Source organism: Lactuca serriola, chromosome 1, assembly GCF_051521515.1.
Source record: "Lactuca serriola cultivar US96UC23 chromosome 1, Lser_US96UC23_V15, whole genome shotgun sequence".
In the NCBI taxonomy this organism is placed as follows: domain Eukaryota; kingdom Viridiplantae; phylum Streptophyta; class Magnoliopsida; order Asterales; family Asteraceae; genus Lactuca; species Lactuca serriola.
In genome coordinates this window covers 41507360-41579448 of record NC_136408.1, presented here as the reverse complement: position 1 = coordinate 41579448, position 72089 = coordinate 41507360, and the positions used below count along the sequence as shown (strand labels likewise).

Genomic DNA, 72089 nt, shown 5'->3' with positions numbered 1-72089 from the left:
GCACTCATTGGCATAGTGCCCCGTTTTCCCACACTTGTAGCAGGTTACTTCTTCGCTAGATTTTCCCGAGTGCTTCTTCTTACACTTCTCGCACCATTTCAATTCATTTCCTCCTCCCTCGAGCTTCTTTGAACCGAACTTGCTCTTCTTTTTGTTGGGTTTAGCAGACCCTTCAAATTTCCTCTTCTCGCCAACCTCAACTTTGCTGGCAGCTCTTCCCTGAATCATATCCTCCACAGACTTGGCAGCCCAGATAGTTGCCTCCAGAGTAGGTGCCTGATGCATTGGCACCGCGTACTCCCATGGAAGTCTCTTTGCGTACTTATCAATCTTCTTCAACTCATCCGGAAAGAAGATTCAAGGAAAACTCCATCTTTTCTGTGAAGTTGTTCGTGTATTCATCGATTGACATGCTTCCCTTCTTCAGGGTCAGAAACTGGTTCTCTAGCTCGAGCAGGTTTTGAGCTGAGCAGTACTTTCGTTTGAATTGCACCAGAAATTCTGCCCATGTCAGTTGAAGGGGCTCATTGGGGCTTAAAGTCTTCCCCAAGGTATTCCACCAACGTATAGCGCCTCCTCAAAACTGACACACTGCAAACGTGGTCTGTAGTTTTCCTCTGCAACTGCACATCATGAAGGCTAACTCCATCTCCGAGATCCAATCCATGACCCCGATCAGATCTTCCTTTCCCGTGAAATTCAATGGCTTGCACGTCAAAAAATCCTTGTACTTGCATCCATTTCTCTCGACTCCGTCATCTTGGTTGTTTTTTTGAACTATTGGTGGGTTGACTTGACCAACAGTCCCACTGTAGTCTCCCTCCTCAGTCTGCCCTTCGTTCAACTCGGGATGTTCGATCTAAATAGTCGCTTCCTCTCGATTTTGCTGGAGCAAACGTCTGGTTTCCTCCATTTGACGATCCAACATCGCCTGGATCATCGCTTGCACTCCGGCCATCGTTATTGGCTCAGCAGCGGCTTCCACAATTGGTATTTGCTCAATCACCGGGGGTTGGTCTCTGTTCCCATTTGCATTTACGTTTCCGCTACAGGTCCTTTCCATCTTGATCTATACACCGAATAAGGTGAATTTAGATCTTTATTTAGGACTGATGTTCAAATCATCCTTATCTCTCCGAAACGTTTACATGCTAGTTCTAATATCGTAGTCGTGCGTTTAGAATCCTAAACACATAAGGTTTCCAGATCCGGTCGGCAACAGACCATAGATCCGAACAAATAATAGCATGTCAGGCCCAAAGCATTTAGCACGTAAAAGCATTTTAAGCATAATTCCTAAAATAAGCTAGTGCTCACACCTCACAATCATCGCTTAGCATTCTAAGTTTAAGTCTAGAAATCCTACAAATTCCTAGTTCGCTTAAACTAATGCTCTGATACCAACTGTGACATCCCCATTTTCACGGCCAGAAAAGAACGATTTTGTTTATGCTTTGTTTAAAAATCAGAGTAATATTTTAAATAAAAGTGTTGCGGAATTTGTCCCAAAACAATATATGATAAAGATTTATCAAAAGCATTTCCATAGAAATGTATTTCATTAAAAAGTCTCGGGATGTCATGTTCGATACAGATCATAAGCATAAACAATGCAATATAGTCCTTACTACATTATTCCGTATTTACAGGCCTAAAATCCATTAATCTCTCATCCCAAGATATAACATCTATGCTCATGCGCCACTACCTGTAACACAAGAAACTGAGTGGGTCAGGCTTGGGAGCCTAGTGAGCACATAGGGTTTTCAACCCACAATAAATAAGTTTATTAAGTTTATCGAACCAAACAAACCCGATTACCCGTTCCCGTTATCCTCACTTTACGTCCCTAAAACATCTAACACAAGGGACCTAGTCTAAAGACTATCGTTGGGATGGACACTACCGCTAAGGGGATCCCTAAGCAATAAATGTCCTTAAGGCAACCATGTGGGGGATGGAGTACATTTGGTGAGCACAAAGTTCAAATAAACACGCAGTTCAAATAAACAACTACAGGTTGCGAGTCTGCTAGTCTTCCACTAGACTGTCTAGAATAGTCTGTGGTCGTCATCTATATTCTGCTAGATGACTGGATCATCAATAACATCTATAACGAGGCCTCTCATTATTTCATTTTATCACACATCAACTATTACATCTACCCATGTTTTACCCCAACATTTTTCATAGATATAAAATACATATATAGTTTAAATCAATGAAAACATGTATAAAAATGTTCATCCAGCATAGATAGCAAGTATTCAGGTAATATGCACACATAGCACGTAATTTATACAAAATACTTCATATCTATGTGTAAGCTGAAAGTAACTATGCACTCACCTGAAAAAGGTGGTGATTCTGCCTTCGAGCAGCGCTTCGTTATCTCAAAACAATTATCCCACGATAAAACCTAATATCAATACCACTAGGGTTTAGTCTAACGTTAATCGTGACTAATTAACAGTCTAGCTATTATTATTATTATATAAGCGTTAAACAACACTCTATATAACTCATAATAATAGCCCAAATAATTATTTTAAGGTCCTAATAATGTTACTATATTAAAACATAAGCTATACTAAAGATAGGTTAGGTACAACTCACTTACAGCGGGTTTCCTTGGAAATCGGGCTCTGCCGGAGCAGTGTTTCTTAGCCGAAAGGCTCTTTTCTCGAGGCTTCGGGAGCCTCGGGGATTCCTTTGGGTGCCAGGGGGTTTACCTAGACCTTAGGGGGGTTAGGATAGGCTAGAAAGAGTGTGTAGAGAGAGAAATAAGTGGGGAAAGGTGTGAGAAATGAGAGAACCCGACACTTCTATTTACAGGGTGAAATCCTGACGGACTCGCGGAGTAGGAGGACCTACTCGCCGAGTTGGGGCATGTGGCAGCCTTCTGGTGGTGCCACGTCACCCCTTATCGCGTATCAGCCTTCAAACTTAGAAAAATCATAACTCTCACATACGAGCTCCATTTTCGACGTTCTTTTTTTCCAAGCGTAGGTAAAATCAAGATCTACAACTTTCATATAGACTCCGTCGGCTAATTCTCGACCGATCTCAATTTTAACAGTAGGACGCATTTAGACTGTTAAATGACCGCGAAGAATTCGTAACTCCTTCATACGGACTCCGTTCTCGTCTATTTTTTTACCGTTGAGTTCCTATTACTTAGATCCTCAACTCTCATTTAGGTCGCGTAAGCCAAAAACCGCTCGAACTAAAATTCGAGTTTCGGGTCGTGCACTGCTAAGCCGAATATTAGAAAAATCATAACTTCTTCATACAAAGTCAGATTTGGGCGTTCTTTTTATGGATTTTCTCGGTTTAACATATTCTACGACTTTCATTAGATGACTAAGGCTAAAAACTCCTCCATCGTAAATTCACTATTTACGTCTCCCAGTGTCGTACCTGTTTTGCTGTAAAACTTCGGCGGGCCATAACTTCTTCGTTATAACTCGGATTTTGGCGTTCTTTATATCCCCGGAATCCTTGTTTCGACCACTACAACTTTATGAAAAGACATCGGACTTATCTCACACTTTAATTTTGACGCTTATTTTTATTCTTTATTAATTATACATTTATAATTAAATAATAAGCACATAAATACACATAATTCACATAATACTCAAATATTTCATCTTTATTACTTCAAAAAGAGTTACAATAGTTGACCTAGACTATTAGATCGTCTAAAAATGGTTAGCCCCGAAACCCGGGCGTTATAGAGAAGCAACAAAACTTAAGCATGGGACTATGGGAATACTGTCATTGTTGTCATAAAGTCTAGAAAGAAATAGGGATATGTTGCATTCTATCTTTTTAGGGAAGTGATGTAAGGTCACAAAGACTAATTTTGAATGTTTAAGCATTTTTTTTTCTTAGTTCTTTCAAGCTCATTAAAATAGCATGCGTGTTCTTTCTTGGAAACTACAAAATGAAGTGTTGCTGCTGGAATGAACAAATGATGTTGGAAAGTTATAATTAAAATTTTCATATTTGACATCATATCCCATAAGTCCATATATCATACATAACATTTTCATCTAATGCTTCTGGAACGAAATCAATGAACTATCTTTATTTGTGTTTTTTAACAAATTAAATTTGTAATCGACTTTATGTTTAGTTGGTTGTATTTAGCTGCTTAAAATTTAAATGTGTAGTTTTAGTTGGTTGTAATATTGTTGTATGTTGTAAAACTAGGTGTGAAACTCATGTACTACACGGGTTTATTTAAAAAAAATTAAATATAAAATTCAAAATATTGAGAAGTTTGAATTTATAAGCAAAGTGAGAAAAATATTGAATTATAAAAATTAAATTGTTTTCTCTCTTTTAAATTTAAATAAAGAATTTAGATAAATAAATAAAGGAAATTAATGAAACTTTAATTTAGTAATTTTGAAATTAGAAAGAAAGTTCATTAATGAAATTGATATGCATTTATTACTTGATTATATAATATGTGGAATTTAATAAAATACAAAAACCATAAAATGACATGTGGAATAAAAATTAATTTAAAATAACCATAAAATTACATGTGACAAAATGAATAAGAATACGACATGTGACAAAAAGATCTTTATTTATTAAGGTAGATATATTGAAAAACCGTGTACGTTGAATTATCATATCTATCATTTTAATAAAATTAGCTTAAGTTCCTATTTTATGCCTTGTGTTTTATACGTATTACTTATATATATATATATATATATATATATATATATATATATATATATATATATATATATATATATATATATATATATATATATATATATATATTTCAAATGATATTGAAATGTTTATTTTTAGGGATAATGACTTAAAAGGGTAATATATTTTTCGATTTGTACACATATGGTCACTGATTTTTTTTGTCCACATTTACCCCTTCAACTTGTTGAACTGTACACATTCAGTCCTTATGACCAGTTACTCCAGGTTAGCCAGGAAAAATGATTTAATAGGGTAATATATTTCTCATTTTGTACACATTTAGTCCTTAATATTTTTTTGTTTCAAAATAAGTTATTTTTGTTTTTGTACACATTTAGTATTTATGAATGTTTTCTTTAGGCTTTTTTCACGACATCTTACGTGAGACAATCATTGATGAATTGTGTGAGGCTGTTGATGTTTATGTGTAATGTCTCATTTTCAAACCAAAAAATTAATTTTTAAATAAGGCAAAAATCTCTAATTATAAATCCATTATTAAGAAAAAAAAAACGTTTATTCCAAAATACATTTATCGAATATCAAAGTAATATAAGAAATGAATGATCCTTAATAATGGTGATGAGTGTGTACAGTCATACATTCGCCTTCCCAGGACCAACGATAGAACCTGAAAACATAAACAACTTGGTAAACACAAAGTTTAGTGAGTTTCCCCCAAAATACCCAACACAACAAACGTATTATCATGCATAACGGACCCACAATCGTTATATTGGTATACCTTGGCCCAATTAGTCATCGGATTGGAATGCCAACATGCAACAGGTCCAATCAGTCATCGGACTAGAATACCCAGGGTTTGTTGGCATGATGCCTTAATCCAACCGCTCTTCTCGAGTCTTCGTGCCTACAACTTATAGCCGGCCCGCACCAAGTATCTTGGCCTACAACATATAGCAAGACCACCTGAAACTATCCCACCACCATATGACTATCCCACATAAGATGTCGTGAGAAAAACATAAAGAACTCATTCATAAGTACTGAATGAATAAAAAAACAAAAATGACTTATTTTGCAATAAAAAAAATATTAAGGACTGAATGTGTATAAAAATATTAAGGACTAAATGTGTACAAAGTGATAAATATATTACCCTCTTAAGTCATTTTTACCGGCTGACCTGGAGTAGTCGGTCATAAGGACTAAATGTGTACAGTTTAACAAGTTGAAGGGGTAAATGTGAACGAAAAAAAACTCAGTGACTAAATGTGTACAAATCAAAAAATATATTACCATTTTAAATCATTATCCCTTATTTTTATCACGTCTGGAAATTCTAAAGAAATGTTTCAAATAACATCATGAAATTCTAAAAAAATATTTGGTTCAAATGAAGTTGTTTAAACTACAATAAAATAAAACTAAACACCAATAGAATATATAAAAAAAAAAGTAAGTTTTTAATAATATTAACAATAAATTAGACGTATTAATGGATGCAAACCGCAATACCTTAACTTAGGCTTTTAAGCCCTAATTTGCAAGCCTTAAAGCCTAATCCATAAACACAACCATAACCTTGATAGCTAAGTGGTAGATCACTCTCTCCAAAGAAGAGTAACTCAGGTTCAAATCTCGACATGGTTTCAACCGAAGGGCGACGCCAACTTATGCATACTAAAATTTTATCTTACTCTGTATTACAACGGTTACAACTATTTGTTTCCGCAAAATCGAACAATGATATTATGAATATACCTTGTGTTCAATGAGATATATCATGTTTTAGAATGAAACAAATTGTCGAAAAAAATTATTTATCACTGCTGCTTTGCGCGGGTAAACCCCTAGTATATATATATATATATATATATATATATATATATATATATATATATATATATATATATATATATATATATATATCATTTCTGAATGCAAATGACTTTGAACCTATTTACCAAGTATATATACCTCATTTCTCAATTGCAAATGACTTTAGAACCAATTTAAGATGCCGACGATAAATTTTGTCATGTTTGGATTTTCATGTTTTACAATGTTAACTATTTTTATTTTTAATTTATAGATAATTATATTCATGTTATTTTATCATTCATTATTATTATTAATATATATATAATATCTCTAAATAAAATATAAAATGGTTGATGATGTGGCGATATGGACCACTTTTGAAAGATGAATGATATTGCAGTGATGTAAACCTAATTGCAAAAACTGACATGACATGTTTGAAAATTGGTATTGTACGGATGTGGATGACCTATGGTGTAGTCCAGGTGGTCAAGATCAATAATAAGTGGAATATAAGACTTTATGTTCCTAATTTCATAGTTTTTTTTGTTTGTTCATCATGATAGCAAGCAAGAAAAAAAAGAAAAAAAAAAGAATGGACGACACAGAGAAGGATGTTGCGACTAGAGTTAGAAAGAGGAGAGGATAGAACTTTAAGAAGGAGATTTATTAAGCTCTAATACAATATAATCAGACAATTTTCCCATAAATGTCTCCTCTCATATAATGCAATATATATAGTTGGTAAATACAAGATGAGGTAGACTAACACATAAGTATAGGTCGAGATACATGAAGGCCAGACTATAACAATAAAACATATAGATACATAATTGATAATTATACCAACATTCATGACCGAAAAACATTGCTTACATCAAAATCCCACTAATGGTATGTGGCTACTCCAATGAAACATGCGAACACGGATATCTACAAAAACTAGCTTGTGAGTGTCCACATCAACAGCCAATGAAACATGCGAACGCCATGCCTTTTTTGGATATGCGGATGTGTGCATGCCACCACCAGCTGTGGGTCATGTGGCTACTCCACTGAGATTTGTGGGTCTTCTACGGAAACAACATTGGTGTTCACTTTTAACCCAAAACCAAACTTGATCTACGGATATTGCCAACCCTAACATGAGACACAATTGAGTTTCCTTATTTTCTTAACTTTTGGAACTTCCATTAATCCGCTTTGTTGCCTTAATTAGTGCAAAACCTAACAAACAAACATATGAGGAAACTTCCATTGATTAATATCTTTTGGCACTAATATTCGAAATTGGTGATGCTACACATTCCATGTCAAAATCGTGCGATGTCGTTGTTTATTTGCCACGTCAACATAGTGTGTGGATTGACTATTGAATTTGCAGGGTCATCTAGTGACTCTAATAACAAGTAACATTAAACTAAGTTTCATATCTACCAAAAAAATTTTGGTTATCCAAGATTACATTTAAGTAGTACTTTTTTGCTATACCAGTGTAAAGCTGTAATATTCTAGAACAATTTGTATAATAATATCTAGGAATTTATATTTTTCGTTGATTTGTCATATGATTTGATATAAGGTCTGACAGTTAAGTAAATATCTAAACATTATTTTAATAAAAGCAAAACCAGAATTGCTAATTTCTGGAAATTGAACTGTAAAATAGAATAGTTTTAACAATTTAAAGAGTTCTGGATCACAATAATCACAAAAATGAAAAAAAAAATGTATAAAATAACATTTATTAAATTTTTTTATCAAATTCAGAAAACAATATCCATTTCTTTTTTTCTTATGACAGTCATATTTGCAAAAGCCAGTGACTACAGAATATGGTATCTTGCGTCATAAATTATTAGCAAGCGGATAAAAGGCATCTTTTTTTTTTTTTACTACAAAGTTATATCCCCTTTATATAAAATAAAAATAATTATATGTGTTAACATATGTGAATAAACAAAAGATATTGGACGTTGGATTAATACTTGGACCAATTTTAATCGTTTGACTTGAGTCATAGTGATGAATATATAAGACATATTGACATTTTCTTTTATGCCGAACTATGGAGTGGTTGGAGTGGTGAGGATACATACATCGAAGGTGGGTTATTAGATCCATCTATTTTTTTTTTTTTTATAAAAGATTATATAAAAATATAAATTGTGAACTATCTTAAATATTTTAAATGAACAATTTTAATGCTTTTGGCAAAAACAAATATGCATAAATCAAGATTTTCAAAGCGTATCTTTGATTTTTTTTATTGGTTTCATTTATATAGTAAACCATATGGTTTTACGTTCTAAACTCATCACCACGACTATGTAATTTTTCTTGATGAGTGGTCGCATATGACAACGTTCAAATCATGGTTAGAATACTTAGATGCTTTTCTTTAGCATCCGGGTGAAAAGTTAACTTACAAAAAAGTAAGTTAATCGGTGTTAGGAGCAAAATTTCACGAAGTATAGGATTTGGCAGGGATGATCGATTGTCGATTCGATTACCTTTCTTGTATCTCAGCTTGCCCTATAGCTACAAACATGTCTCGGGTTGATGAATGGAAGGATGTTTCTCAGTGTTTATTTACAAACCTTTCAAATTGAAAAGTTGGAAGTTGGAACTCTTTCAGATATAAGGAGATCGGCACTTTTTAGTTTTTAAGTAGTCTTGAGACTTATAAAAACTTATTATATTCCCTTTTTAGAGCTCTAGAAACCGTTGTTGAGACTTTGGAGAGTATCTTATTAGTTGGGTTTGTTTCTAGGGAATGTGAGGTGAAAATAAGTTGTTTTGGATTAGTTGAAAAAAAAGGTAATGTCCGCAAAGAATAAGGTGGGGTTGGATTTGGTAGCTTATTTGTTTTTAATAAAACAATAATTTTTAAATAGTGACAATGATTTTTTGAAAATAGACAAATTTTTAATGGTAGACCACTCGACCACTCCAATGAAGAATGTGATCAGATTCGAATTTGGGTCAAGAAGTCCATTCTTGAGGGTTTTATACCAAATGATCATCATTAGATCACATTGATAGTGATCTCTTGAAAATGAAGGTGCTTTGTAGATTCGGTTTCTAATCAATCTATGGAGAAAATGATCATTTTAATCAATCGTTTTCTTAAAGATGAAGTTGGAAGCACGTGCTTGCCTATTTTTCATGTCCAATATTGTTAAGAAATTCACATTTAGTCATAATTTCATGAACTTAAGTCTTAACCACAGTATAAACTTTTCAGTTTTGTTTTATTTGGTCATTGAAGTATTTTTTGACATTTTAAGTCACTAAACTTCCATGTTACATGTTAAAAAAGGGAATCACGATATTTGTTTCCGATTTCCCGGTTACAATTATTTTACGTGGCTTGTTTTATATATCTCCTTTAATTAAAATTGATAATTATAATATATATGGTTTTTTTATTCAATTTTTTTGGGAATACTGTTGACCCATGGATAGAGAAAACACACAATGGGGACTTTTCACCAACACCTCCACATTCTCCCCAGAGCTACCATCAACACCACTACCTCCACAACTCTTGTAATACACTAGTAATACACAGAAGGTGTCAATTTCTTTCTCATTTATCTTCCTCCTGTCTATATTTGCATCCTCTTCAAGCAACGTCTTGCTAGAATTCCTTCAACCTCTGATGATGGTTTGAGTGAGTGTGTGATCTAAAACATAGATAATACGATCTTCCTTTTCACGATTTGTATGATGATGTTGCTTTACTTTCTCTTGCTTTGGTATCGAGACTCAATTACACTTCACTCTCCATCTAAAAATTATATTTAATTTGCTTGTATAAAAGTGGTTATATGTACGATTTAAGGAAACAATTAGGGATAATATAGCATTGGATACACATGGTTTTACATCGGGGTGGGAAGGTTCCAACGAGAAAACAAGTATCCTTTCTTTATCTCTATGATCTAAGGAAATGACCATCTGGCTTGTAATAACATGTTATTAGATTTGAATGTTTTTTATTAAAGGAAACAACACTCTTCATCTATGCGATTTAAGGGTTTGAAGGATTTGATGTAGATCGATGAAGTCTAAAATCATGAATGATTTCTAATGCTTTCCGATTTGAGAGAGAGAGAGAGAGAGAGAGAGACTTAGTATCATTGAAATAGGGCTTGTTTCAGAGCCAATAATTGATTATTTCAAATCACGCCACACATTTTGAGAAGACAATACTGATATTTATTGTATTAATCGAATGAATCTTCACTTGGTTTTTTTTCTTGTGGCTAACCAAACTATATGATGTTTGGGTTTCAACGCAAATGGTATTGATCAACCATTTAGAGAAGTGGGTTCCATGTGACTGTGAGTATTTTTATAGATAGATAAAGAGAGAATATTTTAAATTAAAAAATAATTTTGACTTGAAATATCCACGGGGATGTCATGTCAGTGCCACATGGACTAATTTAGTTGACCAAAATGGCAAATGGACGCCAACTCACCTATATGACCAGATGACCCCTTCATCTTAGTAATATTCCTTTTTTAACATGTAATTTAAAAGTTTAGTGACTTAGAATGGATAAAAAAAAACTTCAATAACTAAATAAAACAAAACTGAAAAGTTGGTTGGGTTAAAATGATATTAACCTTTTTTTTCAACCTTGGCTTCTAAAATTCATGAGCAAATACCGACAACAATGTCTGGTCCATAATATGCATTTTGGAAAACATGCCTAATAGTCTTGTCAATAGAATTGGTCTGATTGGATATAATGGCTAAATTATCAATATCTTAATGTATTCTTTCAACCTCCATTAAAAAAAGTTAAAAAAAAAACATACTCGTGATTCATCACTCTATGTTTTCCCCGATATTTAGTTGTTTTTGTCCATAAAACCCACTAGGAACAAGATTCTTAAGTATTCCCTTTTGAGGAGGGCATCTATTATTATCACCATTAGCCACAAACAATTTAGAAACGTTCGAATCTACAAATTATTAGATCATATATCAAATCACTTTAATCAAGATAAAACTCCAAACTAATGTTATATTCCAAATAAAGCCTACCACAATTGATGTTGGTCATTGTTTTCAAAATCATTTTTTTCAAATTGTAAAAGAGTTTTTTTTATTCACTTAAAAGAACTTATTTCTAAGGCTAAAAGGAATGGTAACACTCCTATCATCTTGTCACATCAGTTTTTTGACTGCCATCTCATCTTTTTCCATTTAGCATTTAATAGTGAGTGGTAACACTTCTAGCACTCTATTTTTTTTTTCTTTTTTCTAATTTAATTAAATTATTTTATTTTAATACACAAATATTTTTTATACACAAATATTAATCAAATTTTTTTTAAACCACCAACAATTAATATAATATAAATCAATTACATGAAAATAAGTATAATATTTTAATGCAGGGTCTTTTTGGTAATTTCAAAAAATTGGTTTGTAAGAGGCACTAAGATGATGTGTAAGTCTGGGATTTTTGGAGGCTCATTTCTGTTAAATTCAGATTTTTGTGTCTTGTCCCTCCCTGCATTTTGTCGAACACATGGGCCGCATTACTCATCTCCCCTTTTTCTAACCTTTGAAATTGTGAAAACTAAAAACATGCAAGAGCCAAGTGAATCACGAAAAAAAAAATAATAAAAAAAAGGAAAGAACCAATCAGCTCTTCCCTTTATCTCTCTCTCTCTCTCTCTCCTCTTGCTTGTTTCTTGGCGACTTCTTCTTAGCGAGACATTTAGCGTAACCAAGAGGGTGGAGTAACAAATTGGTAGCGAGGGCAGTGGCGAGGCTTAGCGCCTCCTACTCCCTTTAGTCTAACAAAAGGAGTTGTATGTTGATGGTTTTAAGATTTACAATAAATTTGTTAAAACCTTAACATGAAAATCCTACATATAGAACATTTAATATAATCTAAAATAGGTGTACGATACCCAAGATGTATGGATTGCAAAATTTTGTATTGAGGACTATGATGTGTCATATAAAGTAAGTCTAAAATGTATGATCCTTATATTAGTCTGAAACATCATATGTCATTAACAGAATTTCTGATATTCCAAAATGCGATATTTTGAAAAAGAGTAATAAATTTCGTTAATCCGGTAAAGTAAGTTCATCTATTTGTAATTTTGTATTCCTTATCATCATGAATCACGTGATCAATTTTATAAGTGTTTTCATAATTAAATCTGATGTAAAATGATACTATTCGATTTGTCATTAGTATAAATTATTTTTTAATAAGTTTTATAAACTTATAATATCTGATATACCTTTATTAAAATATAAATATATAGTTTATTAAAATGACATAATGTACAGTACAGAAAAAGCAATATCATTAAAAGAGTCGCACAAAGCCAAAATTTATTAATACTTTATCAAGCGCATTAAGAATTTAATAAAATTTTAAAAAATAAGTCAAACCAAATTTCGATTAAAAAGGCAAGGGTATATCAGTTTTGACTCTCAAAAGTCAAATTGACATTCTTTCCCACAAGTTAATTTATTTTTATTTATTTAATGTTATTTGATGGACTAAAAAGGTATATGTTGGGTTTATTCGTATTAATAGCTGTGAAATTCATATATTATATGAGTTTATTTAATAAGTAAACAAACATGCAGATCTAATAATTTATAAAATTTAAATTTATAAGAAAAAATAGTAAAATATTAATTATTAGAATTGAAGTGTTTATTTATCTTTTAAATTTAAACTAATAATTTAAATAAATAAACAAATAAAATAATTGGATTCAATTTAGAAATTATAAAGAAAGTTATATTAATAAATTGGATATATAGTTATTATTACATTTATTATACTTAAGTAATACATTAAATTTAATAAAATGAAAAAAAAACTACAAAATGACACGTGGATATAATTTAATTTAAATTTACCACAAAATGACATGTGACATAATGCATAAGAGGATGACAAATAACAAAATTATTTCATTTATTATGGAGGATTCATGTGGCTTATTTGTACTCGGATGAAGTGAGTGTTTCAACATAGTTTCATTTTAGCTCACGATTTTGTAGAAATTGAGTATCTTTGTTTTGTTGTGACTAACCACATATAAATTAGCTGGAATTACTATTAAATGTTTTACAGCACCAGGCATGCCCATCGGATGTTATGCCTTTTATCATTGCTTTACCCTCACCATTTCCGAGCATTTAGGGGGTGACTGTTGGAGCATGAAAATGCTCTACAATGATGAGTGTTTATTAGGTTAGAATATTCACTTGTATGGAAAACGTATTCCCCCCACTAGTATATAAAGTGGAGATGAGTGGTCATTTTATTATGAGTGCACCATGTATACTTTAGAGAGAAAGAGAGAGAGAGAGAGAGTGTGTGTGTGTGTGTGTTTAGCTGGGGATTCTCCCTAGCCATGAGTGTTGTTCATGTAACATTTTGTATCTCTCTATCTATTCATTATCAGTTTACTCACATATTATGTTCATCATGTTCATATGATTATCTTCTTGATAATATTATTATGCACCAATCCAATCGATAAAATGGGTTCCTACACCACCAAGATGTATCGGGATTTGAGGCTTAATTATTGGTTGTCGTGCATGAAGAGAGAGATAGTCTGGTATGTTGAGAGGTGCTTGACCTGTCGGATGGTCAAGGTCGAGCACCAGAGACTGCATGGCAAGCTGCAGCCATTAGAGGTTCCCATGTGGAAATAGGAACATATCACTATGGATTTCATCACCAAGCTACCCTGGACGGCTAAGGGATTCGATGCGATATGGGTTATTGTGGTCTGTTTGACTAAGAGCGCCCACTTTCTGAAAGAGTTTTTTGGCCGAGAAATTGGTCGATTTATGTGTGCGCGAGATTGTTGCTCGGCATGGTATTCTAGTCTTCATCGTATCTAATCGAGATGTTGGGTTCATATCTCATTTTTGGCAAAAGTTCCACAAGGAACTGGGTACACTGCATATCATTTGCATATTGACGGTCAGAGTGAGCGGACCATTCAGACACTTGAGGACATGTTGAGGGCTTGTGTTACAGATTTTGGTGGGAGTTGGGACTCCTACCTTCCCTCAACTGAGTTTTCTTACAACAATAACTATCACTCTAGTATTGATGCGCCGCCTTTCAAGCTTCTTTATGGGAGGAAGTGTCTCACCCCAGCCTGTTAGGGAGAGATTGGTCATAGGGTATTGGGAAGGACTGAGGTAGTCCTTCAGACATCATAACTTATTCAACAGATTAGACAGAGGTTACAGATAGCTTAGAGTCAGCATAAGAGTTATGCCGATAAGCATCAATCTGAGTTGGAGTTTCAGGTCGGTGACATGGTTTTGCTGAAGGTATCACCCTGGAAGGGTGTAATACGTTTCAGGAAGAGGGTCAAATTAGGGCCCTGGTATATCGGGCCATTTCGAGTGATTGGCAGGGTCGGCAAGGTAGCTTATATGTTGGATTTGCCTGAGGAGCTTAGTCAGATTCACAACACCTTTCATGTTTTGCAGTTGTGGAAGTGTGTGGCTGACGATTCAAAAGTTATTCATTTAGATGATGTCCAGGTTTATGATCGCTTGAATTACATTGAGAGACTGGTGGCGATTTTAGATTGGAAGACGAAAGCCTTGCGCAACAAGGTGGTATCGTTGGTTGAGGTTCAGTGGCAGCATCAAAAGTGTTATGAATGGACATGAGAACCCGAGTCGAAGATGCACGAGTATTACCCGGAGTTGTTTGCAGCAACAGACTTCGAGGACGAAGTCTAGTTTAAGTGGGGAAGAACTGTAACATCCCAGTGTTGAGGTATTTTCAAATTTAACACTTAAGTATAAAGACTTATAGTATTTAGCCCTTATGTATGAGATAGTTTGCAAAATGGCCCATAGTGGCATTTTTGTAATTCCAGGCTGAGGCTTAGTAAGTTGGGCATACGTTGTGTACCCTAAGCGTACATGCGTGGGTCTAGCACGTAGGGCGTATGTGCGAGATCCTCAAACCCTAATTTTTAGGGTTTAGACCCTATTTAACCATCTTTATGGCCTCCAACCTCATCTCCCATCAACCTCCAACGCCTCCATTCGATTTTAGCAAACCCTAGCCACTTGTTTGAGCATTCTTGACCCTTGTGTGTGTGTTTGGTGTTCTTTAAGGAGAAAAAAGGAAGTAGAACCACCTTGGAAGCTTGAACGAGCCTTGGATCTGGGATCTTCACATCTCTAGCAACCTCCAAGAGGTATAAAGTTGCAAACTTGGCTTGTATTTCATTAGATCTTGTTAAGTCCTTGATTCATGAGCATTTTGTCCTAAGTCTTGACCTTTTTGGAGTATGGAATGCTCTAGTCCTTTCTAGTTATCCTTTCAGATGTTTTAAGGGGTTTAAAATCATAAAAATAAGGTCCTGGCTCTTAATCCTTTTCCATGCATGCGTTTGATTGTATTAATGGGTTAAAAGGATGGATTTTTTAACATTTAGCACTTATTGGTTGTAAGACCATAAAGTTGGAAACTTTATGGTCAAGGATGATATTTGGGACTTGGATCTACAATATGGTTGTTATAACTTATGTATTAAACTCTTAAGTTGTTATGAAGAAGTCCATCTGCGTACACTGGGCTTACCATTTGGTACAATGTGCGTATGCAATTCAATCCCGACTCCTCGGACAGTGAGTACGCCCCGCGTACGAGAGCTGAGTTGACTCGATTGGGTTTACTCGGCTGTTTTCATAGATTTTGACCGATTTTGACCAAGTGTATTTTGGGAAATTGATATTAATTTAGATTGGGAAATATTTTGATTATTAGGAGTCGGGTAGAGTCAATTTTCGGAGTAGAGATTCATTCAGATTGTATTCGAACTAAGAGGTGAGTTTTCCTCGATGTACTTATAGGTCGAAGGCACCAAGTCTGACCCATTGGATTAGATATCCTATTTTTCTGTATGTCGTTATGTTGAGATACGTGTTTACTTGTTATGTGATTAGAGTAGTAGATTTGTAGGACTACCTGTGTTGCTGATTATTATGATAATGTTTAAATCGAGATGTGATAGTTATGGTTTATTGGGTTGAGGCGGACCATCTGATACTAAAGACCAAGACATCCAGGGCGGTCCAGATAGAATGATGGCCTGTGAGGCGGTCCAGTCAGGACAAAGGCCCAGAGAGCGATCCATATAGGTTGAAGGTCTAATGAGGCGGTCTAGTCATGCTAAAGGCTCTGTATGCATGTTGTTTTTTGTTATGTTTATGTGGTGGTACTTTGGGGGGACTCACTAAGCGTTGTCTTACAATTTTAGTTTTGTTTTAGGTACTTCTAAGGATCGTGGCAAGGCGAAGACGTGACCGTACATATCCTTGGTTTTATGTTGTTGGATCTTGGGAGACTCTGATTTTAAATAATGTGTTTGGGAACAATGGTTATGCAAACACTACTTAAGTAAATGGGTTGTTTTTGAAAAGTTTAAATTTATTATGATTTTTGAACGTTACAGCGTACCAAAAGGTACAATGCGAGTACGTGGTCAATGCCCCATATTTTGTCAAGACCTTAGTACGTCGGGCGTACATGTTGATTACGTTGGGCGTACTCAGTTGAGTCGACTCGGTTGACTTCTTTGACTTTTGACTTTGACTAGGATTTGTCCAAGTTTGACCTAAGGGTATTTTGGGTATTTTGAGTGGTAATTGAGATTGGTCACTATTTGATGTATAGGTGACCGGTAGAGCTGATATTCGGAGCAATGTCCTAATCAACTATATGTGCAGACTGAGAGGTGAGTTTTCCTCACTGTACTTGTGGGTCGAAGGCACCAATGTCGGCCCACTGGGTTATGTGTCCTGATTTAGAGAATGTTACTATGTTGTATTGATCTGTTAGAACTAAGTCCTGGTATATATGATGTTGTTATGATACAGTGATTTGTAGATCTTCCTGTTAGTCTGTTGACTAGTTATATGATTATCTGTTACTGGATATATGTTATATGTTATGTATATGTCGACATTGTATGTTTGGGTTTGTGCGGAAGCCAACAAACCTGGGAGTAAGCCAGACATAAGTTGTGGGCCCAAAGGGCAGTCCAGATTTATGTTATGAGCTTGGGAGTAAGCTAGACATAAGTTGTGGGCCAGAAGGCAAGCCAGACTCATGCTGTGGAATCAGAGATAATCCAGTATGTTAGTTGTGTACCTAATATGCATGTTGTTATATGTTTTGGTGGTGGTACTATGGGTGAACTCACTAAGCTTTGGCTTATAGCTTCAGTTTTATGTTTCAAGTACTTCAGATCATCGTGGGAAAACAAAGGCATGATTGTGCACAATTTCCTGGTTTTGATGATGCTGATTTGGGATATTCTGATATATGATTTCCACTTTTGACAATGTTTTGTAAACGTTTGGTTTTGATTTGGGTTTTGTCTGAAAATAATGATTCCTCTTGATTTAAAATTGAGGATTTTTTTCGTGATTTTTGGGATGTTGCAAAATGGATTATCTGAAAGCTTTGACAATGTCATAAGAGATGCAAGGAAAAACCCAATCATCACAATGTTAGAAGAAATTAGATTGTATGTTATGGAAAGAAAATTTAATTTGAGCATCAAAGGTAGTTCATGGCATGAATTTAAACCATGTCCAACAATTATAACCTTACTTAATCAGTTACAAAAAGCTCAAAGGTAAAAATATTATAGGTTGTTTAATTTGATTACTATTAACATATATTAACTTTATACCAATGTGTTTAGATTTTGGAAGGTTCTACCAACTGCTTTAAACCATTTTGACACAAGAAACTTGGCAGAGTCTTATGTGGTGGATTTAGACAATAAGACATGTTTGTGTAGAGTGTGGCAACTGAATGGCTATGGGTATGTGCATTCAGTTACAACTATTTCCTATCTTAATAGGGATGTTGGAAGTTATGTGGATCCAATGTACTATGGAGCAATTTACAGAAACACTTACAAGTTTCCAATGCATGGGATGAATGGCAATAATATGTGGCCATGTACTGACTTTACTCCACCACTACCACCTTTGAGGAGAAAAATGTCAGGCATACCAAAAGTGAATAGAAGAAAGAACCCAAGTGAAAAGACTACAAGCCAGACGGTGTCAGAGGTTAATAAGAAAATTTTATGCAGTGTGTGTAAACAAGTTAGACATAACAAGTTTACATGTCCTCAAGTTAAAAGCCTAAAAAAATTAAGGTAAAGAGGAGAAAGAACGCAATTAGTGAAGATAGTAATGGAGGGGAATGAGGTAGTGGAACAAAAGCAAAAGGAAAAGAGAATACAAGGAAAAGGAAACATTCTGAAAGGATTATAAAAAAATTGGTGAAAAAGGCTGAAAGGAAAAATGGAGAAGGCAATACAGGTGCTAATCCATTGGAGATTGAATAAGGATTACGTATGGATTTGCTATATAAGTTGTTGGATTTACGTATGGATGTTTGTTGCATGTTATGTACTACATTTGGTTGTTAGACCTATATGTGTGCTGTTATTTGAAGTTGAATATTTGCAAACTATGATTTTATGTAATGTAATGGACGTGCATGGTTGTTTATGCTTTATTTGAAAATCAAAGTATATGCGACGTCCCCAATTTCACGGCCATAAAAGACCGATTTGTTTATGCTTTATTTGAAAATCAAAGTATAGTTTTAAAGAAATATGTTGCGGAATTTGTTCCCAAAAACATGATAAAGAATTTATCAAAGCATTTCCGAAGAAATGTATTTTCATTATATTAAAAAACCCGGGATGTCATTTTCAATACAGATCAAAAGCATAAACAGAAACAAGATAGGCCTTACAATATCTATTTATTCTAGTGGCCTATAATCCATTGATATCTCATCAGATCATCACTCATGTGCTCTCTTGCCACTAACTGTAATGCAATAAACTGAGTGGGTTAGGCTTGGGAGCTTGATGAGCACATATGGTTTTCAACCCACAATAATTAAGTTCATTAATGTCATCAATCATTCAACCCGGTTACCCATTCCCGTTATCCTCGCCTTACGTCCCTAAAGCATCTACTATAAGGAACCTAGCCTAAGGATTTTCATCGGGGTGGACAACATTGCTTAGGGGATTCCTCAGCAATACATGTCAAATAAGGCAACCATGAGGGAGATGGAGTACACCTGGTGAACATGTAGTTCAAATAAACACCTACAGGTTGCGATCCTGCTAGCATTCCACTGTACTTTCTAGAATAGTCCATGGTCGTCATCTATACTCCGCTAGATGACTGATCATCGTAAACATCGAGGCATCTCATCATTTTTTTTCACACATCAACTGTTTCATCTACCATGTTTTACCCAACATTTTCGTAGATATAAAATACATATACAGTTTAAATCATTTAAAACATGTATAAATCGTTCATCCAATATAGATATCAAGAAAACAGATAATATGTACACATAACACGCAATTTATATTAAATACTTCATATCTATGTGTAAGATGAAAGTAACTATGCACTCACTTGTTAAAGTGATGATTCCCAACTCGGACAACACTTTGCTTCTAATAATTTATTTTCCTTCGACGAAATCTAGTATTATTACCACTAGATTTTAGTCTAATAATTATCGCGATTATCTACGTGCGTTATTATTTTATAAGCGTTGAACAATAATTTTCAACCACTATGTATAAACAGGGGCCAGACATGAAACACCGGAGGGCATGACCATTTTGGCACTATAGCACTTTTGAAATCCAACAACCCTATGCGGCCCTTCAAACCAGATTTACCGTACCGCGAGTAGTTAAAAGATATTATAATAACACTTAGTATATTGTATTATATATATATATATATATATATATATATATATATATATATATATAATGTTTAAAAGTTTATAAATAACGATAATCAACTTAAACATAAGCTATACTTAAAATAGGGTAGACATAACTTACTTACTATGAGGTTTGGTTAGGAACCGTGCTCAGTGGGGGCAGAACTTCCGAGCCGAGAGCTCTCCAGGACTCACCTATAGCACTTAAGAAGTACCAGGGAAGGGGAAGGAGGGTTTGGGAGTATTGAGAGAGAAAGAAGGGTGAAGGTGTGAGTTTTTGGGGTGAATCACGGCTCTACTTATAGGCTTAAAAATGGCCAATCACGTCGTGTTTGTGTGCCAAGGCATGGGGAGGAAGCAATGGTCAGGATTGTGCCACGTGTCACTCGCAGATTACTCCAAAAAACTAATTATCTTCTAAAATCCGTAACTTTCCTATATGAGCTCCGTTTTTTACGTTCTTTATATCCACGCGTAGTTATCGACAAGATTTGTAACTTTAGTTTAGACTCCGTTGACTAATTTACTTTATTTTTAAAGTTATATTTTAACAGACTTAGACTATTAAAGTCTGTTAAAATTTCATAACTTTGTCATCCAACGCCCGTTTCGTCTGTCTTTATATCGTTGAGTTCCTATTAATGATATATTCAATTCTCATTTAAGTTGTGTCGGCTAAAAATCGATTGATCTAAAATTCGAATTCTGGGTTGTGCACTGCTATGCTAAATCTTAAAAAAATCATAACTTCCTCATACGAAGTCAGATTTGGACGTTCTTTTTATGTACGTTCTCAGTTTAATGTATACTACAAATTTAGTTTAGATTGCTAAGGCTAAAAATTATTTTATCAAAAATTCAAATTTTACGTTACGCGGTGTCGTGCCGGTTTTGTCGCGAAACTTCGGCGGGTCATACCTTCTTCATTATAAGTCGGTTTTCAGCGTTTTTTATATCCCTGAAATCCTTGTTACGACTAATTCAATTTTTTTCATAGATATTGAGTCTATCTATTATTTTATTTTTGACGTTTATTTTTATTATTATTTTATTACGTCATTATAAATAAGTATAATGCACACAAAATCACATAATCACATAATACTCAAGTAATTCCTCTTTATTATTTCAAAATAGGTTACAATTGTTGACCCTAACTATTACATCGTTATAATAATGTTTAACCTAGAAACACGGACATTACAATATGTGCATGCAAATCGGTGATAATATGGGTATGTAGTGGATTGCAATCTTACAAGTTTAACCATACATTCTTTTTCTACTTAAAATGGCATTTTCATTCATTTGGAAGATTATTACAACCACATTGATTACTTATTACACATCATAAGAAAATACCATTAACAACCCATTACCACTTGTACACTATTATCACAAAGAAATAGTCCAACTAAGAAATAACCAAAATTTCATCTTCCTAACATTTGACTGAAGCTTCTTATTCAAGCTAAGCAAAGTTGCAATCATGATTGTCTCACCACTTGTGTTTGTAGTCTCAACTTTGTATGCCTAACAAAGTTGTAATCATTGATCCCTTCATCTTCATACCGTAAATTCCAACGAGAGAATGACAAGCAAGAAAAACAAGGTAAAAATGGTCACGGATCTGTCTCAGTTGTATATAATCGAGGCTAAAAGGTGAAAGGACGAAAATACCCTCAACCTCGTCACTAATGGACTATAGTAGGGTTAGTGTTATTAAAAATGTTTATTTAAATTTTAAACTAATATTTAGCTTAGCAATTACATCGTTTAACATTAAACAGATCCTACATAACAAAGGTTATCATTTCCATTACATTAAACACAGTTACATAGTCATTTATACAAAAATGTATGTGCTTACACAGATCTTCAACATCCACTTCACAACACTTAGAACAAAAGACGATAACATGTAGTAGACAACAAACCACATAAACTCTAATAGTAAAACACAACAAACGACATTAACCCTAACCACTGTTGTAAAAATCCCGACTAGGTCCCGATTAATATCCGATTAATCCCTAGGCGCTACTCGACCGATTAGAGGGCGTCTAGCGATTAATCCCTACATACATAATGAGTGAAAAATTATAAAATGATGAAATTTTAACATTTTGAAGAAGTTTTATTTCAATGGAAACTATTTGAGGCATGATTAGTGTTGTATTAATCATATTAACCTATTTTGTTATCATATTAGTGGTATTTACGAACTTTGATATGATATTAGTCATATTTAATTTTTTAAAAATCAACAAATTAGCAATTAATGGTCCCCGATTAATCATCCGATAAATCTCTGCCTAGCCGATTAATCTCTTGACCCTAGTCCACCGATTAGCTAACGTCGAGCGTTTTTACAACCTTGACCCTAACATAAACACACATATACCTAACACAACGACATCGATAACAAACACTACCAGATTTACTACTAGATTAGAGAGTGCAGTTTGTCCACGAGAAGACCAAACATCACCACCATGAGTCCTACCACCAAAACAGTCAAAGCATGAACGTTCTTCTCGTTATGGTCTAATCGGCTTTGCATATAGAGCATATCGACCCTTTATATCACAAAATCATGCCCCAGTTCCTCCTTAATGTGATCCGCCTCCACCTATTTTCTCCCTACAATCGTAGAATATTATATGTAAGTCGTTGAAGTTGATCATATCTCGAGAATTTATCGAAATCGATTATGGTGAGGGTGGTGGGGTAGACATCTCGTGAATCTCGTGAAAATGATTGTTGTCTCTTTGTCGGTAAATGTTTGGCCGAAAAAGGGTATAAAGTTTTAAGTTTTGATTTATTAAACCATCCCTTTTATAAGCAATGGGTCCATAGTAACCCTTAGAGACCAAGCAAATGATTCAACTCAACTCGGTGACGTGTATGACAAGTTCACTCAAAGCTAACACATTAGATGACTTGACTTCAAAACCTCTTAAAACAGGTCAATGGACCATTTTAGCTGGTAAAACTACACTTCGTACCCCTTAAATGTATAATAATAATAATAATAATGACAAAAGACCATTTAAACCAAAAAATGAAACTTCATAGGGCTACAATAATATTTATTAAAAAAAAATGAACATCAACTTTATTTCCCATTCACCAACAAAAAAAAATTTAGAAACCGATTTGACCAACTTCTAAAATTTCATAGGGGTAGAATGTCATTTCCCATTCTAGTGAGAGCTTCGATTTTTGTACGCATAAGAGCATACGGTGTGGGTACAAAATTTGCTCGTTGTGGCTGAGGTGGACGCCCACAACGGCGTTGCATCTTGTTGTACACCACCCTGTCATCTAGTTGCTTCTTGTTGCCGTTACAACCTACAATGAGTAAAAATGCGAACATTGCCCTTTTTTTTAGCCGTTGTCAACAGTCAAAACAAAAATAAATAAAATAAATAAAACATATTTATTCACAAAAAAGATAGTTTGGTTGTCTATTTTTCTATTTGGTGTTATACCACCGTTTGTTTATGTAATATGTGAGATAACACAATGTTGTATGCCGGTTTAAGGGTTTGGTGGTGACGCTACTAGGTTCCAATTATGAGCACGGGGATGTACCCGAAAACAGGCATGGTTTAGATTGTGGCCCCGTCAAATCAATCGGAATTTGAAATTTGAATGCAAATGACAGCAGGTGCCATTGAGCTCCATTGCTCGGGGTCGGGAATCCTAATTTTTAACAAAAAACAAACAAAAACCCAATTATGAACCTCAAGACTTTACCTACACCTGAGCTACCTTGGTTATATAATAGATATAGTGGCAAGCAACAAAAGCGATTTACAGATTTAGAAAGAGATTCAGCAAAAAGATTTCAGATTTCGCCACGCAAAAGTCCACATACTTTCTGTGATCATTATGTCTCTTCTCCACCCACGATTTCAGGTTGGTGCTCCATTCAGATTATCTTCAGATATTTCTAGTTAAAACTTAAAATAAACACCCAATTTTCGCAAGTTCTTGATAGCTCATGTTATTTAAAGATCGTAACAAACGACAATGATGGTAGTTACTTACTTATTTAGTTAGTCAGTTAATGCCCATAAATTATCAAAAAGGGACGAACATTCGTACCAAAATTTGCAGGTTGTTGATGGTTCTCGTTATTAAAAGATTGTCACAAATGTCAATGATGACAAGTCAGAAAGTTCGAATTCACATTCAAGATAATGGGTACCCATAAACCATCATGAATCGCATAAATAAATGATTGAAGAAGAGAAAAGAGAGCCAAATAGGATGTCGCTTGTCATTTTTCAGTAATATTCTTTTTTCAAGGGTTTATATGGAGTCTGCTTTATAATTTTTTATGTCCACTGCACCACCAAGCATAGATTCTCTCTATCAGAATGTGGTAATTAGAGCCCTTAAATTTCGATATGAAGTGGGGTTTCTTGATTTTGTGCTCTATCTATGTGTTTTAATTTCTTCATTTGATTCTCTTTCTCTCTCTTCATGTCATGGATGCTCTTGCTTCTTATTGGGTTTTAGGCACAATGTGCAGCTGGTGCACATTTGAATCTTGACATGTTTTATTCTCTTTGTAACCACCCAAGCTCCCTATAAATTAAGCCCACACCATCAAGGGTGTCTCCTCAACACATAACACCTTCTACTGCTTCTTGCATTTCCTTTACAAATGAGTAGTTATACAAATGCTTCCATTGGTTCCGGTTAGTTACTTCAACACTCAACTCTTTTAAATCTTTAAAATCCTTTTTTTTTCCTTTAAAAAAATTATATGGTTGTTTCTAATCTTGTAAATTGGTGCCAAAATGTACAACTTTTTCAGGTAGTAGAACACCTAGGAGAAGCGTTGAGTTTGGTAGGACTTATGTGGTGAGGCCAAAAGGGAAGCACCAAGCAACGGTTGTTTGGTTGCATGGTCTTGGTGATAATGGCTCAAGGTAGAAATAATAATCATCATTTCTTGCTATTCATATATATTATTAACCTTTTTGTATTCATATTTAATCTTTTTAATACCATGTGAAGATAACTAACTTATTATGCTAAAAGCTTTGGAAAAATTTTTCACTTCAATGGTAAAAACTCTTTACAAGACTTTTCTAGATATTAATAAGCTTTGGAAAATCTAAATTTCAATACTCATGCTTAAACATCTATGCATGGGTTCTTGTTTGTTGTTTTCCTTTGAGTTTCAAGTCATTGATGTCACTTTTAATATGAAATCTCTTGTCCATAGATGGAAAAGAATATCCTTTTTTTACAATAAAAAATATCAAGAATGAGAATTAGGATATGAAAACATCGATTGATTCTTATTCTGATTGACATGATGGGGGACAACCGCAGCGCCGTGTATTTGTGTATGCTTTAAATCAAGTTCTATAACCGAGAGACGTAAAGTATTACTATTTTGTGATGTGAAATGATTTAAATATAAATCTCTTTTGTTTTTGTTTTTGATACTTGATTGTGCTATCTTGACTCAATCCATTTCACAAAAAGGTAAAAGGGGAATTTTATTTTATTAGAATAACAAAAAGTAGTTTATTATAAAGATTTATGAATTATGATATATGCTTAAATAGGGACAAGGGCCACTAGCTCAAAAGTTTGATCTTTAAGACATTTTAGCAATGTCAAATAACTTTCCTAAGAGTGCATGAATACCTGTCAAGTTTACATACATTTAAAAAGGACCATTGTTAGCATACTATGATTAAGACCTTGTTTCTTTTTTTAACCTCATTAAGTTTTGTATGGATAAATAATGTTTAAAAAGTATTTAAGAAAGTGATTGCATACTTGGAGAAATGAGAGGATAACATAAATGAGGGAAAATCTATTAAGTCGTTTTTCTGCATTAAGTAAAAAAAAAAAAAACAAAAAAAACTCCCGTATGTTACTCCTCATAAGATGTGGGGTTGTTTCTTTTTGTCCTCATTAAGTATGGGTAAAAATAGATTAATGATGTCTGTCTAGAATAAGTTTGAATATGAAAAAATTACCATTTTACCCTTTTGTTTAGAAGTGAAGTTAAATAATAACACTAGAACAAAAAAAAAAGAGTTTGCTTAAAGGGCAGTAGCATAAAAATGAGGTCTTAATGGATAAAGACACCCGCTTCCCACTTAACCCATTAAGCTCATATGTTTATACTTTATATTAAGTCAAAAAGAAACAACACCTAAGTTATGTTTGCATTAAGCCCATTAAGCCAAAAAGAACAAAATCCCACTTAAGAAGCATACTTTCTCATCTAGTTTCATGTTTCTCATTGCAGTTGGTCTCAACTCTTGGATAATCTTCCTCTTCCAAACGTAAGCATATGCTCTCAATTAATACCACTTTCCTTTAAAAACTTATAAATATCACTTAAAATATTAATATTTGCAGATTAAGTGGATATGCCCAACTGCTCCTACTCGCCCTGTGACTGTTCTTGGTGGATTTCCTTGCACTGCATGTAAGATATCAAGATTTAAACCATAAATAATCTAATTTAAAAATATAATTTTAATGATAATTTTTGTTCCATAACAGGGTTTGATGAGGGAGAGCTCTCAGAAGATGGCCCAAATGATGTTGAAGGTTTAGATGCTTCAGTATCACACATAGCAAACTTGTTATCAACGGAGCCCACTGATGGTATAAAGTTTCTAACTTTTTTGTTTCCCTGATATTGATTACATATATTGTGAATACCCTTTTCGTTTCATTTCATTTTTGTTGTATTTTATTCAATCTTTATGCAAATATAGTTCTATTATGGGCAAATTACAAAAACACCATGATGTTTCCTTTTCCAATCAAACTATAAAAGTTTCAGATATTATTCCAAATCAACCAACCATTTTGACATGTTATATCAGGTTTCACCGGTGATAATTTTCCAGATTAACCATTTGACCAAGTCAAAATGGCTGAAACTTTTACGGTTTTATTGGAAAACATTAAGTTTAAGTGGTTAAACTGCAAAGTTGCCCAAAAAACAATGCTTTTTAGTTTTTATGTAATTTTACCTTCTGTTATTGATCTTAGTATCTCCTTGTAGCATATTGTTTGATAGGTCAATTTCTAGCTTAACTTTATTGTAAACACAATTTTACTATATCTTTTTAACAGTTAAACTTGGTATTGGGGGATTTAGTATGGGTGCTGCATGTGCACTTTACTCTGCAACTTGTTTCGCCCAGGGTAAATACGGAAATGGCAGCCCTTATCCAGTTAACTTAAAGGCTATTGTAGGATTGAGTGGCTGGCTTCCTGGTGGAAGGTATGATTTTACCAAATTATCCTTCAAACGTTTCACATTTTATAAAACTTCCAAATTTATTATTATCAGATACCCCGTAAGGTGTCATTACAAAATACTGATGATATTGATTTGTTCCACAAGATTTTCCCTTTTGTCAAGATTGAGGGTTATCTTGAATGTTTGACTAATAGTCAAACATATTTGTTATTCCTTATCTGGATACTTAACATTATAATTGATGTTTCACAGGAGTTTGAGAAGCATGATAGAAGGATCACAGGATGGTGCTAGACGTGCTGCCTCATTGCCCATTTTGCTTTGTCATGGACGTGGTAAGTTTAATAAACAAGATTTGTAATCTATACATAATTACATGCTACATCATTTAATGATCAATTTATGAGAAAGAACTATAAAAAAAGATGTCATTTTAACTAACTAGATCATACTGTTTACAGGTGATGAAGTTGTCCCATACAAATTCGGAGAGAGGTCTTCTCAGATCTTGAGTTCAGCTGGATTCAGATATGTTGCATTTAAAACATATGAAGGGTATTAAATAAAATAACTCCATTTGCCTTGCAACATTGAAAAGAATGACTTTCTCTATTAAGTCTTTCTTAACATAAGCACTCATATATAAGCTTTACCGAATTAAATCTTGTCCTAACTAAGCCCATTAATATAAAACATCTTACTAGTTTATTGACATGATTTGTAGGCTTGGACATTACACTGTCCCTAAAGAAATGGAAGAGGTGTGCCAATGGCTAAATGCAAGGCTTGTAGCTTAAGTGAATGCCATGGCATTAGTAGTGTTTTCTTGCAGCTAGTTTGATGAACAATTGGTCAATGGTAACCGAAGAAGAGAGGGGAAACATACACATTTTGAGATGGGATAAAATTATTAGGCTTTAATGGAGAATATGTTGGTATTGTATTTTAGTTTCTTGGTGTAAAATAAAGATTTGGAAAGAGTTTGTTCTTGTGATCTTTGTTTTAGGGGCTGTAGATGGGAATTTGTTGTGAATCTTGAGTTTTGGAGGGGTTATTGGTGTTGCAATAATTATTTAATTACTTGTATTTGGTTTTTTTTTTTTTTTTTTTTTTTTTTTTTTTTTTTTTTTGTGTGTGTGTGTGTGTGTGTGGTAAACAAACAATCCTTTCCATAAAGGAAAAAAAAAACATTATATTATGTAATAATTAAGTTTTTTGGGATGAATATCACCAACTATTAGAAAGATCATAAACCTTGAATCGCTAGGAAATGGCCATGCATGTAGTGGGAGATGTAAAAGGAAGTTAATCTCACTTTGTTCATTATATAGCAAATATTTATGAAGTTTGAGAGAGTTTGATATGAGAATTGCATTTTGGCATCAACACAATCTTTGATTTTAGTTTGTAACTATATTCTAACTCGGATTATTTGAAAAATTGTTGTTTTTGGTGGTTTGATTTTTAACATTTGGTGTGAGTTATGATGGTGATTTTAGTGTCACTGACAATTTGGTAGTATTGTAAAAGTCCCGACTAGGTCTCGATTAATCTCCGATTAGGATTATTCTCTAGGCGCTACCGACTAAAAGACGTCTAAAGATTAAGCCTACAAAATAAGTGAGACAGTAGCAAACAATAAAATTTATCTCTTACATTATATCTCAATAAAAACTATTTGAGTAATGATTAGTTTGTATTAATCATATTAACATATTTTGTTATGATATTAGTGGTATTTACGAACTTTATGATGATATTATTTATATTTATTTATTTTTTATAATCAAAGAATTATCAATTTAGGGTCTCCGATTAATCCCTATATAAATTCCCACATAGTTGATTAATCCCTTAACAAAGTTCTATCAACTAGGTAACGTCGAATGTTTTTTTACAACCTTGCAATTTAGTATAATTATAATTAGCATTAATGTCGATATGGATTTAAAATATGATATAATATGTAACACCCTCATTCTCGAAAGATATAATTTCTACTAAATAGGTGAACATTGTCCCTTGGATCTAAAAACTTTTATTAAAATACCAAAGTATGCTTTATTGAAAGCATAATACATTATGTTAAACTAGACTAAAACACAAACATTACTTTATTTCAACAAAATACTATCTTTCGATAAGCATTATCCTTCCAAAAGTTTAAGTGTGGCCTAGTGCATCTTATCCTTACCCTTGTTAGTCCTTACAAAAGTTGTTGAAACTCGTTACATGGATATACGTTGTCTTTAAAATAAACGGTAGACTTGACAATGAGGCGGGTTTGGAGCGAATCGACCTTGATCCAAACTCTTTTAACAAATTTCAAATCCGATCCAAACTTGCTCCGTAACCCGCATGGTTTTGAATAATCTAACTCATACTCTTATCCACCAAATTAACTATAACATCCGATTTCGAAGCGCTTCTTTATTTGGGGTTGTGGCCCGATCATCAATTATCATAAGGCTTAGGGCCTCGGGGAAGAAAGGATTTGGCCCTTTTTTGGTGTGGGCGCTATAGTTTAAGTGATTCGAGTGTTCGAAGGTGTTTTAGAGCCCAATGGTATAATCGTAATTTGTTAGTTTGGGCCTTTATAAATGTTGGGTTCTTGTGCAGGAAGTTTTAAGGTAATGGTGAGTTGTTAGAAGCGTAAGGCTTCTCGTCACCTTTCCATGAATATAAAGTTCGTCGGAAACGGACTTAGATAGTGGAAGTTATGGCCTTCAGAGTATTTAGGGTTTTAGAGGGAACCCTAGTATGCAGGGCGTACCAAGGGAGTACGTGGGGTGTACTACTGCAGACGTCAGTACACTTGGCGTAAAGTGATGTACGCAGGACGTACTGCAAAGGATGGTGCGGGGTGCGAGGCCTTGTACGCTGGGTGTACGAGGGTTAGATAGAAAACCCTAAATTTTGTATTGTGCCCTATATAAGCTTTATGATAGTCCCTTTTGATAATTTTTAAGACATCCTCCATGCTCTAAAAACCCTAATTCGACCCCCAACCCACGTTTGGTGATCTTGAAGCTCTTGTGAGATTTGTGGAGGGTTTTTGTGGATCTAGAAGAAGAAAGAGAAATTTGAAGACTTGTTCTTTGAAGGAAAGCTTTGAGATCCAACATTTGCATATCCTTTTGGTAGCTTGGGAGGTATAAAGTTCAAACTTTGCCTTTTCATTTCATGGATCTTCTTCTTGGTGCATTTTTGGTCATTTTGACCCCTTTTGGTTGAGGAGTGGGAGTTAAAGTCGTTTTTGAAGCTTGAAATTGTAGATCTGAATATATCATAGTTTCTTGGGCATAAATGTGCAAACTTTATGGTGGTTTTGGTTCCATGCATGTATTAAATCGAGTATTAAGCTCTTTTGAGCCCTAAAGTCCCATTTAGCCAACTTTATGTGATTAACCACCTTGGAGAAGTTAGATTTGAGCTTGGATCCAAGTCTTAATGGATTAAGTGATAAATTTGGAAAGAAGGTCATGGTTGGTGAGTACGCTGGGCGTACAAGCCTCCCATGTTATACGCGGAGCGTACAGGCTGAGTACACCCTGCATGCTCGGTAGACTTGGGCCTTTTTGTGTTTTGGGCTTGGTTGTGTTGGGCCATGTTGGGTCATTTGAATTTTTATAGTTGGGTTATTGTGACTTGTTGGGCCTTCTTAGGTAAAGGTGCATGAAAGGAATTGGGCCCAATTTGGAAAATTAGGTCATATTTGAGCCTTAGATGTTACAACGGGTAATATAGGGCAAAACATATCTTTTTTCTCGTTTAGACAGTTAGATATGTTATTTTGGTGGAGCGAGTCCGTTATTTTTTTAGACCGAATCAGAAGTGTGGGATATGTTATATGCATATCAAACACCCCCAATCGGACCGAGTCAAACAAAAACATCTAGACACGGTTAATACCAACTCAGACAACTGCAAAACAAACCAACTTTTTTTTTTCTTACACATTTATGAAAATGATTGTCATTACGGCTGGGATAAAAAAATGTGAAAATATTTTAAGGGGCATATCGTGCAAGTTAGGGTTTAGTTTAGGGATTACATGCATAATTCGTTATTTAGTTTGTCGACGTCACCAATATTTGACGACTAGGGTTTAAGAACAGAGCACCATTACTTTGGTGAAGCGCCGGGAAACATTTCGTAGTCTTCAAGCTCCCGAAGCTTTACCATGAACTACAGGTTTCAGAACCTCCTCGGAGCTCCATACAGGGGCGGGAATGCCATTGTCGTCAACAACACACTTCTTATATCACCAGTTGGCAATCGTATCTCTGTAACAGACCTCGTGAAATCAGAAACTATAACTCTTCCTTGTCAAGCCTCCTCAAACATATCCAGAATTGCCGCCTCTCCTGACGGCGTATTCCTTCTCGCCGTTGATGACAACTCCCGCTGCCTCTTCATCAACCTACGTCGCCGTGCTGTACTTCATCGCATCGCCTTTAAGAATCCCGTGGCATCCGCGAAGTTTAGCCCGGATGGCTCGTTCATCGCTGTCGCCTCCGGGAAGTTAGTTCAAATATGGAGGTCCCCAGGGTTCAAGAAGGAGTTTTTCCCGTTCGAGTTGGTAAAAACTTTCGCTAATTGTAATGATAAAGTTACTGCACTTGATTGGAGTCCTGATTCAGACTATGTGTTGGCTGGTTCGAAGGATTTGACGGTTAGGCTTTTTTGTCTGAAGAAATTAAGTGGTTCAAACAAACCTTTTCTGTTTTTAGGTCATAGAGATATTATCGTAGGTGCATTTTTTGGTATTGAGAAGAAAACGAAACAAGTTTCTAGGGTTTACACTGTATCACGCGATGGCGCAATTTTTAGCTGGAGTTATACGGAGAAAGATGAAATACCTTCACCTGGCACTCCTGAACAAACCATGGAAGTGGAGCAAACTAGTAACGTGAAGAAAAGAAAGAATTCCGACGCCATTATTGATGAAGAAACTTCCACTTTGTTGCATACAGCCAAGTGGGAATTGTCAAAGAAGAATTTCTTTATGCAAACCCCAGCAAAGCTAACATCCTGCGATTATCACAGAGGTTTGGAGATCGTGGTGGTTGGATTCTCAAATGGTGTTTTTGGCCTATATCAGATGCCTGATTTTGTTTGTATACACTTGTTATCTATATCCAGAGAGAAGATCACAACTGCTACTTTTAATGATCTTGGAAACTGGCTAACATTTGGCTGTGCAAGACTTGGACAATTACTTGTTTGGGAGTGGAAGTCTGAAAGCTATATATTGAAGCAACAAGGACATTACTTTGATGTCAACACTCTTGCATATTCCCCCGATTCACAGCTCTTAGCTACTGGTGCAGATGATAATAAAATCAAGGTAAGTTACTTTCACGATACAATCTCTTCTACATTATAACAACATGTATGTTTACAGATCTTTGTTTGCTTGTTACAGGTCTGGACTGTGTCATCAGGCTTCTGTTTTGTGACTTTTTCTGAGCATACAAATGCAGTTACTGCACTTCATTTCATGGCTAGCAACCATTGTTTACTGAGTGCATCCCTTGATGGAACTGTTCGCGCTTGGGATCTGTTCCGTTATCGTAATTTTAGGACATTCACTACCCCTTCTTCTAGACAGTTTGTTTCTTTAGCATCAGACCAAAGTGGTGAAGTGATCTGTGCAGGAACCCTCGATTCATTTGAGGTAATAAAATTAAAATTGATGTTTAAAAAGTATTTGAGAAAATCTGACACAACATTATTCTGTTCCTCTTAGATCTTTGTTTGGTCAATGAAAACCGGGCGACTGTTGGATGTTCTAAGTGGACATGAAGGTCCAGTTCATGGATTAATGTTTTCTCCAACAAGTGTAAGTATTTATATCTCATATATCTATGGTTTACTCTATAGACTTTATTATTTATCTTTTTCATATCCTACAGGCGATTCTTGCATCATCATCATGGGACAGATCTGTGCGTTTATGGGATGTTTTTGATGGAAAAGGTTCAGTAGAAACATTCACTCACACTCACGATGTTCTTACAGTTGTTTATCGTCCAGATGGCAAGCAATTAGCTTGCAGCACATTAGATGGACAAATTCATTTCTGGGATCCCATTGATGGATTGTTAATGTACACCATTGAGGGGCGTAAAGACATTGCTGGAGGACGCCTAATGTCTGATCGTAGGTCAGCAGCCAATTCCACTTCAGGAAAATGCTTCACAACTTTATCTTATTCGGCTGATGGAAATTACATTTTAGCTGGTGGAAGCAGCAAATACATCTGTATGTATGATGTCGCCGACCAGGTTAGTTTCTCTTTTTGAAAAAATTACAATAGTCAAATTTTTATTATTAGTAGTAAAAGTGCAAAATGTTATAATTGTTTACAGGTATTGCTGCGGAGATTCCAAATAACTCTAAATCTGTCTTTGGATGGAGTTCTTGATGTTTTGAATTCAAAGAACATGACGGATGCTGGTCCTTTGAATTTAATCGATGATGATAATAGCGATGTTGATGATGGTGTTGAGAAACAAACACGGGTCAAGTCGGGTTATGACCTGCCTGGATCTATGCCTAATCGCGGGCGGCCTATTGTCCGAACAAAATGCCTACGGATCGCGCCCACGGGTCGTAGTTGGGCAGCTGCAACAACCGAAGGGGTTTTAGTTTACTCCATGGATGATAATTTCATATTTGACCCCACAGATCTTGACATAGACGTCACACCAGAGGTAACAAAAACAGTCTTTTGTTCAGATTCAGACAGTGCATTCAGAACGAAAAAGAAGCAATATTTTATCCAAACAGATATCATTATCCATTCAGTACACTTTATTCCTTATTTGACAGGCAGTTGAAGCGGCACTTAATGAAGATCAACCGAGTAGAGCTTTGATTCTGAGTTTAAGATTAAATGAAGATGAATTGATTAAAAAGTGTATTATTAGTATTGCTCCTGCGGATATAAGAGTGGTGGTTGCATCGGTGCCGTTTAAATATTTAAATAGATTAATCATGGCTTTTGCGGAGCTTCTAGAAAATTGCCCTCATCTGGAGTTTATTCTTCGATGGTGTCAGGTATAATGTCCTGTTGACATCAGTTTTAGTTCGATACTTGTCAAATGCAGTACAACCTGTTATATGTATTGTCCTGTGTGATGTGATTTTTGTTGTTTGTTTTTTTGTAGGAGCTTTCTAAATGTCACGGACACTCGATTCAGCAAAACTCGAGGAATTTGCTGCCTGCTCTAAAGTCGTTGCAGAAGGCGATTACGAGGTTACATCAAGATTTAGGAGACACGTGTGCCTCTAATGAGTATTTGCTTCGATATTTATGTTCTACAAGCTCTAAGCCATGAGCTTATTAAGGGTTGCTAAAATGGCGATTTTGTTATAAAAGCCTTTGGGTACGGATGCTGTTGTAATTTTATTAAGGTGGAATTTTGCTTTTTTTTTTTTTTGGTTCTGTTTTATAGACACTTATAAAATATTGTTTTGCTATTAGTGTTGATTTTGATATACAAGGAATGACAATCTCAAAAGCTAATGGATGTCAAATGAAAAAGCTCAATGTTAAAATTTTGCATTCTGAGAAAGATTGTTTTATTACGGTCAAACTCTACAATTTGACCACCTTAATTGAGAAATATCACTGCAAGAAGAGTCGGTTACTCAATTACAAAGCCGAAGTATTTGCATGTATTTGGTGTTTGTTTTAAACATCAAAATTTATATTTATTCAGTTTATTTAGTTTATCTAGTTGTGAGACTCATGTATTACATGACATAATTTTAAAAAAAAAAAGTTAAATATAAAAGTCAAAATATTTGAGAAATTTTAATTTATAAGAAAATAAAAAAATAATGATTTATTATAATGAAAATGTTTTTTATCATTTAAATTTAAACAAATAATTTAAATAAAAAAAACTCATGAGTTTTAATTTTGAGAATTTTCAAATTAAAAAATAAGTTTATTAATGAAATTAATATCTATTTATTACTATATTTATTTCAATTATTATATTAAAATATTATATGAAATTTAATAAAATAGAAAAACTAATAAAGTGACATGTGAAAAAAAAATTAATTCAAAATAACCATAAAATGACATTTAGTAAATTGAAATATTATATTTGTCTAAATTGAAAGTGTGACAAGTATCAAAAATAACTTTTATTTTTTATAGATTATTTTTAAATATCATATTTGTTTTTTATAAACTTTTAAAATATTAGATTTGTCTAAATCCTTACTTTTTAACCTTTTATATTAATTTAAAATATTTACTTTTATTAATTAACTATTTTAACTTTATTATAAATATAAGTTTAAAATATTATTTTTATCCTTATACACTTTCATTGTATTTACTAAATTATTATTTTAATTAATTTTGGTTTTTAAATTATTATTTTATTTTTAGTTTTTTTTTTATTTTTATAGTTTATTTATTTATTTATTTATTTATTTTTTTGGTAGTGTGTAACTTATTATATCTGATTAAAATATTTTATTTTTCTAAATTAATATATTATATTAATGCATAACACATTTATGAATAATATAGTTTTCTATTCTTCAAACTTTTGTCACAAAATTTTGAATAATCTGCCACTTTTGGTCTCTTGATTTTTTCAAAGTTTTGAGACACAATTTTCAATATTTTACCATTTTTCGTGCCTTCTTAATTTTTTTTACCATATTAGTTTGTGGAGTGGGTTCTTTTGGTCCCCCACCTTGATAATCTCTACTGCTAGCCACAATGTTTCAACCGCTTGCCACTTTTGGTTCCTGACATTTACTAAATGTAACACCTCAAGTTTTTGCAACATTTGTTTATGGAGTTGACTTTTGATCCTCCACTTTCGATATTCTACTATAAGACCCTAATTTCCTCAAAAAAATATACACACACAAAATATAAACAACAAACAAAGAACCAAAAAAACACCGAAATATATAAACATAAAAAAAAAGAATTGGACCATCGCGAAGCATGGATCACCTTCTATTTATATTAACAAATGTTAATTTGAAGATATGTTTTTTAGTTTTCACCAACTACTATTTAACTAATTTTGATGCTACTAGATAAAAATCTAAATTTGTTTGTTTTTTTTACAGATGATATTCCATCAGAAAATTACTTCATCTTCAAGATGAGAGACTTTTAATTATGACGAGAATGACCAAAATTGCCTAATAAGAAAAAGACCGTATCGGGTTCACCCTGGACACACCTACTAGTTATTATTAGATATGTAAATATAATATTTTAAACTTAGAGAACACAATTCGAGCTGCGACGTCTTTCACTCCCTTTTGTCTCATTTTTTCTGCGTGCAACTCGCCAACAGGTGTGAATCGTTTGTTTTTTTTTTTTTTTTTTTTTTTTTTTTTTTTTCTAATTGGTTCGTTTATTAATCGTCCCACGGTTAGAGACTTTCGTGTTCGGCCCAAATAAGGTTCATAAGTTCATATTGTGGGAATGTGGAAATGTGTATTCCGACTCCGGCCCATTAATTAAACCCCTAAGCCAAAACCCTTCCTTCTCTTTTCTTGCAACAGGAGTTCTAGGGTTCTTCTCTGTTACTGGTAATGGCGAAAGAGAGAGTAGAAGTTTCGATGTCTTCTTTCACTTCTAAAGGTGAAGTTTTCGCTGCTATACTCCCGGATGGACTCGTTAAAGTAAGTTCCCTCTCTGTTTTTCTCTCTCTATGTGCAGGTCTTAAACATTTTTGTATGCTATATATGCATAAACCTATTGGAGCTGAACTAAACTTGCTTGATATCCAATTCGGGATATGGTTATGTTTTTTGAAGGAAATTTGCTTGTACTTGAACAACAGGATGTTCTATTTATGTATAAGATTATTATCAAATGACAAAACCATTGGTGCTTGCTTCATTGTTCTAAATTTGCTGTTAACCTATCCCCAAAAGCTAGATTTGTTACAAAGCTTTGTACCAAGCTAATAAACACCATTTCATGCTTGAAGGTTTGGAACACGAGTGATGGGAGTCAATTAGCAGAATGGAAGCAGTCAGATGGAGATTCTGTTGCTCAGTTTTCTTGTATTGCATGTAGCTTTGTGGGAAAGAAGGTAACACAGTGCATTGGAAATCTCAATTCTCACACTCCTTTTTTGCCTTAATAGTTTCATATCCGGCTCCATAATCCCTTATTTCTTCTTCCCCCTCTTAATTCTCAGCGCAGAAAAGAAAACAGTACTTGTTTGGTGGCACTGGGAACAGATGATGGTGAAGTCTTCACCATTAATGCCACTTCTGCAGAGTTAAAATGGAAATCTTCTGGACATCATCATAGGTATGCTAGGAAAAATAATAAGATGATCATGATCATAAATTTTCTGATTATTGATGGTTAAAATAACCAAATTTGGAGTAATACCTGAAGTTCAGAACTTTTCCATGTGCAGTAGAATTGCTGCTCTTTCTTTTGCAAACAAAGGGCGTAAACTTTGTGCTATAAGTACAGATGGCACAACATGCGAAATGAACTCTGAAACTGGTGAACTGTTAAAAGAAATGAAAATCTCAAAGAAACTTATCTCTTCATCTGTATATTTTTCTGGTGAGTCTTCCCAACACATGGTCCTTAAATTATCTTAACCTTTTTATTCTAACATATGTTTTCCTGTAATGATAGATGATAAAATATTAGCTGCATCAAATACCAAGATCAAAGTTCTCAACTTAGAAGATGGAGAAGAACTAGTTAAATTTTCCACCGATGCCGTATGTTACCACCTTTTGTATGTACATTTTTAAAGTGATTACTGCAGTTCTGATGAATATATTTTTTTTTTGACTTTTCTTTAGGGTCCCGTGAATCATATGTTTATGTTGGATGATACAAACACCATAATTACATCTGTATTTGGTGACAAGAATCTGCATGTGTGGAAAAATGGATCAAGTGGACCTGTTCTATCAATGAGACATCCTCCTTTAGCTATCGAATGCAAGAATGGCTGCAATGAAGATGATTTATTGGTACTTTCTGTTTCAGAGTCGGGTATTGCTTATATCTGGAACTTGAAGATTTCATCTACAGAAGATGTAGTTCCAACCAAAATCAAAGTTGAAGGTAGCAAATCTGAAACTGACCCAAATGCTAGTGGAAAAAAGAAGAAAAACAAGGCTTCCATATTGGCTGCAAGGTTGAATTCCATTAATGGTGATGATCGAGTTACAGTTCTTGTTGTTTATGGCTCAATAAACTCTCCTCGGTTCACTTTACTTGATGTTACTAGTCCAGGGGAGGATATTGTCATAGATGATATTCAAGAAAATGGTTTGATTGATGGAAAAGGTACATAAAATACTATTCTGATATTCTCTAGACCCTTTTTTATGGGTTAATTACACAAATAACCAAAAATGGCTAAAACAATCTTACTTCTTCACAGACCAAAAAGATGTAAGGGGAAAGAAACGGGCTGCATCTGATGTAGAAGGCTCTGTAAAACCGGATAAATGTAAGCAAAAAGATAGATTCTCTGATTTTGTTTTGTATTATTTTTATTGTGTTTTTTTGGGTTTATGGAAAGATGAAATTTTGTTTGAATGTTGATGATATAGGTCATGGTGATCCTATGGATGGGGTTCAAATTGATAATGACATTAATGAACCAACCATGGGAGAGAAATTGGCTAGCTTGAATATAAAGAATGATGACGTGGCACCCAAAGAGAAACAAGAAACAAAGCTTCCTAGTGCAGATTCTGTCCATGTGCTTCTTAAACAAGCACTTCATGCAGATGATCGGTCCCTTCTTCTTGACTGCTTATTTAGACAAGATGAAAAGGTTAATATTTTAATATTTGATAGGAAAATTTTCAGATGTTAGTTGAATTTTACAAGATTTTTTTTACATGATTGTTTTTGTTTATGTTTTCAGATTATTTCAAACTCGGTTGCTTTCTTGAATCCTTCAGATGTTTTCAAGCTTCTAGAATCTCTCATATCTATGATCCAATCCAGGTGCAATCCACTGTTCCCTTTTAAGAATGTTGAAAATTAGACATGATTACACTATTCTGTTCATTTCCTTTTTGAAATTGTTAATACTTATTAAATTAAAATTTATTAGATATGATCAACATAGCTATATCTAATTTTATCAATAAAAACCATGTAGGAAGCTGTATGCATTTGAATACACTTTGACAACTTTTGACTTGTTTGGCTTTTTTTTTTTTTGTTAAAACTAATTCTTTTACCCATTTTACCCCTTGGAGATAAAATATTGGATAATCACAAAAATGATCACCATATGATACTACCTTTTCGACCCATAGCACAAACTATTTTGCAATGGGTCAATTGCAAATTTACTTTTTATTGATTTAAAAGCTGCAAATAAATTACGAAATTACATCATCATTTTGCAATAAGTTATTTGCTAAATGTCAAGTCATATATATGTTGGTCATTTTTTTTTGAAATAAGCAATTTTATTAAATGGGTCTGAATTTAACAAATAATTGATTGTGTGAGAACAACAGGGGTACAGTAGTAGCTTGTGCCCTGCCATGGCTTAAAAGCCTACTTCTTCAACATGCAAGCAGCATCATGTCTCAAGAATCATCTCTCATTGCCCTCAACTCATTATATCAGGTATTAACAACTTCACTTATTTTCCTGCCTATTTTATCTCAATTTAGTAATTTTGACATTTATTTATTAGCCCTTTTTGAAATGATAATAACCTGATTTGAAGTTGGTTGTTATTTATAGCTTATAGAATCTCGAATTTCAACTTTCGATCCTGTGGTCCAACTCTCAAGTTCCCTAGACTTGCTTTACACAAAGGTAAGTTGTAATTTTTTTTATTTTTTTGGATGAATGATGAGTGTCATGCATTTTGTTGAATTTTTATGTTGTTTTTATACAGACGGTTGATGGAGTGGATGAAGAAGAACGACCAATGGAACCTATTATATTTGAAGACACGAGTGATGAAGAAGAAGAAAATGGTGAAGAAGCCATGGAAACTGATGATGAAGAAGAAGACGACCATGAAGAACTTGAAACAGTGAGTAATGTTAGTGATCTTGAAGGGAGTGATGATGGCATGCTTGACTACTAAGTTATAGAAATTCAGATCAGTTTAATGGTTCCTCCCATAAATACACAAACAGAGTCAGAATTGAACTATTCCTTTATGATTTACGAGCTGAAGTCATCTTTAAAAAAATTGGTCATAGAGTGAAGCTCATCATACGAAGATTGTATTTTTCGAGAAAAGACTTTTTTAATTTTTTTGTTTTGCGGCTTGAATTTGTATAATCAATTTTGTAGGATCACATAATGATTTTGATTCGAGTAAAAGGTTTGAAAATTCTACCTTTTAGGTACTTGTATGATATTTACAGTATGGCCCTTCGAATTCTTGCTTGTTACTTATTAAGGATTAAACAATATTTTATAGTTAAAGGGTAATTAAGCAACAACGAACTAGAAGACATGAACATTTCAAAGATCAGCCCAAAAATAACTTATATGGACATAATCCTGAAAAAGCTTGATTTTTTTATAAAGTCATATTTAGAATATTTATAATTTTTTATTATTATTAATTTTTGAAGAAAAATATTGCCTTGTCTTGTAGGTGCTCTTGTTTGTTATTCAGCAAATAAAAACATTGTTTGTTTGAAAAAAAAGATGACTTTAATAGAAAAAATTAATGCTTAATCTGAACTAGTTTTTATGTAATGAGCTTTGTATTGATAATCCGACAATTGTGTTTGGCATTTAAGCCTATGATACGGACACCTTTTTATTATTTCACAACGAACCATAAAAAGTTACAATTTTGAATCACCATTAATGTTTCGAACGGCAAAATATATAAAACGAACAAAACTCTAACAAACTGCTAGAGGGAATTACAAAGGTTGTTTAATAAAGGAGAACAAATCCAACACGACCAATCTAACAAAGCCAAGTTTGATCTATGCTTAATCCAATTGAAACATGTATATTAAATATCATCCATCATTTTCAAAGGAGCCACTCTATAGTTCTTGAAACAATGAAAATAGGCCGAACCACAATAAAATCCAGCTCCAAATCACCTTCGTGTACTCACAACCAAAGAAAAGGTCCTCCACATAATCCTCAATCTTGTTACAGAAGCTACAAAATGACGGACTGCTCGAAACCCCTCTATTAATAAGATTGACAGTAGTCAGAATTCGATCCACACGAAACAATTAAATTTGATTTAACCTACTTGAAGCTCGTGTCACCTGCCTACCAATCCAAATCCGAAATGATTGTCCTAAGGGACTTGACTTTGCACACTTCAGAACTATCTCCCAGCCACCTCTAGCAGATCAACAATCCCTATAAAACGAAAACTAACCAGCAAAACATGTAACTCCTCCAACTGGCTGGTTTCTATGCTCCTCCTTGAGTTTCTGCACCATTCCCACATAAGTTGAAAATCTGCATCAACCATTAACCTAATCCTGTTTGAGACAAAACCATTTTTATTGGAATCCTCCACATAAATATTAACCAATGTTTAATTAACAACCGCTTCGAACCGCCTGGTTGAACTGTTTGGACTGCAAATCGGGAAAGAAAACGGTTTAAGTTTAACTAGCACTTTTATGTTATATTTATGGATCCAAGACCGTTTTTACAAAAAAAGAAAGAAAAAGAAACAGTTAACAATAAACCGTTAAAACTAGATTCAACCGGTTAAATTGAATAAAATAAAAACAAACTTTGATAAACTATGATGATTGTCTTTTTCATATAAATTTAAATATCGTTGTGTATATCTTTTGTTTGATTATCATTTACAATTTTTTTTGTTATTTCAGAGAGTGAACTGTTGAATATGCGACAATCTGGTAATATTTAACTCTAATTTTTAATTTATATGGCCTCAAAATGGCAATAACTTATTTGTATTGAATCTTTGATAAGTTTTTATCGATAGCTTAAATGATTAAATGACGTGATTTTGTTACAAAAATGATAAAAGTTATGAAACTTTTTAATGCATTTGTATTCATTTAAGTTATATTATTTATATTATATATTATATTTTTCTTTATGTATTTGAATTGATGTAATATGTATGTAATTATATATATATATATATATATATATATATATATATATATATATATATATATATATATATATATATATATAGAGAGAGAGAGAGAGAGAGAGAGAGAGAGAGAGAGAGAGAAAGCTAGGTTCAAATGTTTTCAACAAGTATTGTGTGCCTCTAACAACCAAATCAGAACTAAGCAAAAATAAATTCAATAATAAATCAGAAAAGGGTATAATAGTAATCTTGGCTACATTTAATTTTGGTAAATATTTAAAATGTTTAATGTCCAGGGAAACTAGGTTGTTAACCCTAGAAAAACACTCACCATTCGTCCTTAAATTGCTTCTTCAATCTTCACCATCGACTCATTCATTATACCAGGAGAAGAAACCCGCCATGGCGGCCATCATCTCCACTATCAATCATCAGGTGAACGGCATTTTTTCTATTGAGTGATTTTCGAGCAAACACCACCGAGGTCCTCACCTGCGACGAATGGCTGCCGACCGGACTCCCATCGGACCCGCTTTCCCCTCGTTTTCTTCCTCTGAGGTTCCCATCAACCACAGAGGTCAAAAGGCTCGTCTTCGCTACTAATGCTGCTTGCAAAGCCCATACCTCACACCTTGTAGCCGGAAGAGACGAGCAAAACTTTGCTTCTTCTCCCTTTCGGCCCTGTCGACCCCGGGAGACGACCTCCATCTCGCAATCAATTGACGAAAATGGTGCCGCCTGTAAGCCTTCCTTTTCCCCCTCTTCGTTCATCTGTTCCGTTCCTTCATGACCTCCTTTGTGAATGATTCGTATCCCTTACTCAATCAACCAAATGACAAACAGGACATAAAAGCCCTAAATTGGTTTAAGTTTGGGCCATCACCAGAGCATAACTTAGCCGACAATACAGAACCATAAGACAACTATTGAACAACAAGACCACAGGTTTGATTTAATGTTTATGTGATTCTTTTTAATCTATATTTTATGTCTTTGGTTCTTAGTTAATGCATATACAATGACATATACTACTCTAATTTGTATTTGTGTTTTGGTTTTATTAAAATAATGGATATAAATAACACATACTGAAGTGCACTCTATGTGTTTGTGTTTATGCCTAAGAGAAGACAGAATGACAACTAAGACTAATGATTGATAATTGTATGAATTACAAATGCAGGAAGAGTGAAGCAATGTGGTTAAGAAGTTGGACGATCCTCGAGGGGGAGTCGTTCATTAGGTTTGTTTTTCTTTTTATCTGCAGCTTGATCTTGATTTCTCTTATTGATAATCAACCTCCTATCCAAGAAATTATTCCCTAATCTAAATCCGTGGAGACACACGATCATTTTTTAAATCAGTGGAATTTTTATACATTAATTGTTTATCCCATTCTTAAAGAATCAGATAGTGAGAAATATCAATTCTTCTCTTTGACTTTTGAATAGATACTTTGATTATAAAAGTCTATTTCAGTAATTGGTTTGGAATTGTTTTTATACTTGTTCTGCTATGTTTTATTGTAGTGATTTTGAATATAAAAGTCAATTTATGTTAGAATCTTGTTATGCATATAATGGCTTTAGCTGTTTTGTTTTTCTAAACCATTTGAATTGAGTAAAATTATATAAAAAAAAACTAAAAACTTCTGAGTTTTGTAGATAATAAGAAGAAAACAAAAACTAAAAGTTGGTGTGTATTTTTTGTGGTTATGTAAGCAGGAACATGTGTTTCTTTCAAATATTCATGATTTAAATATTCTGTTGGAATTTAATGTATGTTAGGATGATGCAGAAATGATGAGGTAACTTATGAAAAAAAGATATGTGAGAGAATGAAGAAAAACAACAATATTCTTTCAGAATTTCGGGATTCAACATACAAAAACAACAATATTCTTTCAGTATTCAAGAATTCAAGAAGAAAACATGGAAAACGAGAGTATTCTAGCAGAATGTTGTTATTTTTTAAGAATGTTATTCATTTTTTGTTGATATTCTTTTAGAATATTTATAACTATATTAAAATGTATAAGACTTTTAGTCTGTAAGAATATGTATGAATTTGTATTTAAGTTCGGATGTATAAGAATATATTAGAATGTTTGTTATTTTTCAACATCTTATTAAAGAATCTTGTTTTTCTTCAATAATATTCTATTAGAATAAAATTCTGAAAGAGTATCATTCTAACAAAAAATATTCTGATAGAATAAAATCGGTAAAAATTAAAATTGAATTAATTAAAAAATTCAGATTTTTTTAAATTAGGAGAACTAATCATCCCTAATAATCTGAAAATTTCCTTTTATAAATGTAGTTAATTGTCCAAAATACCATTTTGCTAAAAATTGTGTGATTATATGGTACATGTTACCCCATTGTAATATCATACACTCTCAAATTATGTCCATTGATTAATTTCATCCGTTGGTCCAGATCTGTGCATTATGGCACACAATACTTAGTAAAAACAAAATAACCTAAGCCTATATATATATATATATATATATATATATATATATATATATATATATACACACACACACACACACACTAGGTTATAACCCGTGTACTACACGGGGTCTACATAATAAAACAACTTTAAAAATTAATAGACGTAATAATAATTAATAATAGATTCGGAAAGAGTTAGTTTTTTAGAAACTTGGGTTTTTGTCTGTAACTGTATACTTGTTAATTTAAATTTATAGAGTACTTAAAATACCAACATACTTACACACACAAACACAAATAATTTTTATGCTATTTATTTTGCGCTGGCATTTAATTTCAAGTAACCCATTGAATCAGGCTAAAGATAAGTTAGCGATGAATATTAACGAAATACAAAATGATATTTTCAGATAAGATAAGATTGAAATTAAAATTTTCAAATTCATAACTCTACAAAGATTTGTTTGTACACAACATTTCATTTCTCAGGTTTAATAAATAAATGCCAATAATAATTTACTAATGAACAAACAGCTTGGAAATCTCAATCTTATACTAAATCACTAAAAGAACAATCATAGTTGAAATCTAGAAACTATGAGAAACTATACCTAATCCTTACTAAATCTACCAGCATCATGAATTCCTTTGTACATTTCTCTTTTTTCATGGATACAGTCATTACATATATAGATGCACACCTGTTGTTCAAAAATAATTAGAACATAGTTTAATGGGAATAATATATAAAGAAAACATGCATACTCTTCACAAATTTTCCGGCTTACCTATTCTCTTTAGTGGTTAAACCATTGTACTCTTTTAAATTTTAACCATTAAAGAAACATTGTTTTGATAACCAGGTTCTGAAAAGATGAAAGACATAAAAGAAGAACATATTCTCAATATTCTCACCTTTTACGAACGGAAGTTAACCAAATTGCAATGTCATTTTACTTATGTAATCATGTATAAGTATTCTTTTTAAGAGAATCTCTCTTCCAAAAATATTAATGTGGAAATAACCATATTTGAGAATTACCAAATTTTTAGCAGAATATATAAATATGATCGCATCAATCTCTAATAACTTTAGTAAATGGTGAAGATAAAAGGGTATGTTACCTAAAACTATTCTCCTTCATGATAAAGAAAGAAGAGAGTGTATTTTCTTACAAATTGAAGTATTTACCCTAGCTTCACAGTCTCTTTGAAATGAAAGGACTCAGCATAGGTTAGATCTATACCCAGATCTATGAAATCAACACACATATATAGTTAAACACACACACACACACACATCGTTAAACACACACATTCAGTTTGAGAGATGGTGGCGGTGGGTTTGTATCTGTAGGCTAGAAACATGGGCGAGAATGGAGAAAATGAAACACATACACAGAAACAGGAAGATGGAAAATGTACATAAGATCGCGTACAAAAATGGTTCACATACACAACAACACATAGTTTTAGTTTTTATTTCAAGCTGCAGATACTGATTTACAGTCCACTTAAGCCATAAACCATCAGGTAGATAGATAAATGACAACAAATCCACATAAACAAAAAAAGCATCAATAACATAGCAATTGTTTTGAACTTATTAGAAGAATATGCAGATAAGATTTCGTTCGTGCATTTCATCAAACACTTCTTGTGTACGTGAAAGGTCCAATATATTCAAAAGACCAATAAATATGAAGAAATAAGCCAATGCATACCAGAAACTTAATAAGCGAGGATGTTTCCAGTGAGACGATGAAGATTTTAAGGATCAGTGACATCATGAAGTTTCTTGTATAGTTGCAACAATATACAAATTAGAATGATAATGCATGTAACATTTCAAATGAACATTGTTCTTTATCAACCTTCCAGTAATACCAATATTCCATTTAATAGACAAATAGGTAATTTTAACTCACAAAAACCAACAAAGAAAAACCCACCGTTCATCCAGTTTTGAGGAGTCTGGGTATACATTTTCGATTGAAGAAAAACTCACCATCCAGGACACTAAAAGTTAGAAGCGGGTGAAGAGAAGCGTGGGGGGAGGGGGGCAAGGGTGTGTTATTCTTGTTCGTATCATGAAGTAAACTCGGTTATAGGGAAAAAAGAGATGGAGGTGTGAAGGTGGCTGGCGGTGGTGGAGTAAAAATTCAGATTTGATCGAATTCACATCTTTAAGCGATTAATAGAAAAAGAAGTGATTTGAAAATAGGTTTCAATCAAAAATATAAATCAATCCGTTTATCTCATCAATTTGCAGATATAGAGGGATATAGTGCGCAACTTACGACCATAATTTCGGGATGGGTTTGAATTTTGATTTTGATTGTAAACATTTTACTGAGATGAAGAAAATGGGTGAAGTTTGAGCGGGAAAAGAAGATCCAGGTGTATAAGAAATCGACACGTGGCAAATAAGGGGTATAAGAAGAAGACACCTAGCAAGTAGAGGATTCTTTTATTAAGATAGGATATATATATATATATATATATATATATATATATATATATATATATATATATATATATATATATATAGAGAGTTAGGTTCAAATGTTTTTACTATCTATTGTGTGCATGTAGGATTGATTCTGGACCAATCATTTTATTTATTTTAAGAAAGTAATTAATGAATATTAAATGCTGAAGATTTAATTAATACTCATTATATCTTCAACATTTATATGCATTAATTACTTTCTTAAAATAACTAAAATGATTGGTCCAGAATCAATCTTACATGCACACAATAGATAGTTAGAACAAAATAACCCAACCCTATATATATATATATATATATATATATATATATATATATATATATATATATATATATATATATATATATATATATATATATATATTGAATATTAATTTCGATTTTGAAAAAGCTTGGTATCCCTCTTGATGCGGTTGGCTTGGGGGACAATTTTATTTTGGAAAGATGAAGATACGTTCCGTTAAATATTATATGGGAATATGACTTATTAAGGTAATTAACTTTTCGGTATGTTCACATTTGGGTAACTATCTTTTTTTGTACACATCTAGGTAACAAACTTGTTCTTCTGAACTTGCTTTCATGTTTGCTCATTTATTAAATAATTAAACTTCACATCGAACAATTCACGAACAGTTTGCTGTAAGTCTGATTCGTTTATAGCCCTAATATCTGAACAAAACAAACTAGTATTGTAACTATTCTAGTTACATTGGTGTTACCCATTCATGTAAACAACTAAAATAAATCCGCATACCAACATCAAATTCTTTTTCAAGTGAAGTTACAGCACATTATCATTATTATTTGTCCTTTATATTTAATAAATTCCCAATGGGGTAATTATTGTACTTTTGAGTTCAAGACATGGGCTAAAGTTGGGTTATTGGGAGAATAACTTATTAGAGGGAAATATATATATATATATATATATATATATATATATATATATATATATATATATATGAGTTAGGATTAAATATAAATCACAAATATTGTGTGAATGTATGACAAAATTGTGATCATTAGATTAAAAAGAATTAATGATTATGATCTTAGGCAACATATTATTATCATGGTATAGCATTTACAATATAATTTGACTTAATTAATGATAAGGACAAATTTGACATTTTATTAAGAGAGAGGAAATTTAATATTATTTATATTCTAGGCAACTAATTCAAATATAATTAATAAAAATGAAAGAAGTCTAGGATTTTATTCAAAATATTCAAATTAAATTAAATTTTTTGGGAATACGATTTTTATTCAACAGGTTCAAATTTGGTTTCTAGTTCATTCTCTTAGATTTTTATTTCATTGAGGAGATAATTTTAGAATCAACATTCTTAAAGAATACTAATGCTTATTTTCAAGAATAATAATTTGCATCAAAAAAATAAAACTATTATTACAAAATATAAATGCAAAAATATGTATTCTTAAAGAATAAATATGAACCGTGTCTTTAATTCCAACCATTCTTTAAAAAATGAATGCGAAAGAATGAGAAGAATGAGTGAGTTAAAATTGATAGTGATATATAATTTCACAAAGCACATATATTATTAAAGAATAAAACTAATGTTAATATCTTCTCAAATTTTGATACAAGTATATTCAATAAGAATTAAAAACTTAATTAATGCTAGTAATATTGTTGAAATAAAATACATTCTTGAAAAGAAATATGAGATATTTTTTAGGAATAAAGTGCATCTGAAAGAATACAAACTATAAAACAAAAACAATCATTCTAAAAAAATATACACAAAATATTAATGAACATGAGTTGTGTTTTGATAGTGGTGATGGCTGATGATCGGTTGTGTATGGGTGTTGATGGTTGTTTCTCCAATTGAGAATGATTAGTCATCCTTGCATGTTATCTATCTACCTGCAAAAAATTGTCTACCATCAAGATTTCATCATCCCAAACCATCATTTTCAGCCATTCTTAATTCTTTAAGAATTAGAACTCATTCTTTAAGAATCAAAAGAAAATTATTTAAGAATACGCTGGTTATTAAAAATATTAATATGATATTGCACTTCTCGAAATAATGCCCAATTTCTTATTCACTTTTCATATATTCTATTCGACTCCAAAACCAATATTTTCTTTTGCAAATTAACAATTCCAATACGTATTGAAAACATACAAATATGAAATTACTAACGTGGGTTTGTTTATATACAAATGCTTGTTAAATATCATTTATGCAAAAAAAAAAGGTGCAGAATGGGAATATTGTGACCTTGAGAAAAGAAAGAACACTATCACGTAGGGGTGAGCATTTGGACCGGTGGACCGGACCGGACCGGTGAACCGGACCGGACCAGACCGTTTTTTTGGACCCCCGGGCCGGTTCTCGGTTCTAAGATTTCTCGTCGGTCCGGTCCGGTTTTTTTCCCGGTACGGTCCGGTTTTTACCGGGTTTAGAACCGGTTGGACATGATTAAGATTTTTGTGACGTTTTTTAAACGCAGATAACTCATTCGTTTTAAGTCGGATTGACCTGCGGTTTTTTCCAACATTTAGTTTACAGTTTGTACATGAATTTAGACTATAATTTTGTTTATGTTGGTATTATATTCACCGTGTTACAATCCTTCAAAGTAGAGCTATCAAAGCTGAAAAAATTCAGCTTTTCAGCAACATTTTGTAAGCTGTGACGTTTTTTAAACACCCATGACTCATTCGTTTTAAGTCGGATTGACCTCCGATTTTTTCCAACATTTAGTTTACAGTTTGTAGATGAGTTTAGACTATAATTTTGTTTATTTTGGTATTATATTCACTGAGCTACAATCCTTTAAAGTAGAGCTATCAAAGTTGAAAAAATTCAGCTTTTTAGCAAGATTTTATAATCTGTGACGTTTTTTAAACACCCATAACTCATTCGTTTTAAGTCGGATTGACCTACGGTTTTTTCCAACATTTAGTTTACAATTTGTAGATGAATTTAGACTATAATTTTGTTTATTTTGGTATTATATTCATTGAGTTACAATCCTTCAAAGTAGAACTATCAAAGCTGAAATATTTCAGCTTTTTAGTATTATTTTATACTATAATTCCGAGTCCGCGTTTAGCACTTGTGGTACAGTTGTAAGTGAGTATCAAACTAGTTTATCGACATTGATAGTTGAAGCTTTTTTATGCACCCAAGATTGGGTGATAAAGTTTACAAATCCGATAGTTGACAACGTTGGTGACATCTTGAACGATGATGATATAACTTTGGGTAAAAAAATTACAATCTTTATTCTTTTTTTATACAATTATTACTTTTTATTAAATACTAACAACATTTTCATTTGTGTTTATGTAGAGATTGCACAAGCTTTAAATATGTTACATATGGATGACAATGATATGGGGAAGAGGCCAATGAAAGATTAGATTATGAGTTTATGAAATTTGTTAGTTTGATTGATTTTAAAGTTTAAACTATGATTTTTGTTGTTACGGTAATACTTTTGTATGTTTGTCTTAAAATTATTTAACTTTTGTTGGTGAACTTGATTTATATGTTAGTTGCTTTTATTTGTAAAATTAATTTTTGCAAATTGCAAGTTATAATATTATACATCAATGTATAGATTAGTTAGGCATGAAACGGAAACATATTAATTTTGCAAGTTATAATATTATACATCAATGTAGATTACTTATTATACTCTATGCAATTAAAGTTGTACCGGTCCAAACGGGTCCAAAAACCGGAAAACTTGGACCCGGACACGGACACGGACACGGACACGACTCATCCGGTCCGGTCCATGGTCCACAAAATTCTCCATAACCGGTCCGGTCCGGTTCGGTCCGGGCCGATCCAAATGTTCACCCCTACTATCAAGGGATGAAGAAACACTGAAAAATGAGGTGATCGTCACATAAACACGTAGAAACACCAGCAAAAAAAAATCATAAAATAAGATACCAAGAAATCATAAATCAAAATTATCATACCAATAAATCAATAATAACACAACCAATTGAACTGATTAGTACATATGTTTGTGTCTGCTGCCATAAGAATGGTGCAGAGATCAGAGTGTGTCGATCTTTGATCATAATAGAGCGGTCGGAGATTGTCGTCGATGGACAATGGCGGAGCGGCCAAAAATTGAGCCGGCAACCGACCATGACGAACGGACGCCCGATTATGAAGTCACCGGTAATGGAAAAGTAGATCAGACATCGTTTCTGTTTTATGTCTTTATGGAAAAAGGGTTGTTGACGCTTGGTGAAAGTTAATTGGGGGTGAGGAACGAGTGGTACAAGATATGAAGATAATAGCTGGATTGTTACGTAATCAATTAGTTTACCATAATTAAATAAAACCAGAGTTACTATTATACCCTTTATCAAATGATTGGTCTAGATTGAGCCACACGTTCACACAATAGTTATCATTTTTATATGAACCTAACTCTCTCTCTCTCTCTCTCTCTCTCTCTCTATATATATATATATATATATATATATATATATATATATATATATATATATATATATATATATATATATATATATATATAAAGAACTTATAAATTCTAAAAACCAAAAACCATATCGTCTGTTAAACTAAACAAGTGGTTTTTTAAAAACATTAACTAAGATTTTACTCCCTGCGCGTTGCGGCCAATAATGGATTTAAGTATAATAACCATTTCAGTAGCAATAAGTTAAGAAGAACTTAAGTCGTTAAACAACAAAAGTCACATCCAATTAACAGGGCCGGGCCAAATGTATATGGGGCCCGGGAAAAAAGAAAAAAGGATCCCTAAAAGATAAATATAATAAAGATTCAAAAAAAAACTATTTATTATTGACTATAAACACATTCAATTAACAATAAGAAGCAAGCCAAATTGTTTATCTTTTGAGCTAGTTTGAGTTTGAACCAACTTCAGACCCTAAAAATCATTTTGGTAATAATTTTTTTATATATATATACACTATATAGCCCATAAATTTTGGGCCCCCAAGAATCGTGGGCCCTGGACAGTCGCCTGAGTTGCCCACCGTCTGGACCGGCCTGCCAATTAAATTGGGTCCAGTTAAATTGGGTAAATTGGGATGACTGTTAGACTAAACAAGTGGCTTTTAAAACATTAATTAGGATTTTAGTAGCGATGCGGCGACAATAATAGATTAAGTATAATAACCATTTCAATAGCAAAAAGTTCAGAAGAAGTTAGTCGTTAAACAACAAAAGTCAGGTACCACAGCCATGTATAGAGACAGGAGGACTTAAATTGCCAAAACACAGAAGTCTGAGACGTAACACGTGGATAGGAAAATTAGATTACGTATAGGCCAGGGGATGAAAACTATATTTTTTAAAGTTGAGGGGTAGTAACTATAAAAAAAACAAGACGGGAGTTTATAAAAATGAAAATTAATAAATGAAAGGGGTGGAAATGATAACTTAGGACGTTTTTCAAGGTTGAAGGGGGTAAAAGTGTAATTTTGAAAAATAGAGAGTATAAAATATCCTTTTGCAAACTAAAGGAAAAAAGTGACAGAAAAGAAAATGCAAGGACTAAATAGTAAAAAAGAAACTTTTTAGTATAGCCAAAATAAAATTGTCCCCCAACCAAGCCAACCGCATCAAGAGGGATCCCAAGCTTTTTCAAAATCGAAATTAATATTCAAGATCTTAAGCCAAACCTTCATAATCGTTTTTGGCAATAGGCTTCCCATCCACATGAATGGCCCTCGCATTTGAACCGAAGAAGTGAAGAACATTGCCATCCGCCTTCAACCTCCCTCACCATTTAGCAAGACCATTTTAGCCCTATTAATTTTTGTATGACCATATCATAAGAGACGCAAAATTACTTTGAACACATGTTCTGAAATACTCTACAGTTTTTTGGGTGCAATGCCAAGATAAAAAGAGGAAAATTTTATAGAAAATCAAAAGCCATTTATAGAAAATCCCCACTTTATTTGCGATGTGAAGTATCGAGAACTATGAGGACACCAAGGTGGTAAGACATACGTATATGATCACACCAGTATTCTCTATACATACACCCACCAACCTAACATTAAAAAAAAAAAAAACAAACAAACGAAAGGGAACAATAAAAACCATCCCTCGAAACAACTAAAAACGCAATATAATATCACACCACCACCATTCAACGTCTAGTAGTTGGTCCTCCGGGTGGTGGTGGTGGTAGTATCAAGGCCACCGGTAGTGCCAGTGGTGTGCTTATCACCACCTTCATTCTCCCCGAATCCAAGAGTACTCTTCACAGCATCCGCAGCACCTTGAGCCATATTCTTCACCTGCTCTCCAGTCCTCTGCATCACCCCTCCGGTCTTCTCTTTTCCACTCTCAGCAGTTTCTTTAGTCCACTGTGCTGTATCCGAGGCTTTGTCCTTGGTGGCTTGACCAATCTGCGACGCCTTGTCCTTGGTGGCTTGACCCATTTCCGACGCTTTGTCCCTCGCAGCTCCGGCCTTATCTGACACGTAGCTTCCGGTCTGGTCTGTGGACTCTTTGGTCCGGTTCCAGGCGGCTCCCGCCGTGTCGGACGTCTTGTCTTTCCCTTGCTGCGCCTTGTCCCTCATTGTCCCCATCATCTGACCGGTCTTCTCCTCGGTTCGGCCTTTGACTTCGCCGGCTCTGTACTGCTGATCGTGAGACGCCATTCTTGAAGTGAGTTTTCGGTTGATCGGAAAACTTTTGAGTGTGTGTGTTTTTTTTTCTGTGAGATTGTGAGAATTTGTGTAATTCAAAGATGATTTAGTAAGCAGGAGAACAGTCGGTTTATATAGAGATGCATGTGAGTTGAGTGCGTGACACGTGTATTTAGCATTCGACGCGTGTCATGGTTACGTGCCCTCTTAAATCATTTTTATTTTTTAACGATTAGCCTCCTCATGTCTCATCTTTTCTCGCAATTAATAAAAAAGTTAAATATTCTTTTGCATGCGTATCTTCAGTACGTTTTTTTTTTCTTACTCTAACTATATATGTGAATAAAGTGATATTATATGCCTAATAATGTTTATGTTTAAGAAAATTTATATATAACTTAGAGATGTAAAGAAAATGAGTACGTTTATTGTATTACGCAGTAACTTTTAAAACTACAAAAAAATCGTTTTATTAGGATGAGTTTATTTTGGCAAGTTTGATTAAACATCATGGACGGACGCAGAAATACACAGTAGGTGTTGCCGCGGTTGAAGAGGTGTTGCCGGTGCATGAAAAATAGGCAAAAAACCAAAAAAATCGTAATGTTTTCCATTGCGTACGGGAAAATTAGGTGTTGCCGGTGCCACACCGGGACACCAAGTAAAACCGTCCCTGTTAAACATACATAATTCAAAATAAATTTTTAGATAATTGACATATACTTTATAAGATATAAGGTGTATTTTTTTTAAATAAATTGTAACATGATTTAGAACCGAAAAATCTTGAAACTTAAAAAATCTATCCGGTAGAAACTTTTTTTTATGGGAATCATTTTTATTTTTTAACGGTTAGGCCTCATCGATGTCTCATCTTTTTGCAATTTCCGGTGGGGCCCTGAGCACCAGATGGTATTCGAGACCCTCAGACAGCGACTTTGCAAGACTCCAGTCTTGACTCTCCTGGAGGAGGTTAAGGATTTTGTAACATTTTGTGATGCATCCATCACGGGACTAGGAGCGGTACTCATGCAGAGAGGACGTGCGATAGCCTACGCGTCGCGACAGTTGAAGCCGCACGAGACGAGATACCCTACACATGATCTAGAGTTGGCTGCGGTGGTATTCACTCTCAAGATTTGGAAACACTATCTCTATGGGGTCCGTTGTACCATATACACGGACCATAAGGGCCTGAGACACATCATGGATCAGCCGAACCTAAACATGAGACAACGCAGGTGGCTGGATGTAGTCAAGGATTACGACTGTGAGATCCTTTACCACCCGGGTAAAGCGAACGTGGTTGCAGACGCTCTGAGCCGCAAGTCAACTGGATCTGCTACTCCGACGACATGTATAAGGATATTAGTGGATTCTCCACTAGTTAGTTAGATTGATCAAGGTTCAAGGCAATCTCCTTAGATCAAGAACAGACTCGGCGAGTTGTTCATACAACTCGGCGAGTCGCAGCATAAGTGTTCTTCGGATGAAGATGGACTCGACGAGTTGTTCATACAACTCGGCGAGTCTTAGCATAAGTGTTCATCGGATGAAGATGAACTCGACGAGTTGTTCATACAACTCGGCGAGTAGGATGAAGGACTTGAATATTGGTTAAGAAGGTGAACCCGTCGAGTCGTCGCCTAACTCGACGGGTAGGATCGGGATTCAGGGCAGTCGTTTGGGTAGGGACTCGGCGAGTTGGAAAGCCAACTCGGCGAGTCGGGTCAACTGAAAGTTGACTCTGACTTTGGCTTAGGGCATGGCCAGGGGTAAAATGGTCATTTTACCCAAGGGTCAGTGAGCAGTGTTTGATTGAGTATGTTGTGAGAATTGCAGCCGGAGGATTTCCGGAGCAGCAGCAGCAGCAGTAGGCAGTCAACTCCCGATCAGATCAGCAGCTACTTCGAGGTGAGTTACCTTCCAGTAGCGGTGGGTCTACGACCACAATGCCGGCCCACCAGTAGGAGTTATTCGTAGATGTTTGTCTCTGTGATATTCATCTAGTTATTGCCTGCGTTATGTTATGTGCTAGTATGTTATGATGCTATGTGTTAGTGACATTAGAGGGGAGATAGTCCCCGAAGTATCCGGTCGGTAGGACCGAAGGGGAGGCCAGCACCCAGATATGCTAGGCAGTATCCGGTCGGTAGGACCGAAGGGGAGGCCAGCACCCAGATATGCTAGGCAGTATCCGGTCGAAAGGACCGAAGGGGAGGCCAGCACCCAGATATGCTAGGCAATGTCCGGTCGAGAGGGCCGAAGGGGAAGGTCGGGCACCCAGATATGCCTGACGTTATATGTATGTTATGAGATTATTTGGTATGTGGTACGATGGGGGAACTCACTAAGCTTTGTGCTTACAGTTTTTAGTTTTGGTTTCAGGTACCTCCTTAGCTAGGGGAAAGGAGCCGGCGCGGTAGCAGCATGTCACACACACACTCTCCAGTTTCTGCATTTACGAGCTTCGCTGGGATTTGTACTCTGATATTTTGACTGAATGTATGAATTGGCTTTTAGACATGGTTCACTTTGTGTTATGATTTGATCAAACAATGTTTTCAGTTATTAATATTTTCTAAAGTAATGTTTTTAAAACAAAATTTTTGGTCGTGAAAATTGGGTCGTTACAAGTTGGTATCAGAGCCCTGATTTGAGGGATTCGGACACACCCTCGGGAGTGTCTGAACTCAAATCGAGGGATTAAAAGATTTTCTAAAGGAAAAATGTTTTCTAAAATTGAGAAAAGAGTTTTGAGAAAGAACGAAGTGTGTGATGTGCGCGACCGGCCGAGCTCAAGTAAGTATCCCCAAAGTACCCATACAAGTTTATGTTATGTTTATCAGCTTTTGTAGAACATCATGCTAGAATAGGACTAAGGATCTAGGAGTGATGCCTTATGTGCCTGCTCAGTGTGTTTCAGTTGTATGAGAACTTGCATGCTAGTTATTGAGTAGACAGTAAGTAGGATAGCCTGATTAGGTTATGCCTGGTAGTATGGGCTTAGCACTTTATGCTAGCTCAGTTCCTGAAAGTAGATGGAGTTCATTGAGATTGTTACCCTTATCTGAATGCTGCTTGCTTCATGCTACGTGGGACTCTGAATAATAGGAGTTAGCCATTAGGCGAATACGTCACGTCACATGTGATCAGGGTTGAATAATCTTAGAGTGCCGGATTTGATCCTACTGCACAGCTCTTGTTTGAGTCCAACCGTGGTAGGGACAAGTCGGGTACTCGAAGGATTATCTGAGCCTCGTCACATGTGACGGTATTCGGGTAATGGCTAATTGGCATTACAAGGAGGCCTGCAGCAGCTGAGGACTGGTTAGAGTGGAATTAGAGATTTCCCTAGGGCAAGCCTAGGATGAGTATAGCAGTGATCAGCAGTAGTGAAAGGGATCTGGTGGAGTCGAGGCATTCCTTGAAGAAGGTACGGATAGATGTGGAAGGTAGTATGCGCCCGTACTACTGAAAGCAGAGGATCCGTACCCGAACCAAGGAAGGCCAAGATAAGACCAGAGAACTTGTAAGTAGTTGTGATCCCTCAGGAAGTATCAGTATCACTAATGATTGTTGTGATGTATTGCAGAATGGTGGTACTTCGATCGAGGCCGGTTGATGGCGGTTCAGGAGAGGGGTCAGGTTCGGGATCAGGTTCCGAGCCGATTGATGAGGGACTACGCGAGTTCATCGCGTCAGAGATCACCAGGGGTATCCTTGAGTCGACTCCCATTATCTTTGGGTCGATCAAGGAAGGGATCATGGAGTTGATGGAGGATCTCCTTCGGGCATTCAGGAGTGACATGGCATCTAGCCAGTCAGGATCTCGCACGCTGTCCTTCAAGGACTTCAGGGGCAGTGGTGCGCCAGATTTCCATGGGGTGAAAGACCCCATTGCTGCCAGGCGATGGATTGCAGACATCGAGTCTGCCCAGTTGACTAGCTTCTGCCCCGAGGGGTCGAAGGTGAGGTATGCAGCAGGATGTTTACGGGACCGAGCCCGGGATTGGTGGGAGTCAGTGGGTGACTCGTTGGGAGCCTCAGCTATCGAGGTGATGACCTGGTCGGACTTTGTGACCAGGTTCAGGGCAGAGTTTGCGCCGGCTGTCGAGCTTCAGCAGCTGGCCAGGGAGTTTCTAGACATGAGGCAGACGACGGAGACTGTGGCGGAGATCACCGCCAAGTTCGGGGAGAGGGCTTTGTTGGTGCCCCAGTATGCTGGTGACGAGGACATGAGGAGGACTCGTTATCATGATATGCTACGAGCTGACATCCGGGAGCATGTTAGCTTTTCGGCTTGCCCTACCCTGGACTCCATGATTGCCAGGGCAAGGGAAAGGGAGATAGATTTGGAGCACATCCGGAAACGGAAACTAGAGGAGGGTCAGGCAGGAGGGGCTTCGGGGAAGAAGCCCAAGGGATTTGATGCGGGGACGAAAGGCCAACAGGGACGGGGACGCTGCAGGAAATGCGGCAAGGCGCACGAGGGGGCATGTAGGATGGGATCATCAGGCTGCTACAAGTGCGGCAAGTCTGGGCACATCAGCAGGGATTGCATTGCCCTGGCAGCAGTTATTCAGACATCAGAGTTGTTGTGTTTTCACTGCAACCAGAGGGGCCACAAGAAGGCCAATTGCCCCCAGTTGATAGTTTTAGCGCCGGTGAAGGTGCCAGCTCCAGCGACCCTGCGGATCGCGGATGGCCGGCAGGGCAAGGCAGAGGCTCCAGTGGTGAAGAGCCGAGCATTCCAGCTGACTACCGAGGAGGCACGCGCCGCACCCGATGTGGTGACGGGATCGTTCCATGTGAACGGCCTCCCAGTCCAGGTGTTATTTGATTCGGGTGCATCCCGATCATTCGTTTCCCTTGCGCTTAGCAAGAAGTTTCATGAGTCATTGGGCGAGTTAGATTGCCCTTTGGAGGTGGAGATTGCTGACGAACGATCGGTGCGAGCATCGATGGTATTTCGAGATTGCGTGTTGCGTTTGTTTGAGGAGCGCTACTTGGTAGATTTGGTTCCCATTCCGTTGCGTGGGAACAAGGTGATTATAGGCATGGATTGGCTGAGCCCTAATGGGGCGGTGATAGATTGCACGCAGCAGCTAGTGCGGGTCAGGACCCCAAGCGGGGGAGAGTTAGTGATTCATGGAGAGAGGCCTCAGTGTGGACCCACTATATGTTCAGCTGCGAGGGCTAGGCGCTACCTTCAGCAGGGATGTGCAGGATATGTCGCGTATGTGATGGATACCCGGGAGGCGGGTACGGCGACAGTGAGCGAGGTTCCGGTGGTCCGAGACTTTGCAGATGTTTTCCCAGAGGAGCTTCCTGGGATACCTCCGGAGCGACAGGTGGAGTTCAGGATTGACCTTGTTCCTGGCGCGGCTCCGATAGCCAAGGCGCCGTATCGGTTGGCTCCTCCCGAGATGCAGGAGTTGGCTACGCAGCTGCAGGAGCTGCTGGACAAGGGGTTTATTCGTCCGAGCAGTTCACCCTGGGGAGCCCCGATTCTGTTTGTGAAGAAAAAGGACGGGTCGCATTGGATGTGTATAGATTATCGGGAGCTGAACAAGGTAACGGTGAAGAACCGTTACCCGCTTCCGAGGATTGATGACCTCTTTGACCAGCTTCAGGGAGCATCTTGTTTCTCCAAGATTGATTTGCGTTCGGGTTATTATCAGATGAGGGTCAGGGAGGAGGATATGTAGAAGACCGCGTTTCGGACGCGCTATGGCCATTATGAGTTCGTGGTGATGCCGTTTGGGCTCACCAATGCTCCTGCCGCGTTCATGGACCTCATGAACCGCGTGTGTAGACCGATGCTGGATCGTTCTGTGATAGTCTTTATCGATGACATCTTGGTTTATTCCAAGACCCGGGAGGAACATGAGGAGCATCTGCGAGAGGTGTTAGAGACCCTGAGGAGGGAGAGCTTGTATGCCAAGTTCTCCAAGTGTGAGTTTTGGTTGCGCGAGGTGCAATTTCTTGGACACCTCGTCAACCAGAATGGGATTCTGGTCAATCCGGCCAAGGTCGAGGCTGTGATGAGATGGGAGGTTCCGAAGTCTCCATCTGAGATTCGGAGTTTCCTGGGATTGGCAGGCTACTATCGGAGATTTATCCAGGATTTCTCCAAGATAGTCGTACCCCTGACGCAGCTGACGAAGAAAGCCGTGGTTTTTCGGTGGGGACCCGAGCAGCAGGCTGCATTTGAGACATTGAGACAGAGATTGTGTGAGGCGCCGATCTTAGCCCTGCCAGAGGGCGTAGAGGATTTTGTGGTTTATTGTGATGCATCCATTTCTGGGTTGGGCGCGGTACTGATGCAAAGGGGGCATGTCATTGCCTACGCTTCGAGGTAGCTCAAGCCTCACGAGGCGAACTACCCGACGCACGATTTGGAGTTGGGGGCGGTGGTCTTGGCCCTCAAGATTTGGCGGCATTACCTCTACGGGGTTCGATGTACCATCTACACGGACCACAAGAGTTTGAGGTACCTCATGGATCAGCCGAATCTGAACATGAGGCAGCGTCGATGGTTGGACGTGGTGAAGGATTATGATTGTGAGATCCTTTACCACCCGGGGAAGGCCAATGTGGTGGCCGATGCGCTTAGCCGCAAGGCGGCGCCGATCAGGGACGTTTGTTTGAGGATGACCGTGGTGACTCCCCTGTTGGAGCAGATTCGGGAGGCTCAACAGGAGGCTATCAAGGAGGAGCATCGGAAGAGCGAGCGCGTGGTGGGTCAGGTTTCCTCCTTTGATTAGGATAGCCGAGGACTTTTGACACTACACCGTAGGGTGTGGGTGCCGTATCACGGAGGCGTGCGCCAGATTTTGATGGAGGAGGCGCACAAGTCCCGATTCTCTATTCATCCCGGGGCAACGAAGATGTATAGGGATCTTCGTCTAGACTATTGGTGGCCCTGCATGAAGCGGGATGTGGCATGGTATGTCGAGCGATGTTTGACCTGCAGGAAGGTCAAGGCCGAACATCAGAGACCGCATGGCAAGATGCAGCCGTTGGATATTCCACTGTGGAAATGGGAAGATATCACGATGGATTTTATCACGAAGCTTCCCAGGACCGCCCGTGGAGTGGATTCGATTTGGGTCATCGTGGATAGATTGACCAAGAGTGCTCACTTTATTCCGATTCAGGAGAGCATATCGGCCGAGAAATTGGCCGAAATCTATATCAGGGAGATTGTGGCACGGCATAGGGTGCCAGTATCGGTGATCTCGGACAGGGATGTGCGTTTTACTTCCAGATTTTGGAAGAGATTCCATGACGAGTTGGGCACTCGTCTGCATTTTAGCACCGCCTTTCACCCGCAGACGGATGGCCAGAGCGAGCGGACCATCCAGACTCTAGAGGATATGCTGCGGGCGTGCGTGCTAGACTTCGGTGGTAGCTGGGATACCTATCTTCCCCTGGCCGAGTTCTCCTACAACAACAGCTATCACGCGAGTATCGACCGCCCTCCCTTCGAGATGTTGTACGGACGGAGGTGTAGGACCCCGATATGCTGGGGTGAAGTTGGCCAGAGGATCATGGGGAGCACCGAAGTGGTGCTCAAGACGACTGAGAGGATCCAGCAGGTCCGGAGCAGGCTTCAGACTGCTCAGAGTCGGCAAAAAAGTTATGCCGACAAGCGTCGATCCGATTTGGAGTTCCAAGTCGGGGATATGGTTCTCCTGAAAGTGTCGCCCTAGAAAGGCGTCATTCGATTCAGGAAGCGGGGCAAGTTGGGCCCGCGATTCATCGGACCGTTCAGGGTCGTAGCCCGGGTGGGCAAGGTAGCGTATAGGCTGGATCTGCCAGCCGAGCTCAGCCAGATCCACAGCACTTTCCATGTTTCTCAGTTGCGAAAGTGCCTAGTGGACTATTCTGTAGTAGTACCTTTGGAGGATATTCAGGTTGATGACAGCCTGAATTACATTGAGCGCCCAGTCGCAATCCTCGACAGGAAGTCGAAGGATTTGAGGAACAAGAAGGTGGAGCTAGTGAAGGTGCAATGGCAGCACCGCAAGGGTTTGGAATGGACTTGGGAGCCGGTGGACGAGATGATGGAGCATTATCCCGAGCTGTTTCAGGATCGAGCAACAGACTTCGAGGACGAAGTCTAAAATAAGTAGGGGAGATTTGTAGCACCCGGTTCCTGGTACGTAAATGTTATTTGAGTATTTCCTTTCTTTTAGCATTGGACTCGGCGAGTCATAGGTCCGACTCGCCGAGTAGACGCGGGACCCGGGACACGTTTAAGTTGGCGACTCGGCGAGTCCATATCCTGGACTCGGCGAGTCATAGCTGTTGGATGAAACCCTAAGTTTCAGGGGTTTGCACCCTATTTAAAGGACTTATCAGCCCCAAGCCAACCCCCATTCACCCTTAGAGTCCTGTATCCCTCGTTCTAAGCTGTTCCTTGAGAGTTTGAGGCTATTGTGTGTGTTTTTTTTGAAGATTTGGAAGGAGGAAGGAAGTAGATCCAGAAGAAGGGAAGCCATCCAGGCATTATTGTGTTCTTCCAGCAGTTCCTTTGAGGTATAACCCGTTTTCCCCATGATTCTATGCTTAATACTTCATTTGGGTCTTTCTTGGTCAAATCCCCAAGCTTGTATGTGCATTATATGTCGTAATAAGATGTTTGACCTCTGGATCTAGGCAAGATTGAGCTCCAGGAGCTCAGATCTGTTAGCTTTAGGGCCCCATGTTGCTTGATAGCCCTAGATCTACCCTTTTGAGACATTTTGATCCCTAAAATCCATATTGGTGAATATCCACACGTAAAGTTGGAAACTTTACGTGTGATTCGTGTCCTAGAAGTCCAGATCTATGAATGGCATGGACTGGAATCGAGCAAATCTTCGTTTTTAGTGGGTGCATGGCAACGACTCGGCGAGTCGTTCATATGACTCGGCGAGTCTATTTGCGAGTCTCCGAGTTTGTCCCCTTTTCGTAGTGTCGAGTGAGCAGTGAGTCACGGGGTGTGACTCAGTGAGTCGGAAGCTTAACTCATCTATGGAGGTACTCGGCGAGTCAATGCCCCGACTCGGCGAGTTCAAGGCAATCTCCTTAGATCAAGAACAGACTCGGCGAGTTGTTCATACAACTCGGCGAGTCGCAGCATAAGTGTTCTTCGGATGAAGATGGACTCGACGAGTTGTTCATACAACTCGGCGAGTCTTAGCATAAGTGTTCATCGGATGAAGATGAACTCGACGAGTTGTTCATACAACTTGGCGAGTAGGATGAAGGACTTGAATATTGGTTAAGAAGGTGAACCCGTCGAGTCGTCGCCTAACTCGACGGGTAGGATCGGGATTCAGGGCAGTCGTTTGGGTAGGGACTCGGCGAGTTGGAAAGCCAACTCGGCGAGTCGGGTCAACTGAAAGTTGACTCTGACTTTGGCTTAGGGCATGGCCAGGGGTAAAATGGTCATTTTACCCAAGGGTCACTGAGCAGTGTTTGATTGAGTATGTTGTGGGAATTGTAGCCGGAGGATTTCCGGAGCAGCAGCAGCAGCAGTAGTCAGTCAGCTCCCGATCAGATCAACAGCTACTTCGAGGTGAGTTACCTTCCAGTAGCGGTGGGTCTACGGCCACAATGCCGGCCCACCAGTAGGAGTTATTCGTAGATGTTTGTCTCTGTGATATTCATCTAGTTATTGCCTGCGTTATGTTATGTGCTAGTATGTTATGATGCTATGTGCTAGTGACATTAGAGGGGAGATAGTCCCGAAGTATCCGGTCGGTAGGACCGAAGGGGAGGCCAGCACCCAGATATGCTAGGCAGTATCCGGTCGGTAGGACCGAAGGGGAGGCCAACACCCAGATATGCTAGGCAGTATCCGGTCGAAAGGACCGAAGGGGAGGCCAGCACCCAGATATGCTAGGCAATGTCCGGTCGAGAGGGCCGAAGGGGAAGGTCGGGCACCCAGATATGCCTGACGTTATATGTATGTTATGAGATTATTTGGTATGTGGTACGATGGGGGAACTCACTAAGCTTTGTGCTTACAGTTTTTAGTTTTGGTTTCAGGTACCTCCTTAGCTAGGGGAAAGGAGCCGGCGCGGTAGCAGCATGTCACACACACACTCTCCAGTTTCCGCATTTACGAGCTTCGCTGGGATTTGTACTCTGATATTTTGACTGAATGTATGAATTGGCTTTTAGACATGGTTCACTTTGTGTTATGATTTGATCAAACAATGTTTTCAGTTATTAATATTTTCTAAAGTAATGTTTTTAAAACAAAATTTTTGGTCGTGAAAATTGGGTCGTTACAGAAGCAATCTAAACGAGAATCGAAGGTCTCGTCATTAGTAGTGCAACGATAAAAAGACAGACGAAAACGGACGTCAGATGAAGCAGTTATGAATTTATAACGGAGTTTTCCTGTCCCGGCCTACTAAAAATAAATAATAAAAATAAAGTCAAAATTAGCTGACGGAGTCTAAACGAAAGTTGTAGAGCGTAGTCTCAGCTACGTGTGGATATAAAGAACGTCAAAAATGGAGCTTGTATGTGAAAGTTACGTAACTTTGAAGTGTGCTTAATCGAGTACGCCCAACGTAATTTTGGAGTACGCCCAACGTACACGGAACCGCCTCAACTACGCATGCAATGACGTCACTCGAGTACATACGCATGCAATGACGTCGCATACGCCCAGCGTAAGGCCTAGTACTCCCAGTGTACCTAGATTTACGCCCAGCGTAATCCCAGATTCAGCACCCTATAAATAGAATGCGAGGCTGCCTTATTTCTTTGCTCATTTTTTTCTTCTTTATCTCTCGTTTTGCATCTTTTTGCGTGCAAGAAATATCCCGAAGCCCCGGTATCATTACCGAGCCCCGAAGCAAGTCCCGAAGCCCCGGAGATCCCGAAAAGTGCAATTCCCGAGCCGAAGCTCTGCCTGCGAGAAGCCAATTTTTTTTGTGAATATCTTCCAGATCTACTGAAGAATACTACTTCTACAAGCCGTAGTACCGTCGGATCATCTTCTGATCAAGTGAGTGTGTAGTTACTTTCTTCTAACACATAAATATGAAGTATTTGCATTGAAATGTGTGTTATGTGTTTATATACTATTGTTTATTTGAGATAAGTGTGGAATGGATGTTTTATATGGTTTTTAAATGAGTTAAACTGTATATGTATTTTATATCTACTAATATGTTGGGTAGAACATGGGTAGATGAGATAGTTGGTATGTGATAAAATAATGAGGTAAATGACGAGGTATGTAAGATGATTAAAGAATAATATTGGTAGATGCACCAAATAGAGAATGTCATAATACTAGCAGATGCGCTTAAGAATAATATTGGTAGATGCACCAAATAGAGGATGTCATAATACTAGCAGATGCGCTTAAGAATAATATTGGTTGATGCACCAAATAAAGAATGTCATAATACTAGCAGATGCGCTTATAGGATAATGTCGGCAGATGCTCCCAAAAGAGAATGTCATAAAGCTGGCAGTCGCGCCTCATAGTGTATGACGTAATCCTGGCAGAGGCGCTTAAAGGATGATGTTTGTAGATGCGTCTTATGTGGCAATAGATTTTGTGCCAATTCCTTAGGTCAATCCTTAGGAATAAATGAATGGCAGGTAGTTGAATTCTTAGGGTAAATTCCTAAGAAATAAAGAAGATAATGGGGATGGGTAATTGGATTGATTGTTTGATGGTTGAATATAATAATTATATTATTGTTGGTTGAAAACTCTATATGCTCACCAGGATCCCAAGCCTGACCCACTCAGTTTTCTTTGCATTAAGAGTATAAGTTGGTGGACTTGATGAGAGATTTTGAATTATAGATCAGTAGTTATAAATGACTTTTGTAAGGTCTATTTTTTTTACTGTTTATGCTTTTGGTCTCTATCGGAACATGGCATCCCGAGCTTTTGTTATTTAATGAAAATACATTTCTTTAAAGAAATGCTTCGATAAATTCTTATCACATTTTGTTTTGGGAACAAATTTCGCAACTGTTTTCTTCAAGAGATTACTCTGATTTTAAAAACAAGCATAAAAAAATTGGTATTTTCTAGCCGTGAAATTGGGGATGTCACAGAATTACATAGAGAGGCCAATGGACGTTCTAGAGAGGAAGGTGAAGGTTATGTGGAATAAGTAGGTACCTTTGGTAAAGGTACAGTGGGAGCACATGAGGGGATCCGAGTGGACATGGGAGCCGGAGGCTAAGATGCGGGAGCACTACCCAGACTTGTTTGCCGCAACAGACTTTAAGGATGAAGTCTAGTTCAAGTGGGGGAGAATTGTAACGCCCCTACTCCCAGGTATAAGTTTTAAAACATTATATACACATTTATGGCCCTACTCGACGAGTTGGTTGCCCCAACTCGTCGTGTAGAGGCGGGTTAGCCCGCGTGGATTATTGGACCTACTCGACGAGTCGGAGGACCCGGACTCGACGAGTAGGAGCTGGAAGATGAAACCCTAATTTTTAGGGTTTGCACCCTATTTAAAGGACCTTAAGTCCTTACCTCCAGTCCCTTACCACCTCTTGACGGCCATAAGAAACCCTAATCGCTATTAACCTTGTTCTTGAGTGTTTGTGAGGATTAAAGAATGATTTTGGTGTCTTTTGTGAAGAAGATGTGAAGTACAAGAAGCTTGGAGCAACGAGGAGCTTGTTGATCTTACTCTACTTCATTTTGGCATCATTTTGAAGGTAGCAAGTCGTTACTTTGGCCTATGTTTAGCTAGATCTTTGCATGTGTAGATTTAGGGCAATCTTTAGCATTTTTGGGAGTCATTTCGTGTATTTGGTATGATTTGAAGTTGTAACTTCAGATCTGGACTCCTCTTGGTCCCTATAGCCATAAAGCTATCTGATTTGGCAAGCATGTGTCTCTCTCCTTGGGTCAAAACTCTCCCTTAGTTTGGTTTTGGCATTTAGGACCATACATGCACGTAAAGTTTGCAACTTTACGTGGAAACCATGCCCTAGGAGGTTAGATCTGCAATATGGAGCTTTGGTGTGGCTTGAAAGCGTCTGGATAAGAAATGGACTGCATGAACTCGACGAGTCGCATAGACGACTCAACGAGTCCGATGAAGATTGACCGTGGATAGTTTCTGCATGGACTCGGCGAGTTAGTAAGACGACTCGACGAGTCAGTTAGGGTTTTCCCGACTTCTGGACGCTCATGGACTCGACGAGTAGTTAGGAAACTCGCCGAGTCAACTAGGGTTTTCAGAATTTATCGAGTGCTAGAAGGACTTCGACGAGTCAGTAAGTTGCACTCAACGAGTTAGGTCAACATGGATTGTTGACCTTGACCGTTGACTTTGACTGTGACCAAGGGTTGACCAGTTTGATTTCTAGGATACTCTGACATGAAAATATTTTGAAAACACTTTGTAATAATTAATGGTTTTTAATTGGTTGAAAAAGTTTTAAACTGGCTCAAATTTTATGGATGTTACACAATCCTTAATCAACTCCTTTTTCTTAGATCAAACGTATACACACATCTTGTTCGTTCAAAAATTTCAAGAAAATTCCTCATGTGTGTTTCCTGAATTTGAGTATGAATTAAAATACAATCAAATTAGTCATTCCAACAACTAGTGTTGCATTTAAGGCAACATTTAGTATTGAAGGGAGAATTATTAATGAATGTCGTTCTTCCTTGCTATTTGAAACTGTAGAGTCTTTGATGACTACAGAAGATTGGCTACACTCGAGGAAATGGTGGTTGTCGAGGCCAACAAAAATAATAACCCTAAATATTACACACTAAAATAGTGTATAGTGCTAAAGGGGTCGAATCCACGGAGATTAGTTCAATTTATAACTCTATGAAAAATCTCTTTGTAAAAATACTTGTAAAATAACAATAAAAATAAAATGGGGGGGGGGGGGGGTTTGGTGTTTTGAAATACCTGAAACAAACTAGAATTAACTATGATTTAAATAGAAAATTTTAACAAAAATAAGGGTTTGGTGTAAAATCAATAAGGGAGAGATGGTTGACTTAAAGTTTCCTCACTTTGACTTTTGATGAACATATCATTAGAATCCAATGGTGCAATACTTTGATTTAAATCCTTAATTTGGCTATAGTAATCCAAGGAGCTTGAGATTACCTAGACTTTTCTTAATTGTTGAAATGGCTAGAGAAACTTATAACAATTTCCTTAGTCAAAGTCACTAATTCCAAATAGCATGTAATTAGTGAAAGTCAACTAGCATTAAGAACCAAAAAGTCACCAAATCCAAGAGGGGTCAAATGCTTTCACCTCCATGTTGGAGGAAATGTTTTTAAGATTGTGTGAAGCAAAAACAACACAAAAATCATTTGTTTCTTGCTAATTTGAGGATCCTTTACTTAATCAAGAAATTAGCCAACTAATCACTACAAACACATTTAAACTCATGAATAAAAACATACTAGTAGTGATAATATGATAAAACACAAAACATTTCCATAAAGATTTAAGAACAAGTTCATGGATTCTTCAACATTCAAAAAATGTTCAAAGGATTCAACAAAAAGTCAACCAAGATTAGTTTAGCCAAGCATGACTAAACTCAAAGAAACAAAGTTAGAGGAGATTGTACCAAACATTAAACAAGAATCAAGAGGTAAAAAGATGATGTTCTTCAAGTGTTCTTGGCCTTCAAAAGTCTTCAAAACTCCAGAGAGAATCTCCAAAAATGGATGTCCAAGAGTTTCCAAAAGATAGGCACCAACCTTCCCCATGTAGCTTAAAACATGAATTCCCAGAAATGCCCCTGCAGGGCCTTGCGCGACCCACATGCTTCTGCGCGGGTGGTGCCTGACATGGGCTTCTTTGAGTTTTTGGGCCTCCAAAACATATCCCACTAGCCCATATCGAATCCAATCACCTCCTAGCCCATTTTCTTCAAGTTTTTCTTCATTTTAAGCCTAATTTGACCTCTCCAAATCCTCCAAAGCTCGTGCACTCGCCCGATTAACAATCTACGCACGCTTGAATAAACTCACGCATCTTGCAAATTTAAAGTTTATTTCTCTCCAAGCCTTCAAATAATCATCAAGCTCGTTCCATGCATCATCTCCACAATCACCAAGCCTAACATCCTTTTTGTCTACCAAATCCCATCGCTTCCTATACGTCCCGAACACTCCCGCTTCACTAGACCCGAAAACCTGCAATTATGCTCACAAGATTCGAAAGTACCCGAAATAGTCATAAAATAACAAAAAGGAAAATATGCATGGAAATTATTGAAATTATGAATGAAATATGCTAAAATAAACTATAAAAAGAAGTAAACAAAACAAACTATCTGGAAACAATGAAGTATGTTTACATGTATTTACTTGAAGTTTTGAAGTCACTTGTTTTTTTACTTGAAGTCACTTAATATTTACTAATTACTTGTACATTTTTAGTTATGAAAAGTTTTTGAGTTAACTAATATGTCAGATTCTTGATGTTGAAGATGCATCTCGATGTTTACCTTGTCTCATGCATGTTTGCTATAGTAGACATTTATCTAATTTAAGAAATGTTATTCTAAGGGGCTGTTTGGTAGCATATGAATGATTCATATATGGATGATGTAGAGGCCTGGATGATAAAGATGATCTTTGTGAATATGTATCGAAACAATAAATCGGTGTTTGTTTAAAGATATGAATGTCTGCCTCTTAATGAAGAAAATGAGCATTTTAACCTTCTAAACTAATTTTTACAATTAAAAACATCATAAAACATCCAAATTAGACAACATACAACATCCAAATTTGTTATATATGGATCTTTATATCATGATATAACAATTTTATAATAATATCTCACAATAGATTGGTTCAAACCTATGGAGACATCAAATCCCCTGATACTTCACCATTTTGTGCACCTGATAGGGTAAAAATTAACCAGAAGAAATATGTGATTCAACAAGAAAGTAAACATCGTATGATCATCTTAAAATCATCAACAAAATTGTTTAAGCATATGAGGGGCTAGTTTAGGCAACACAATTTATTACAAATATAAATTTAGGCTTAGTACTTTCCTTGGAAATTTGATATTTTGGAATAAAGAACATAACTCTTTTCCCAATTATGATCGGAGCCCCTAATGGAGGTTCTAATCATTAAAAGTCCCAAATTGATAGCAGAATAGTTGGGAGATTTACCAGAGGTGTCACCGATGGAGGAAGCATGGAAAGTCGATGGCGGGAGAAAGGGGGAGACACAATCATTGGCGAAGGTAGGAGATAAATGTGGGGTCACGATGTTTGTTGGTTAAAAGAGAAGAAAACAACGCTGCTTTTTTCAGCTTTTATAAAGAAGGAAGAAAGGGGAAAACGTGGTTCAGTAAGAGATAATTGGAAGGACACCAAATGCTATTAATGGCTGAATCATCCAGATTCAGAGCCAATAAGAGCTAAAACAAACAAACCCTAAGTATTAAGTAAATATGCTTCATATTGTTAGTGTATATTTTATTCATGTATATCTTAGCCCAATATTAATTCTATTATAAACGGCCCAACAGCCCTGTACATAATCTATATATTTCCTTGTATTGTATGTTTTCGGCATGGAATGAGAATCAATTTGATTACCATCTAATAATATGGTATCAGAGATATTCTCCTAAAATTTCTCCTTTCTTCTTCTCTCCTTCCCAAAGTCGTGGTCTTCCTCTTCAACCCTAAATCTTGCTTCTCCTTCTGTTATCATCATCATGTCTAAACCTGCAGCACCAATTATTACCTCACCCAAACACCACTACACCCGACCCTACCCCCTCAAACCCCCCTATGAGCCTCCTCCCCTCTCTCCCTCTACTTCTCAAACTGAGCACCCTCCATCTCCTACTGAATTCTCAGATCATAACACCAATATAGCTCCTCCTCGTACACATTCCATGAACACTCAATCCCGTGATGGTATCGTAAAACCCATCCAAAAGTTAAATCTCCACACCTCTTCTCTCTCCCCTGTCCCCTCGTCACATCTACAGGCTATTAAGGACCCTAATTGGCGTCAGGCTATGCTTGATGAGTACAATGCCCTTATCTCGAACAGGACTTGGACCCTTGTCCCCAGACCCCAAGGGGTTAATATTGTCCGGTCTATGTGGCTTTTTCACCACAAATTTAATGCATATGGCTCTCTCTCTCTCTCTCGCTACAAAGCAAGACTTGTAGCGAATGGTCGCAGTCAACAACAAGGCATCAACTGCGATGAGACATTCAGCCCGGTTGTCAAACCGGCCACCATACGCACAGTTCTCAACATTACTGTCTCAAGACACTGGCCGATTCATCAGCTTGATGTAAAGAATGCATTTCTTCACGGCCACTTACAGGAAACCGTATATATGTTCCAACCTCCGGACATCATACTGACAACTTCTTCTACATCTCTCGTGCAGCAAATTATTGCCAAACTTAGTAGTGAGTTTTCCATGACAAATCTTGGACCACTTAACTATTTTTGGGCATCTCTGCTATCCGATCTTCCACAGGTCTTTTCCTCTCTCAACAGAAGTATGCTTATGAGATTTTAGATCGAGCCAACATGCGAAATTGTAATCCATGTCGGACTCCAGCTGAACCACTCCACAAACTCGACGCATCCGACACACCAGTAGCTGACCCTACTTTATTTTGCAGTCTAGCAGGTGCACTTCAGTATCTCACTTTCACCAGACCTGACATTGCTTTCGCAGTTCAACAAATTTGCTT

General features: G+C 36.3%; 5 protein-coding genes across 7 annotated transcripts; 4 read left to right on the top strand and 1 right to left on the bottom strand.

Moving 5' to 3' along the window:
* The first annotated feature begins 17965 nt into the window (after window positions 1-17965).
* LOC145054128 (uncharacterized) lies at window positions 17966-18942 on the top strand. Its single transcript, XM_079002270.1, has 3 exons — window positions 17966-18216; window positions 18286-18661; window positions 18886-18942. The coding sequence occupies exons 1-3, from the start codon at window positions 17966-17968 to the stop codon at window positions 18940-18942; spliced, it is 684 nt and encodes a 227-aa protein (XP_078858396.1).
* Window positions 18943-23980: 5038 nt separating this feature from the next.
* Window positions 23981-28713, top strand: LOC145085182 (uncharacterized). Of its 2 annotated transcripts, none has more exons than XM_079023498.1 (10): window positions 23981-24290; window positions 24962-25078; window positions 25198-25312; window positions 26656-26692; window positions 26769-26838; window positions 26916-27020; window positions 27498-27648; window positions 27880-27962; window positions 28089-28182; window positions 28352-28713. In XM_079023498.1, exons 2-10 carry the CDS (start codon window positions 25045-25047, stop codon window positions 28422-28424), a joined length of 762 nt encoding a protein of 253 aa, XP_078879624.1. In that variant the 5' UTR covers window positions 23981-24290; window positions 24962-25044; the 3' UTR covers window positions 28425-28713. The 2 variants fall into 2 exon arrangements, with proteins under 2 accessions (XP_078879624.1, XP_078879623.1); XM_079023497.1 differs by having other exon boundaries at window positions 24897-25078.
* A 3030-nt stretch (window positions 28714-31743) lies between these two features.
* Window positions 31744-35118, top strand: PWP2 (periodic tryptophan protein 2). The gene is made up of 7 exons (XM_079023496.1): window positions 31744-32977; window positions 33056-33307; window positions 33380-33472; window positions 33546-33917; window positions 34002-34346; window positions 34465-34692; window positions 34803-35118. Exons 1-7 carry the CDS (start codon window positions 31811-31813, stop codon window positions 34971-34973), a joined length of 2628 nt encoding a protein of 875 aa, XP_078879622.1. The 5' UTR covers window positions 31744-31810; the 3' UTR covers window positions 34974-35118.
* Window positions 35119-37152: 2034 nt separating this feature from the next.
* On the top strand, window positions 37153-41000 carry LOC145085139 (WD repeat protein). Of its 2 annotated transcripts, none has more exons than XM_079023495.1 (12): window positions 37153-37308; window positions 37620-37724; window positions 37833-37948; window positions 38064-38215; window positions 38291-38379; window positions 38464-38956; window positions 39054-39122; window positions 39226-39452; window positions 39546-39628; window positions 40153-40264; window positions 40385-40459; window positions 40542-41000. In XM_079023495.1, exons 1-12 carry the CDS (start codon window positions 37219-37221, stop codon window positions 40734-40736), a joined length of 1806 nt encoding a protein of 601 aa, XP_078879621.1. In that variant the 5' UTR covers window positions 37153-37218; the 3' UTR covers window positions 40737-41000. The 2 variants fall into 2 exon arrangements, with proteins under 2 accessions (XP_078879621.1, XP_078879620.1); XM_079023494.1 differs by having other exon boundaries at window positions 38061-38215.
* Window positions 41001-53597: 12597 nt separating this feature from the next.
* Window positions 53598-54448, bottom strand: LOC145085123 (uncharacterized). The gene has a single exon (XM_079023493.1). The coding sequence runs from the start codon at window positions 54364-54366 to the stop codon at window positions 53857-53859; it is 510 nt and encodes a 169-aa protein (XP_078879619.1). The 5' UTR covers window positions 54367-54448; the 3' UTR covers window positions 53598-53856.
* Between the last annotated feature and the right edge of the window lie 17641 nt (window positions 54449-72089).

Coding starts and splice junctions, on each gene's coding strand:
- LOC145054128 (XM_079002270.1), top strand. CDS start 17,966: ATGATTCCTCTTGATTTAAAATTGAGGATTTTTTTCGTGATTTTTGGG. Junction 18,217..18,285: donor CAGTTACAAAAAGCTCAAAG/GTAAAAATATTA, acceptor CAATGTGTTTAG/ATTTTGGAAGGTTCTACCAA. Junction 18,662..18,885: donor CAAGCCAGACGGTGTCAGAG/GTTAATAAGAAA, acceptor TTGGTGAAAAAG/GCTGAAAGGAAAAATGGAGA.
- LOC145085182 (XM_079023498.1), top strand. CDS start 25,045: ATGAGTAGTTATACAAATGCTTCCATTGGTTCCG. Junction 25,079..25,197: donor AAATGCTTCCATTGGTTCCG/GTTAGTTACTTC, acceptor CAACTTTTTCAG/GTAGTAGAACACCTAGGAGA. Junction 25,313..26,655: donor CTTGGTGATAATGGCTCAAG/GTAGAAATAATA, acceptor TTCTCATTGCAG/TTGGTCTCAACTCTTGGATA.
- PWP2 (XM_079023496.1), top strand. CDS start 31,811: ATGAACTACAGGTTTCAGAACCTCCTCGGAGCTCCATACAGGGGCGGG. Junction 32,978..33,055: donor CAGATGATAATAAAATCAAG/GTAAGTTACTTT, acceptor TGCTTGTTACAG/GTCTGGACTGTGTCATCAGG. Junction 33,918..34,001: donor TGTATGATGTCGCCGACCAG/GTTAGTTTCTCT, acceptor AATTGTTTACAG/GTATTGCTGCGGAGATTCCA.
- LOC145085139 (XM_079023494.1), top strand. CDS start 37,219: ATGGCGAAAGAGAGAGTAGAAGTTTCGATGTCTTCTTTCACTTCTAAA. Junction 38,216..38,290: donor TTCATCTGTATATTTTTCTG/GTGAGTCTTCCC, acceptor CTGTAATGATAG/ATGATAAAATATTAGCTGCA. Junction 40,460..40,541: donor TAGACTTGCTTTACACAAAG/GTAAGTTGTAAT, acceptor GTTTTTATACAG/ACGGTTGATGGAGTGGATGA.
- LOC145085123 (XM_079023493.1), bottom strand. CDS start 54,366: ATGGCGTCTCACGATCAGCAGTACAGAGCCGGCGAAGTCAAAGGCCGA.